Here is a 72,089-nt window from a genome sequence, read left to right as displayed (position 1 = left end):
ATAGCAATATGATAGGAAAACTTTATATGATGGTTTAACTAACAAGATTTCTTTTCACTTCCAAGGCCATAAGATCATATTGAAACCTCTATCTCCAACAGAGGTAAATAAAGACCAAATAAAAATGAAACAAAAAAAAAAATCTGAAAAAGATGACGAAAATAATAAAACAGGGCTCATCACCCCACCAAACGTGGTCAAAACCGTAATAATGTTGATCCATCCAAAAATAAATATTGTCGGCTCACTTAGGTACTCTCCTTCCTTCTCTTGTTTATCTATTCATAGCTCTAATTACTTGCAATATTTGTTAGAGAAATGTGGGAATATTTTTCAAAATATTTCTAAAGGTTTACACCTTATAAGAAGCTTTTCACACTAAATTTCCTTTGATCCTACACATTCTCCACAAACATTACATGTAACTAGAACCACGCAACTCAAACTCCTAAAATTCAATGAAAATAAGTTTGCTTCACAACCCACATATATAAATCAAGTGAACAAACTAACTATGTTATTTGCAAGAGTTCTGAATTCGAGGTCGAATTCTTTCCAACTTGAGGGGCATGATACAAACCATCTCGACAAACAGATGACTAAGGACAAAACAGACACTTCACAATTAAGTCAGTCATCTCAACATCCAAGACAAGGCCCCACCAAATTTCAGAAGGACCTCAACAGAAGAAGAACTTGACATAGACCAGAGCATTATATGTTCTTTCTTTTGGTCTTTTTAAAAGAGAAGTTTATATAAATAAATTGGGCTCACTTTGGGGGTCCATAGAAGAATAAGCTAGAGTAGGGTGTGCTTAGTAATTTAAGTAGGGTGTGCATAGTAAATTGGGTTTGTGTCAAGCCCACATTTCATGACATGTGCACCTAGGTTTAAGGTTTCTTTGACCTACAGATAAGTGTCTAATTTCAATAATATTTCATATTAACATATAAGCACCTATAAGGATTTATTGTTAACTTACATATAAAATAATCCTTAATTTATGAATTTATACCTTTTTATACTTTTTATGATCTTTATTTCAATAAGAGCATTTTATTCCCAAATTTGGTGTTAATTGCAGATTTTTAGGGAGGATTGAAGATTTGGAGTATAGGAGAATAATTTGAGCTGAAAAGAGAAAGCTAGAAGGTCCAATAATGGAAAAGGATGCAATGAAAGATTGGGTCTTTTTTATGTTTTTTCACTGAGCTCATTAGCGCGACACAGGAAACGACCTTACCCTAGAAAATTAGGATAAATAGGGGGTTAGAGGCTCAACCCTAGGGTGCCAAATTGAGAGGAAAATACCATAGAGTGAATTGTAACCCAATTGGGAGAATGGAAGGTGTTAAAAGTATGCGTGGCTAATTCTACCATTTGGGATTAGGAGTAATCTACTCAAACTCTTATGTATTGAGGTGATATCTTATATATTAATATTCAATTCTTGATTGATTATTGGTATTGTTGTTGTTTTACTTTTAACTTTCCGTGACAAATTGAGAATCTTAAATATGACCGAGAGGTATTTTTAGGGTTCGGGTCTAAACATCAATATTTAACATATTTGAGTGCTAAATATAGACTTGAAATGTTAATTGCCATTAACATCTGATTGTGATTTCTAAGTTGTTTTTATAAGTATGCGAGAAATCGATATTTATGAAACATTCTTATGAATTTTATATGCGAGAGATCGATATAAATGAATTTTCTACGGGCATCAATTTCAATCAAAGAACTTAATATTGACATGTTAATCAAAATACATGAGACTGAGAGAGATGAAACCTAATCCATAAGCTTCTTCTATCTCTTCATCTCTTCCTTCCTTGTGCCATTTCCATTCCTCTTGTATTATTGTGTTCTTCTTTTCCTTTTTGGTTTTTACATCTTGTTGCTTTCCATTATATACTTTAATTCTTCACCTCTTAATTATCATCACCATATAGTTGTGTTTTCTCTTTGCCCTCTAGAAGTGAACCTTCACACTTACTTAACTATTTGGTTATGTTCGTGTCCAATGAGAATCTTCTTTAGGTTTCTTGCCATATTCTGCTCAAAAATAAAAAACCATAAACAAAGTGCAACCTATAAAATGTGCAAACTTAAAATCAAGTCACATCAAGTATGCTTCTTCTCTACAGACTCTTCGGCCCAACGGCCTTTGGCGACCCCCAATCTCTTTCTCAACTCAGTCAGGATAACCTTGTTGACGGCTTCGGCTTGCCCATTTGTTTGGGGGTGTTCTATGATAAGTGTCTAATTTCAGTAATATTTCATATTAAAATATAGGCACTTATGAAGATTTATTGCTAATTTACATATAAAATAATCCTTAATTTATGAATTTATACCTTTTTACATTTTTTATGATCTTTATTTGAATAAGAGTATTTTATTCCCAAATTTGGTGTTAATTGCAGATTTCTAAGGAAGATTGGAGATTTGGATTAAAGATGAATGATTTGAGCTAAAAAGATAAAGATAGAAGGTCCCAGAATGGAAAAGATGCAAAGAAAAATTGGGTCTTTTTTATGTTTTATCATTTAGCCCATTAGCGCGACACAATAAACAACCTAACCCTAGAAAACTAGGATAAATAGAGGGCTAGAGGCTCAACCTTAGGGTGCCAGATTGAGAGGAAAACACCATAGAGTGAATTGTAACCCAATTGGGAGAATGGAAGGTGATGGAAGTATGCATGGCTAATTCTACCCTTTGGGATTGGGAGTAATCTGCTCAAACTCTTATGTATTGAGGTGATATTTTATATATTAATATTCAGTTCTTGATTGATTATTGGTATTGTTGTTTTACTTTTAATTTTCCGTGACAAATTGAGAATCTTAAATCTGACCGGGAGGTATTTTTAGGGTTCGGACCTAAACAACAATACTTAACATATTTGAGTGCTAGGAATAGACTTGAAATGTTAATTGCTATTAAACGTCTGAGCTTCGTTCTAAGTTATTCTTATAATTATGCGAGGGATCGATAGTTAGGGGACATTCTTAAGGATTTTATATGCGAGGAATCGATATAAATGATTTTTATACGGGCATCAATTTCAATCAAAGAACTTAATATTGACATGCTAATCAAAATACTTGAGAGTGAGAGAGATGAAACTAATCCTTATTTTTCCAATTGAAACAACTAATTTTTTGTTTGTTTTCTTATTGATCAGTGCCAACACAATTAATTCAAAACTCTGTTAATTGTTCTGTTTTTATATTTAGCGATTATTGTACTTGATAATTCACTGTTCCTTGTGGGATCGATATCCGTCCTTAGGGACAATTATTACTTTTGACAAACGCGGTGCATTTGCCGTAAAAAGTCATCATTCTACTGACGTAACTTTATGTTTGATGGTTAATTCTTCAATATAATTTTCCAATTTTTTATCCGTAAATTGCCTTGCGTTGTCCGTGATAATCGTATGCGTTACACCGAACCGACATATGACAAATTGTTGAACTTGGGTGGCCGTGATTCGAGTCAGGGGCTCAGCTTCAATCCATTTAGTGAAATAATCTACAACCACTAAGAGGAACTTTCTTTGTCTAGATGCTGGGGGAAAAGGACCAATGATGTCCATACCATATACCGCAAATGGCCAAGGGGAACTGATGCTTTGGAGTTGTGTCGCCAACAAGCAGATGAATGGCCCGTTTCACGGGCAGTTTTTACATGTTTTGCTAAATTTTGCTCAGTCGGCTTGGAGTTTCGGCCAATAATGTACGACTCTAATAACTCTTCTTGCCATACTTCTCCCTCCAGAGTGGGCTCTGCATATGTCGTTATGTAACTCATTCATCATGTATTCAACTTCCGTCTTTCCCAAGCATGAGTAAAGGTGTTGAGAATCCTTGCTTGAATAAGTTGTTGAATCAAGTGTGTTCAAGCTTTGAAGAATCCAAATCCTTTGAGTTTTGATGGAAGGCTGGATGAGCTTGTTGTTGCTGAGGTGTTTTAGAATAGGATCTGGGGTAGATTATCTCTGTAAATCCACTCTTGATTGAATCCAAAACTTAAGTATTCTCAAACCTTTTTAATTAAAAGTGTTTTTCAAACTAAGTGAAAAACAACCTGTTATTTTGTCGAAACAACTGATTGTTTTATACTTAGGTGTTTTGAGAAAGGTTGAAAACTGTTTTTAGTGGTTGACTTGCTGTCAAACCAAAACAACCGATTGATTCGAGAATTCAACCGATTGTTTGTTTTGGAACCATAACAGAAAACTGTTTTGTGCTTTGACTGAGCTTTAAATGATTTTATAACTGAATGCGCTCCAATTTTAAATGCTTTTACCAGTCTTTGAAAGCAATAAATAGTTTGTTCAGATTATGTAACAAAAAAAAACTAAGATTTAATCATAGAAAAACATATTTGAGTTTTTCACTGATTTTGCTTTTCAAGAGTTTGAAGATTGCTTTGATCAAGAGAGAGTGGAATAGGATTTTCATTTGTATTGATTTCAGATCATTCTGTAACAAGTGTAATCCTTTTGTACTTTGTGTAAACTCTGTGTGTGAAGCCAAGAAGTGTTGTGTGCTCTTGAGGTTGTCAAGATCAACATTCTTGGTAGTGTTTGTGCTGAGCCAAAGGAAGTGTGTGTCTTGAGGGGATCAATGTCACTTCTTTGTTGGTGTTGTAAGTAATCTAGGTTTGGTTACTTAGTGGATTCCCCAGTGGTTTCTGGGAAGACTAGATGTAGCTCTTGGTTTAAGAGTGAACCAGTATAAACCTGTGTGTGCAATCTCTTTATCCCTTAAACTCTTTAATTTTAGTTTATATTTGTTAACTGGTATAAACAACCGATTGTTTCTAAGAAACAACCGATTGTTTTTCTAGTGCTGTGCTAAATTGCTTTGTGTTTTGGCAAACTGAATTCTGAATCAAGTTTTTCTCGAAAGAATTTCATTCTAGACTAAAAAGATTGTGAAAACCCTCTTTAAACCATTCACCCCCTCTAGTTTAAAGTCATACATTCTAACATAAGTCTTGCCCAATTAACATAAATTTGGATACCTTTCATCTCAAACACGAATCAGATATGTCCTTTCCAGCATCTCGGTCTTGTATCGCTCTCTTTATAGCGCACAACCAATCTTGAGGCATTGTGTCCGTGTTTAGGCATTCCTTTATCACCACTGTAGGTCCGAGGAGTATTTGTTGTATAACTGTGTCGAGTCCCTTTTTGTTTCCTTCGCTGACAAGCTTAGACAACACGTTTGCACGGGTGTTTTCCTCTCTTCGAATATGTTGGATTTCTATTCCTTCAAATTAAGCCATGAAAGCTAATACCCAGTGAAAATATTTCAAAATAAGGGGATCTTTAACTTAGCATTCTCCCCGGACCTGGCTAACCGTCAGTTGTGAGTCACTTCGGAATATAACCTTGCGCTCCTCCATGTCCTTGGCCAATGAAAGACCAGCGACCAACGCCTTGTATTCGGCTTGGTTGTTTGACGCCTTGCATCTGAAGTCATAAATGGCTTGATTCTTATGTGCCTTGGTCCTTCGAGACCTGTTACGGCTCCATTCCCGCCTTGTTTGACGACCCGTCCATGTACAACATCCACCATTCGTCAACTTCCGGAGTATCATGTAATTCCAAAATGAAGTTTGCTAAGCATTGGGATTTATAAGTCCTCTTGGTTCGTATTTGATCCCAAATTCAGATAGCTCTACAGACCATGGTATCATTCTTTCTGCGAGCTCTAGCTTCCTAAGCACCTTGCTTATCAGACAATCGGTTTTTACTATCACCTCATGGCTTTGGAAATAATGTCAGAGCCTTCGGACTATGTGCACCACCGCTGGCACCACCTTTTCGATCATTTGCTATCGTGTTTCTAAGTCTTGGAGGACGCTACTCACAAAGTATATCAACCTTTGGTCTGTTGTTCCTTATGCGATAACTGCACTTATAGCTTCGCTTGATACCGCTAGATACACTAGCAAGGGTTCTCCAATTTTTGGCTTGCTCAGGACGGGTGGCGTTGCCAGTCCTTGTGTGACCGAGGTGAATGCGGTTTCACATACCTCATTCTAGTTGAACTTATATGCCTTCCCCACAAGCTTGAGTATGGGTTTTATTTTCTCTGCTAATCTAGGAACAAATTTGGATAGTGATGTCAGTCTACCGATGAACCATTGTACTTCTTTCAGGTTCTTGGGACTCCTCATTTGTTCCAAATCTTTGAATTTATCTAGATTGGCCTTTATTCCTCGACTAGTGAGTAAAAACCCGAGGAACTTTCCTCCCTCAACCCCAAACATGTACTTTGTGGGATTAAGTCTCATGTCGAATTCTCGAAGCCAACGACTAGTTAGGTCCGCGACATGTTGTTCTGGTGTATCGGACTTCACGATCATATGATCAATGTAAGCCTCTACGTTCCGCCCAATCTGCTCCCGGAACACTATGTATATCAATCTCTGGTATGTGGCTCTGACATTTTTTAATCCAAACAACATTACTTCGTAACAAAAGTTGGATTTGTTAGTCATGAAGGCAGTCTTAGGCTTGTCGGCTTCATGCATAGGGATTTGATTGTACCCGGAATATGCATATAGGAAACTCATAATTTTGTGGCCTGTGGCATCGTTAACCAACCTATCTATGTTTGGGGGGGAATAGGCGTCCTTTGGACATGCTTTATTAAGGTTGGTATAATCCATACACATGCACCATTGGCCATTGCTCTTCTTCACCATAACTATGTTTGCTAAACAGGTGGTATACTGTATTTCCTGAATGAATCCAAACTCTCGTAACTTGTTTACCTATGCTTAGGCGGCAAGTCTTCTTTCTTCTCCCAATCTTCTCTTCTTCTGGGATATCGTTTTGGCCTCTCGACAGACAACTAATTTGTGGGTCATCACTTGCGGATCTATTCCCAACATATCTGTCGTTGTTCACGTGAAAATATCTTTATTATCGACTAAGACACAAACAATCTTTTGTTTATCCTTTCCTTGAAAATTCACGTTGATATGTGTGTTCTTTCTAGGTTTGATAAGCATATATTTATTCACACTCAATAGCCTTAATCATGGATTATTGGACTATAATAATAAATAAATCCATTGTTTTAATTAATATTCATATAATTGAGTTTATTTGGGCCTTAACTATTATTTTTGTTAATTTTGTGTTTTTAGAGTAAATGGTCTAAAAGAAGTGTCTACCTTTGTGAATGGGCCAAATATGCAAAAGTCCAAGTTGCTTCTTAAACTAAAACAGAAAACAAATTCTGAGGAAAAGAAAGAGAAGATAAAATCTACAATATCTCATAAACAAAATTGGAAGCAAATCTTCTGCAAAATACAAGAATTATGGAAAGTTTGAAACTGTTAACAAAACCTAAACTACAATATTTTTCCAAGATCCTTGGAGCAGAAAAACTTATAAAAGGACACAAGCATCAAGGAGAAAGGGGGAGCTTCAAAGGGTTTTCTTAGTTTTTTTTTTCTTTGAAATTCTTTTGCGTCCGTATGGAAAGCTAAACCTTTTTGGTTGATTGATTTGTTATTTCCCATTGAGTTTTGAGGTTTTAATCAATAAAATTTTAATTTTTCAATTCTTTATAGAGTTTTTATTGTCTAATCTCCTGGAAAACTAGTTTTTGTGAGAGGTTGTACTTGAACGCATGATTGAGAGTCTTCCTTATCTTAAACTTTGGTTTCTTAGTTAGTTCACATTTTTCTAATTAAATTCTTGGGCGCATGATTAAAGAGAGAGGAGATAAGCATTCCCGCAGAGTATACGCATGAAACAAAGTGTTTACTGATTAAACTAGTAGACGCATGCTTTATTAGTGAGCTTCAGTTGAATCAAACTGATGCATGTTCAATCTGGTTTAGCTCTGCTTAAGGATTGAGAAAGGAATAATCTTTAGAGACCCTGTGAGGAATTCATTGGTTGCATTCATTACTGATTTAAACCATCATTTATATTTTCTTGCTTAACGATCACAACCCCTTTTTGCTTTACTGTTATTGCTAATTTTCATTGCTTGCTAATAGGTTTTGAATTCTATTAACTAGAATCACCATTGGATTCAATAGGAGACGACTCGGGGTCATCTGAACACTTCTATACTATCCTCTTTCTAGCATTAGACAAGTCTATGCTAGAATCATCGTAATTTGACAACAAAGTGACAACCATCATTTCCCAATCTTTCAGGGAATGGTTTCGTCTTTCGGTTATACTTGTGACTCGTCGTTAAGCCTTGGGTCAAATTCGTTGTTTCCTGCTATTGTATACACTTCCCTCTTCCGTAACTTGTATCTCGATGGACTTTTAAGCTGGCCACGTAGCATTCTCGTGCGATTATTTAGTGTACCCTCACTTTTGCGATTTTTCCGTTTTCGGCTGGAAACTTTATGGTTAAGTGTGGGGTTGACACAATGGCCCATAATCACTTTAAAGAGGGTCTCCCAAGCAGTACAATGTATAAGGTATTGGTGTGGACGATTACATATATGACTTTTATCGTTTTCTACCTTTCGTCCTCCTTAAACTTGGTGTAAAGGTACACATACCCTCTTGTGTCCAAGCTGTCCCCCGAGAAACCCACGCCGTAAGGGAAGGGTAGTCCCATTTTTTTTAAGGTTTTCAAGAAAAGAATGTCTACGGAGCTTCCTTAGTCGACAAGGGTTTTCTTCACCGTATTCCCTGGAAGTCTTCGCCTGTAAAGGTTATCGACATAATTGTTTGCTTCCTTCCGACAAAATTGATTGAGTCGAGGTTACATATGTGATGCTTCCGGGATAAATAGGACGTTCCTCCTCCTATAAATCCACCTGCAATTGTATTGATGATTCCTTTGGGTGGGTCGCTCCTCCCTCTTTCCTTGTTGGCTCGCCGTTCGGACGTTCATGACCTCGATCAATAGTCCCCTCGGCTTGTTCTTGGTTCCTGCCGGGTGTACCTTTCATTTTCTTTTCTCACGGGTGTTATTTTATGTGGTGGTATCAGGTCAACATTCATGATCCTCGATTGTTCGGGTGTTATTTTCTTCCAGGATCCTCGATTGTTCGGTCGTTAGGGGTGTAATGCAAGAATCTAAGTGGCTTTGGGAACTCTTTAGGTCTTCTTGGCGGGCGTATTCCCCAGGGTACCTCTCTATCCACCCTTCAACTCTCGGCGTTGTCGATCATTTTTGTTTTAAACTCCCACATCTCCTCCAGCTGCATTAACTTTGCGACTTTCTGTCTTAACCTATCCACTACCCACCAATTTCTTACACACGTTGTCGGAGAAAAGGCATGGTTTAAGAGTTGTTACCAAGTGGTGGAGCGCTACTTCTGGGCTCAAATCTCGAAGATTGAGAGCTACCTTACTGAACCTGTCCATGAATGACCGGAGTGTTTGAGTTCTTTCTTGCTAGATGTTGACAAGGACGAGGGAAGTTAGATGGTGAAATTGTGGCGAATTGAGCCGAGAACTTAGACACCAAGTTGTTGAAGACGAGTGAACCAGTTCAATGCAGCCCCCTTCAGCGAGGTGGGGAATACGCGGCCAAGTAAGGCGTCATCGATCGTATACAAGCTAATTTGGGTTACATAGGCATCGACATGCTCATCTGGGTTAGTGTTGTCGTTGTAATTATATATTGTCGGGCTCTTCCATGTGTGTGGTAATGATACTTCCATAATTGCTTCTGTAAAATGGGTGTCAACGTGACGAAAATTCCGCAGCTCTATCGGAAGCCATATAGGTAGTGTGGTTGGGGTGTGAACTATTTTCTCCTTCCATACGTGTCTGAGTTTTATTCTCAAACTGCCCGTGAGCCCCTAGGTTTTCTTCAAATGTCGGTGTGTGCTCGAGCTCCAACTTCTTCTTCATTATTTCATTCTCGACTTTCAATACTTCTATTCCCTTCGCATTCTTTTGTTTCATGTTCTTGAGCTCTCTCTTCATGTCCAACGTCATGCCTATCGGGTCTACCGACAACTCCTCTTCATTATGCTTGTCGTTTCCCATCATGCTTTGTGTAGCCACCATGCGGTTTCTCGATAGGCTTTTCTTTCGACCCCATAGTGGGCACCAAAATATTTTTACAATATAAGAGACCGAATATCCCCTATTAAGTACCTTCTGTCTTCTCCCGCTATCTGTCCGCCAAGTCTGAGGGGTGGAGTACCTGCAAAGACACTCCAATGCTCAAGTCAGCTAGGTGTTGACGTGTTTATTTAGGTTTAGAGTTAGAATAGTTATTACCTTTTATCATGGGATGTAACTTTATTTATACTTTTATATTAGATTTTATGTAGATTAGTGCATACCCAATAGTCTTTTAATCATATTTTATTGTCCTTAATATGTATTTGGCTTTAATTAACCAGTAAATGTTTATTATGTTTTTTCCGACCGACAAACCAGATAGTCAAGTACATTCTCAACAACTCAATCATTCGGCTTTTGGTACTACACTAAACACTATTAAAAAAAAAAAAACAGAAAACCCTGAATAAGCTCAAATAGGATACCAGGGATCCTTCGGGTGTGCGGGTGCCTTATATGCTTGGAATTGCCGCACGCAGAAAGAAGGGAATATGAAAATTGTGCATAAATGGGATTTAGATTGTTTTAAAATTTTTACTGAAAGACAAAATCGTATTTTCACATAATGTATGAGGTGCGAAAAACACCTACGGAGGTGCAAGAAGAATCAGCCCTTCGTTTATTGTTGCTCGATACGTCAAGACTGAAGGCCCGAGATGAACGAGGACCGAGTCCTAAGATACTCCAACTTCTTTGGTCTTTTCCCATTGGGTCTTTGCAATCTGCACATTTAAACTCCATCCAATATAATTTCAAAATCCATTTTTACCTTTTTCAAATGTATAATTCGAATTCAAAATATAAAAAATGTATTCAGTAAATCCTTTATGCTTAGTTTTTCACACAAACATGATATTTCTTAATTTTTTTTTAATTTGACAATCATGACTCCACTTCAATAAATAAACCTAATGTAGATAAACACCAATCCATCAATTTTTAAAGGATATATCGTGCTACAATTAAGACAAAAGTTTGTTATTGTTATAACATTTATTGCACCTGAATACTGAACGTCATATTATATTTTGCAGATATCCTCTCGATCAAGAATCTAAACTCAAACAACTAATGAAAGAAAAACGAGAACAATCAAAAGAGAATATTCAATTGTTTAACCGGTCAATACTAATATCTCAGGCTTTAATACAAGAACATATACAAATTCATTTGGATATATTAATTTAAACTCTTATATATATAGAGATAGAGTTGAAACTATGTGCATCAATAAAAGAAAATAGAAAACTACATCGAAGTACAAGTTCGTTAAATTCTTGAAATGGAAAGAAATATAAAAACGAACGAAAAATTACATTACTACTAAGCAACGAATATGTTAATGCTTTGTTCTCACATGTGTTTATAACAACATTTCTTATAAATTAATAAAAAAAATTATTTCGTATAAGTCTCACAAATTTAAATATTATGTGGTCAAACACAACTCTGGAACAACAACGAATGAGCAGGTCCCAGGAAATTCTACTATAACTCCCTCATGCTCTCCTGTAGAAGCTAAAGACAAGACATCATCATCATCATTAGCAACAAAAATATGTTTTATATCCCTTATACCAATTGATCCCATCACTCTTTGTCTAGCATGCACTGTAATGATGATCCACCTTTAATCCTGGTGATCATACCGTACATGTCCGTCTCTAGGTCGGAAATGAGTAACAACTTGGGGTGACTGCCCGATTTCATAGCTGATTTGTCATTAATGATCATCATAGGGAAAACGACTTAATCAATGAGCCTTAAATGATGAGTGACTATTTATTAGACAATGAATAACAATTATATGGTTAATCCAAAAGACTCATAACGATCCACTAAAAAGATACCACTTGATTAAACTATAAATAGCTACTTCACAAAAAGTACAATTTATCTTATTTCATACTCTTAACTTTTGTACTATTAAGAACTTATCTTTGTGTCCCTATTGACTACTTAAGCATCGATGAGTCATTTTCAGGTGGATCTCCCATTCTCACCAAAGACCAAAGTTGGTTCCTTGATGAACATCATGACCTCGCCAAATTACAATTCTGAATTCATTTCCGATAGGAACACGTACATATGACAAAAATGATAACAAACAATAAAAAAATTATTTTAAATTAATAAATACATTATAGATTTGAATATATTTTCAAATCTGAAAACCAAATTAAACTCATAACCAACTATAACAAATAAACACCACAAAGACTTATCACAAAGACATATCTCTTCAATAGTGATACAATAACGATAACAACTAATATAATTCTAGCAAACTCTTAAGGTAGGTTAAAAATAAATACAAGAAAGAGTAATTTGATCTTTTCACAAACAAATTGAAGTTTAAATTTATCGGGTTGGAGAATAAAGAATATTTTCCATTGATTTATCAAAACCTCTCAAGGTCCACGAATAAATTTGTATAACAGTGTTTTACGTGAAAATAAATATTTAAATTTAATAAAATATATGATAAAAATTAATTTTGAGTTTTTTTCTACCAGTAATATTTATATTTTTAATGTTAATGAAAGAAAGTGTGATAAACAATAAAAAAATCTTATAAAAAAATAAAGGTCAATTCAATAGTGAGAAAGAAATATTTTTATATTTATTCTAACAAGAATTCATTTTCATAAGTATATCAATATAAAGCTCGTACATTTTAATATTTGCCAGTTCAAAATCTTGATTAAACAAATGGATCACATAATTAATTTGAACCGTGCAAATATCATTAATGCAAAAAAAAGAAGCACTTTTTTATGACGGTTAAAACATATATTTTTATGTTAGTTTTAGACTCATCATAGATATAAGCGACATAAAAAGTATGTATTTTTTATGACAGTTGTATAATCATCATACCTAAAAGAGCCATTGTTAGAATTGTAAGCCTTAAATAAGAGGGAGAGTGAATTGTTTATAACAGATTTTCGCAAATATTCAAGGTATAATGAAGGCCATTGAAAATTAATCAATTAGAAATTTGTTCAGCTGAATTAAAAACAGTTTTCACTTAACAACAAAAAATCAACCGATTGTTTTAGCGAACCAATCGGTTATTTATAGCCGCAGTTGTAAACTTCAAGATAAAACAAATTTAAAGAGATAAGGTATAGAAAGATTCACAAAGAAATTTATATTGGTTCACTCTTAGCCAAGAGCTACATACAATCTCCATAAAACCTCTGAGTATTCCTCTAAGCAATCAAACACCTTAATTACAACACACACACCAAAGTGGTGATCTTGAACCCTTCAAGAACACGCACTACCTTTGGCAATCACACCACAAAATTCAGAACACCCTCTAAATCTGCACACCAACAGTTCTTACAGAAATACAATAGTCAAGAGAGAAAATGAATGATAACACCTGGTTCAATCACAGATTGAGAAAAATGAAAAGTACAAAGCAATCCTATTCCACTCTTCGAAAGAATCAAAAGCTTGAAGCAATCTTGGAAAACTGATTTGAAAGGTATAATCTGAATCAATAACAACCAAGAGCGTAAAAGAGATTATATATACTCCAATCAATTGTTAAAAGCATTTAATGTAAAAGTCAAATCACTTTTAAAACAAACATAACAGATTAAATCAGTCCAACTGAATTCTGTTAAGAATTTTTAAAAATCAACCGATTGAAAACACGAAACCTATGAATCAAGCAACCTAGATAAAATCTATGAATGGATTTACAAAATTCACATCTGTTTGGTTGTGTTGAAAATTATTAGTTGTTATATTTACGTACTTATGAATTGTTATTATGGTGCTGGTAACCAAATTCTTAGTTGACATTTTTAACTTGGAATTGAATTTGTATTCCACTTTTGTATTAGTTAAGAATGAATAAAATAAATAGAATACATTGGAAGAACTCCAACCTTAATAGATCCATCCACTCCATCAGAAGTGAAATCTTTATTTTATTTTACCTCCACTAACCTTGATCATTCCCTTGCTACATACTTAAACTATACACATACATAGGAAACCAAAACAATACATGACTCACATATTGAACCCCCAACCTGCATAATTTTCATTTTTGCAGCATGATTTACATAGCGAGCCTTTGTTGTGACCTCCAAATATTATGTATTCCTCCTTTAATTACAACATTATTCTTCATATCAAGAAATAAGAGAAAGAGCTTCGTCTATACTGGTTATTCACATGGACATGACTTTCGAATCATTGATTTGTAAGGATATAATTGTAAGAAGAAATGTTAGAAACTCATTCGGCTGAGTTTTCAGAAAATAGTTGAGAAACAGAGAAAAGAAAAGGAAAGTGAATGCTTTAGTAGAGTTTATTGAATTACTGAGAAAGAACCTTGCGAGGGAGAATTCTCCTATCAAGTATTTCGCCTTCACGTAGTGTTACACTTTTCATGGTAGTGTTAATACTCAATACTCAAATGATAATGAAAAATTGAAGAATGATCATCTAGCTAACCACCCAACTAATTCAGCAACCAATTTTTATGAGACAACTTGTCCCACATCGACTAGAGATTAGAGTCTTTCAATATAGTATATAAGTAGATGCAAATCTCACATTATAAGCCGATTTTATATGATTGAGTTAACCGGTTTTAACTCTTATCAGTATTCAACAAAATATATTCAAACTGGTATGCGAGGGATGGCTGCTAGAAATGATCTTAGTACTTATTTCCGGAGGCTAAAGAAAGAAACAATCTTTGCACAGTGTTCCTGGAGGAGAACAATGGCACGGAGAGAACTTCGAAAGCTTAAAATGGTTCTCCCTCTTCTCCCTTTATTACTTTACTTGATTCTTCAAACATTAGAGAACTGCAAGTGTTTTTCTTTTTAAAAGTAACTGTCATTCTTAAACATTTTGATTATTTTGAGAAATTGATCACTTTTGTTACCATGAATTTCTTTATATCACTATTGTCTACTATTATATGCTGCTTTGCTCTCAGATTATATCATTGTTGTAAGAAGTTAGTTATGTGGCTATTCTTTGTATTATCTCATGCTATTAGAGAAGGCTTGAGACCAAGTTTACTTACTAGATGTAACCTAACAACATATATACTGTTGGGTACATATAAAGCACTGACAACACTGCAACTTTCGAATTCCTCTCTGTGCAATAAACCAATTAGCACCTACTAATTTAACTATGTATTTATTGGAAATGATTTTATTGTTTGGAAAGTTTTATTTTCTCCCTCTAAATATGAAAATGTAGTATTATATCTATCTTACCTGTGTATAAGATTGCTACAAAGGTTTTGTATACGAAGGTAGGTTATTTATTCATTAAAAAAAATATTAAATAGAAATTAATTTTTTTAAAAAAATAGTTGATATATTTACTAAATTAGAAACTATTTTAAAGACAATAAAATTATTAATTTTTAAATTAGTTTCTATTATTGATAAATAGTTTTTAAATTGGTATTTAATTAGCTATCAAGTTTTTATTAAGATTTTAACTACCAATTATTTATATTCTAAATTTAATAGCAAAAACTTTAAGATACTAATTTAAAAATTATTTATTAATAATAAAAACTAATTTAAAAATTAATAACTTTTTTTTAAAATAGTCTTTAATTTAGTAATTATAACAATTAATTATTTTGGTCTCTAAAATTAATTTTTATTTAATAATTTTTTTGTGCTTTAAATAATTTAAAAAATCTAAATTTTAACTTAATGAAGGATGTCAAGGAAGCTAAGGTAGTTGAAGAGGCAAAAAACAATCTGGAAAAGCAAGTCAAAAAATTAACTTCATGTCTATAAGAAGAAAAGAAAATGAGGGTAATTTATTTACAGTAAATGAAAATGTAGAAGCATGACAAAGTTTCTTCATGCCTACTATTGGTAACTTGGTTATTTTACCTCTAAAGTACTGTTTTAATTGTATTGCTTCACCGACATTCTATTCTAAATGTTTCGGTTCATTGTGATATTGAAAAAGCCAAGACACGGGAAAATGAAAAACTTCACTTTATTATATTATTTATTTTTTATGGACATGTATAATCGGTTTAAGAATATGACATGTTTTTAACATCACAATGCAAAATAATAATATCTAAGATAATTGGCTAATTGTGAGGTAGTGAATATGAGAAAGTATAATGACAGAGAGATTAGGCAAAGGATATCTTTTTTATCAAAAAGGTATTTTTCATATAATTACCTATGTATATATATTTTTTAATTGCCATAAATAAAAAAAATATACTTCTTTTATTAAAAAAATTATTTTTTAGAAAATATACTTTGCATTGAGAATTTTCTCCTAAAAAGATAAAATTAAATAAAATTGCAAGCAAAGAGAATATAACTCAATATCCTCTCTCACTACAAAAATATTTATTTTTACTAGAGGTTTTTTAATGGAGGTTCTAATAACCTTCGGTAAGATATGTTTTACCGTAGGTTTTCTAAACCCCTAATAAGTATTTATAGTATTTTAAAAAATTACAGCCTCTTTTTTATATTTTTAAAGTTTTCCCACGTTTATTTACACACAATCAGATTTTTTCTTCTTTTTTAAGTATTTTTCAGAGCACATCTTCTTTCTACACAATGCCTTCACGGGTTCTTCACGGGTTGTCTTTGCTAATAAACTCCTTGTTTCTACACACCTTGCCTTCACACGTTTCAGAACTAATCTTCAAATCGTCTTCTGCAGTGTGTGACTTCATTTTTCCTCAACTTCGGACCTCATTTCTCTCAACTTCCAGATGGTATGTATTTTTGAACCCTAGATCTCTTCTTTTCCTAATTTCGGTGTGTTTGTTTGTTTTTGTGAAGAAATTATTCTCAACTGGTGCATTTTCCTCCCATAACTAAAGTGTATTTCGTGCATTTCGTAAATTTCGTGCGTTTCGTGCGCTTCGTGCATTTCTTTGGTACCTTTGGTTTCAGCTAAAGGATCCAACACTTCTCTTTCGTTCGTCTCTTTTATTCGCTCTTTGATATTGTTTATTTCATCTACTCTGGAATGATCACATTCGCTTTTTAATGTCATAAAATCTAATGTGTATTTTTCCTGCAGATGTATATAACTTCTATTTGATTTATTTTCTTGTTGGCTTTGTTGATTGTGTATTATGTTCTATAACTCAGTTTCCCCCCTCACTTTTTGCAGTATCCAATTCCTATAATCATTCAGAGATCTGAGCTTGGTGCTCAAGTATTGAATGACCACTGAGTATTTGTGACTTCTGGAAGTGAGGATTACTCTTTCAAACTTATGTGCAGAAATCAATATGAAGAAAGCTTGTTTAGATGTGAAGATGACAGGTAAAACTTATGCAGATTTTTGTGTGTGTTTATCTCTTAATTTGGTTAGCTCATTAGTTTTTTATCTTCCTTTTCCAGGATCAAACAAATTTTAACCTCTAACTTTGATATGTCTGTTTACTTAACATATGTAATCTTTAAAAAATATTATTAACAAAATACGATAGAGTAACGTGTATAGAGTGATGCGACAATGTATTAGAGTATTGTATCAGTATTTCCGTTGCATATTAGAATTTAGTTAATGAAGCCCAGTTCGTATTTCCGTTGCATATTAGAATTTAGTTAATGAAGCCCAGTTTTAACAGTGAGAGATGGAATTTGTGAAGAAATAGTGAATGAGATTTATGAAAAAATAAGGGAAGAAATTGAAAATGCATTGAGTTAGTTTGAATCTGTTTTGATATTTGTATTAATATGTGTGAAATGAAAGTCTCTATATAAGGCAGTTTCGATGTTGGAAATGGAACTGATAGTAGGCAGGATAAGCCAAAGTGGTGGGCAGCTCATGCGAAAGAATAATGTACAAAAGGCTTTTGTGGTGATTGGTATTAACACAACTTTTAGCAGCAAAAGGCGAAGAGACTCTATACGTGAAACATGGTTACCTAAAGGTGCACTACTACTACTGCATGCATGTGATGTAATATGATTGTAAATTGTTCCCGCCGGTTGACCGGATGCGTCTTTGTGCGTGGCTTGTCCTCGCGAGCTAGGGCACCTTCGTTCTGCTCCATCCGTGAGTACCTAAAAAGAAGTGGACAAAGGGGCGCCCTCGCGGCCGTTTGCACTCCGACGATCAAGTCAGCTAGCGAGAAACATCAAAGGGACGCACCTCTGTATCGGAACACCGCGAACGGATTCTCTGAAGGTGGTCCAAAAAACTGAGTAACTGAATACCTAGTGCTTTCTGCCCTAACTGCCTGTGCGTACAGCGGGTGCGCCAACAAGACAACTAGGGTTTCTCTGTGTGTGTAAAACTGTGAGAATTAGGTCCAAAACTCAGATCCCCTTGTCTCAAACGTCCAAAGCCCCTTTTAAATGCCTCCAACATTTAAAGCGTCTTAAAGCGCATTTAAAGCGTATAAAAACGTTCAATGCGTTTAAAACGTTTAAAGCATTTAAAGTGCTTTAAAGCGTTCGAAACGTAAACTAAATTAATGCGTACCTTAGCAAACTTTCAGGGAAACTGATATACCATGATGTTTCAATGCTTTCTGTTATGTGTTCCTCTGACTTGATCGCTACTCTTCGTGGAGGACCTTACAGCGTCGTAACCCAACTCAGGGATAATCCCTCGTGTAAGTCCTCCTTCTTGGAGTGCATTTGCGCAAGGGGTGACTTTTTGGGTGCCAACTCATGCGCCTCAGCTTCTAGTCACTCGCCCTGGGAGTGTATCTACCTTTCGCTCGTACCATGCACGTGGCTCTCCCCTGGGTGTGGCCCTCTCATGGGTCGTATCTGTCCCAGGGTCTTCCAGCGGTGGCGTGGGTACTTCACGAGTCAGGTTACCCCTTACTGGTACTAGAACTGTGGCCTTGAAGCCACCTTTCTCTTCTCTTTATTACTGTTCTGAGGTACTGAGGCCTCTCGCGGTGTCGCCCCCTCCACGGTCTTTCCTACCCATGGGTATCGGAGGGTGGCACCGGCGATGCCTTAACTTGGCGACGCCTCATCTTGGTGACGCCTCGTCTTGGCGACGCCTACACCTGGCGACGCCTTAAGCGGTCAACCTATTGACTTCCTCCCCTTGGGCCCCTTGAGGGGTCCCACCATATGTTGACTTTGACTTTGACTTTGACTTTGGTCAACGCCCGAGGACGGGACGGTACATAATTTGTAAATGTATCTGATGTTTGAAAAGAAGCAGGGAATGAGGTGAAGGAATTAGAGAAAGAGAAGGGGATTATTGTAAGGTTCGTGATCGGGCACAACACCACATTAGGAGGAGTTTTGGACAAAGAAATTGATGCAGAAGAGGCAGAACACAAGGACTTCTTCTGATATGTATACATCTCATGACATCTTGTTTGTTAATGAATGTGATGGTTTGGAAGTGGTGTATACAACTTTTTCCTTAAACTTTTTATGCAATCAAAATCTGTCTTTCGATAAATATCAATCATTTTTTGAGCGAATTACATTTTAGGAATTGTTGTCTCCAATAGTTACAACCTAGGAACATTTACAAGATAATGTTGACCATGCAAAGAGAAGTTCTTGTTTTAACCATATGTTGACAAGATTAACCATTCCTGTAAATTCTTTTTCAAGATAGAAATTTTCTCTTAAATTCCTCAACTGTAGTTCTTTTTAGAAATTTTACATAGTAAAGGAAGAAACTTCTTATCATTATATCTATTTCGTTCTTTGGGTGGATTGCATAATTATTTACAATTGTTAACTATTAATAATAATAAAGTTTACCTGCATTTGTCTAAAAGTGAGTTACATTAAACTTTTAACTTATAATAACTTTTTCCTAAAGCTTCTTTGTTATGACGCTATAGTCTAAAGTTACTAAAGGCATTATTTGGATGCTATTTTTCTCTAGGGTGTGGATGGGAAATTTTGAAATTTCGATGGCTATATTAATTATTATCCTTGTGATGCATGTGAAGCAATAATATCATCCAGAAATTGCATAAATTTATGTGTTTATCTTATTGTTTTGTAGACCACTTGAAGATGAAGAAAATACCAACCAACAAGAATAGTTCATCTACAGCTTATCATCCTTCTCATTCAAGTAATATGTTCAATTAAAAATTGAGTTTTAATTTTCATTAATATGTAATATTACAAAAGAAATTATGTCATTATGGAATTGGTAGCAAATTTTTGTACTCTATGGAGATCTATCTCGTCATTTTTCCTGATGTTCTCCCTACAGAGCAATTGATTTCCCCATCCTTTTTATCTTATTGAATTTATTGGGGGAATAACCCTGCATTTATGTAGATTAAGTTTTCCATAATTATGTGCCAATATTTGTTCCTTCTGTCGGTTTGTAAATGTTGACTTGATTATTTGGTTCGCATTCTCAAACATTATTCTTTTCAAATAAGTGTACTTCAATTTTTGTGTAGCTTTTATATTTTAGAGTTTTAAGTTGCTCTTTTTTTCATGACATTGATCCTCAAGTTCACTGATTACATAACTAATTTAGCCCTTAAAACCTAAGCTGTAAAACTAGGTTCTACATTTTACATTTTAAAAAATAAAAGTTATACATCATTAATTTAGTTTTGACCAATAAGACAATCAAATTTATTTCTAAAATAGTAGTTTGTAAAATTATTACAATTTCAAAAATGAAATTAAGATAAGGATCAATTCAACTTGTTTTAATTTAATCAGATATCCCCGAATAGACATAATTACAATTGCAGATACTAAATTAATGACATACAATTTTAAATGCCTTTTTATTTTATTTAATTTAGGAAATATTAAGTTAACGATAGAATCATAACTATATGCAAACTAAAGTTGAGTTAACATCATTCAAAACAGAATTTTATTGATTGTTGAGAATTTTGAAGATGAAATTTACAAACTCAAATGAGTAGTACTCCTTATTTACATAAAAGTATATTCATCTTACATTTTATTATTTGTCAGCTACTTTTTTTTATATATGCACCTCCTAGAAGTAGCAAGGGTTTTCAAAACTGTCGGGATTAGCGGGAGTTTTCAAAACCGCCAAGAACAGTGGGGGTTTCAAAACCGCCGGGAATAGTAGAGATTTTCAAAACCGTCAGGAATAGCAGGGGTTTTCAAAATCGCCAGGATTAGCAGAGGTTTTCAAAATCATCGAGAATAACAGGGGTTTTCAAAACCGCCGGTAACGCCAATAATCAATTAGCGACGTTGGATCTTTCAGGGGAAAAGCAAATCGCGGGTAACGCACTTAACGGAGGTTAAAACCGTCGATAACGCACTTAACGGAGGTTAAAACCGTCGGTAACGCCAAATATAACCCTCGTTAAAAATAATTTTTTTTGTAGTGTCTTATCTAGATTAAAATTTGGGTTATGACGTGTAAAACATTATTTGAATTTTTTTAAAAAAAATATACTTTCTACGATGATTATTATTAAATCTATAATAAAAAAATATTATTTTTTAGTCTGATTTACTTTTAATTATCATAGAAAATAATATATTTATGACGATTAAAACATTATTTGTTATAAAAAAAATATTTTATAACGGTTAAAATATTATTTTTCATGAAAAATAACATATTTTATGACGGTTAAAATATTATCTATCATAGAAAGTGATGATTTAATGTATTTTTATGACGTTTATATAACCATTATAGAAAATACATACTTTTTATGTCTCGTGTATCTATGCCAGGTCCAAAACCGTCACAAAAAGATTTGTTTTAATCATCATAAGATGTCATTTTTTTATTAGTATCGAATTCTAACATTTAGATAATAATATGTGTTATTTTATATAAATAAAAGATAGTGTGTTTTATGAGAAATTTTGATTGACAAGTATGCTACTTGGTAAAAACAAAAGCATGTGTGATGGGCAATTGGATAATTAAATAAGAAATATGTTTTTCTTATTTAGATAAGCTTGTTTAAATTTTGAAAATTCTCAAAATAGAGAAAAGCAAAACTAAAAAAGTAAAAAAGTAAAAATTTGTGCATCTTTCTCCATGTGCACAAATTGAAACAAATTCATCTTTGCGCTCCCCACCCTCTCTCACATGCCTACTGCACCTTTTGGGTTCTCCCATTCTCATCTTTGTCATGTGTCACTCCACCCTCCTCTCATTCACATTCCATTGCACCCTCCTCTCTGTCTGCATCCCTATCCACTCCTTCCCTTACACCTACCGTTCCATCCTCTTTTTCCCCACCTTCAAATTTATTACATACTACGAGTTTCTACTAGAGTAATATTTTTCAACAAAAGATACTTGTTGAGTGCAAAGGAAGGCATAGAAAGAAGAAATGGAAAGGTATTTACAATGAAGAAATGAAAATATACTTGTTGAGCGTAATGGAACAAACATAAGAATTTTGACGAATTTCAGAGAGACCACACAAACTCGCGAATTTCAGAGAGATGTGAAGGTCTTCAATGTCTCTCTAACTCTTTGGGAATCTATTTGAGACATCCACAAACAAAACACACATGAGAAATTAGGGTAAAATTGAAATTAGAAAAAGAGAAAGATTGTAGAATCTAAACTTAGGCGGAGAGGCAGAAAGAGTAGGAAGATGTAAGCAAAAAACATGAGAAAAGTTTTTGAAAAGACAATGTTAGTGGAGGAATGGAATGGCGAGCTACTAAGAAAATAAAATTCTTAAAAGTTTTCTATGACAAGTGTCATATTAAAATATATAAAATATATTTATTATGATAGTTTCTTTTATAAATGATATAATAAATTCTCTTATAATTATCATTGTGTCTCCGCTTTACTTATAATGATAGATAAAATATAACTGTCATAATAAGTCATTAAATATATTTTTTTATTAGTGTATGTAAATAACAAAGTATTTAAATGCTAAATATTTGTACAATTCAAAGAAAAAGTTTTAAGTTTAATGATAGAAAAAGTCATACTTTTAAGTGCAAAAGGAAATAGTAAGGACAGATTTTGAATAATTAAAAGGACAATTGAAAGATAAATATAATAAGTATATTCAATATTTGATACAAAATAATGAATTAAAATTTCGACATGAGTTTTTTTTATTGCAAAACCATAATAGTCAGTGTTTTAGGCAGTTTTTCACACATAAAATATTGCATTCAACTTTCCACAGTTATTTATTTACAACACTGTTACAAGTATTTTTGTCGAAAAACCTTCTCAATTTTTGTGATCCGTTGAGCTCAAAACTTTACTTATCCTTTTCACACAAATATGATATTTCTTAATTTTAACTTTTTTTTTTTAATTTGAGAACCATGACTCCTCTTCAATGAATAAACCTACCATAGATACCAATCCATCAATTTTTACTACCATTTTTCATTAGATATATTTCCTTTTAATATTTTTTTTATTTCAATTGCTTGAGAAATATATTTCGTCTGACAAAAGAAATAAAAGAAATAATTTTTTGTAATGTTTATTATTGTTCAATAAAAATAATATGGTTAAGAGGTTATTATGTTCATATTGGTTGTGTACTGTTCTTCTTAAGTTTTGAAGTAGCATCTATTTTAACATATTAAACGGATCCTTATTCTAGTGCTTGAACAATAAGTTTTTAACAAATTTAATTATTTATATGAAATTAATATAATTTTTTGTTATAGAAATACTGTTGGAAGTGTGATTATATATACAAATTCATTTGAATATATTAGTTTTAACTAATCATATATATCATGTTATTGATAACTAGTGGTGCATCTAATCAGTGTTATTATATATTGAATATGCATGCATAAACTATTTTTAATCTGTTGCAATCAATAAAAGAAAATATAAAACTACATAAAAGTACAAGTTCGTTAAACTAAAGAAATGGAAAGAAATACCAAAAACGAACGAAAAATTACATTACCACAAAACAACGAATATGTTAAAGCTTTGACCCCCTGTGTTTATAAATATATTTCTTATAAGTTTTAATAAAAAAAATATTTTCGTATAAGTCTCACAAATTTAATTTTTTATAATTAGAAATATGTTTTAAACTTTGTTCAATTAAAAAAATCATATTTATACAAATTAAAATATTACTTTTATTAATAGTTTATGCGAGCAACTCTCATTTAAAATAATCTAAATCCATACCTATATGTTGGACGATTTGTATAAACACAAAATCATAAAAAAAATTTAGCTCATATGTGAAAAAAGAGAGAACTTAAAAAAAAATAACGACTTAAGAAAACATGAGATTGTTTTATCGTTTCAAATAATCAAAAGTTAATAAATCGAAATAATTAAAAAGCATAAGCTATTTTTTAAGATCTTGTGAAATCAGATTTTTAAAAAAATAAAAACAAGCATATAACTTCCTTTTTTCTTTATTTAAAACCTTCTTTTACATTATAATACCTTTTATTGGATTAATTATGTTTTTTTTCACCATACTATAATATAAAATTGGTTTTTTTCTAGTCCAAATCATAAATCATTTAATTAATTTGTAGTTTGATTCCATTAGAAGTAATTATAATAGACATAAGTCTGCAATCAAACACAATAACAAATTTTTTAAGAAAAAACTAACAATTTTTTTTTAAAAAAACTAACAATAATTTCACATGATTATAAATCTTTATATTAAGCATATGGATGATCTATAGGTTGTACTATAAATAAAAAAATAAATAAAAAAACAATTTCATATTATAATTCATGGAGGAAAAATATATTTAATCTCTTTTTATTTTGAAATTGTAAGAAAATAATCTCTTATCTATAATATTGGTTAACAAGTTATAAATAAAAGAAGACATATTTCCATGATTTACAATATGAAGATTGAATTGGAATATATTTTGAGATTTAGATTTTTTTAGTGATGGATTGCATGGAAATTAAAGAACAGTGATAGTAATTGGCATAACGTGATAGGTGAGAGACAGCAAGAGTTTGCAATGGCATTAAAGTTTCATTTACTACAACCTCAACTGTCCCATACTACACTGTTGTCACTTTTTCCACTATAAAAAGGAGAATCCCAAGCATTGTTCTAGCACAACGAAAAGAATACCAAATACAACATAAGACAGTGAGAAAAACATCTGTTGTGTTGAGACAAGAAAAAAAGAGAGACATGGCTAAGTGGTGCATCTTGCTGCTTCTTGCTCTTGCCGTGGTTGCAAGTGCCAGAACCATTCCCAGTGACGCTACTTTTGGGGACCAGAAGAACTTCCTCGGCTACGGTTTCTCAGGAGTTGGCAACAATGGTCTTCCCTTTGGAGGAATAGGCTCGGGCTTTGACGGCGGCATGGGTGGGCCTGCTGGTGGACTTGGGGGATTCGGAGGGCCCGGAGGGCCTGGTGGGCCTGGTGGGCTTGGTGGTCTCGGAGTCCCTGGCATTGGTGAAGGCCCCAGCTTTAGTCTCCCTTGAGCCCACTCTCCTTCTTCCTGTTTGTTACTTTCAGCTGCTATTATATATATAGCCTATAGTCTTTGTTTCTTTGTTTATTCGTGAAGAAAATAATTGTGCGTGAGGTGTGTAACCAGTGTGTGTTATGGTTCTTAGTTTTATGGGTCGGTATTTTCACTTTGATTAGAACATGTATGTTTTTAGCATGTACGTGTGTGCTTATCTATAAACTTATTTCAACTTTATCTCTCTCTCTCTCTCTCAGACCCAACTACATGCATACTATTAAGGTTTTTCTAAACTACTATTCTAAAGATCTTGTTGAAATGAGGTCAAAATAAATTATACATGAACATACGTATCATAATTTTGTTGTAAGCGCTTTGACAAGTGTTAATATCATAATATAAGTAAAAAACATTTTTTTTTTCTATATTATGTATTATTTCGCATGAGCACACAAAATTCTAACCGTCCGGACTCGTAATTCTACAATATGTGTTTTAAATCTAATATGTATTTGAAATCTTATATCAAGTAAAATATATACATGAAATTTCACACTTATAAATTAATTTTGTAAGATTAAATTAAATTTAAAATAATTTTTTAAATAATATGATCAGTTTTCTACCACAAATAACCTTAATTTAATTTAAAGAAGAAATGTAAACTCAAGTTGATCCATACATAAAAAAAAATATAGAAGTAATTATAACAGCAGTGATGTTTGTTTTTGCAGCAGTAACTTAGTTTTAATCTGTTTTGTCACCAACATATGAAAGATAATATCAGTTGTATTTGAAATTAGATCAGTTCCCGTTTCCAGTGTAGTTTCTGGTCTGCTGTAGCCTGACTCACTTCTTTATCTCACATTATGTCCCACTAATTAACGTATAGAAAACAAAATTGTTTCCGTTTTTTCCTATATCCTTCTATAATAATTTTTACTCTTTAGTTCTCATATAAATAATTAATTGCACAACTTATATTCTCAAGAACATTTATAAAAAGTCATTTATTAACACACGTGTCAACTTGTTGTTTATATTATTATAGGAACACAAAATAAAAACCGAGTTTATAAAAAAGAAATTAATTATTATATTGATTAAATTAATTAGATACTATTTTAAAGAAAAGAAATTAATCATTGACCAAATTATATATTATTTTAAATACTAAAAAAATATTAGTATCTAATAAGTTTTTATTATAAATAATTTGTAAATTGATATTTAATTAAAGTATTAAAGTTTTAACTACCAATTATTTAAATTATAAAGTTGGTATAAAACTATGATAACTAATTAGATATCAATTTAAAAAATAATAAAACTAATTTAGATATCAATAATTTTTTTAATTTCTAAAATAATATATAATTTAGTAATATAACAACTAACTAATTTCTATCTTTAAAATTAATTTTTATTTAATAATTTTTTTATAGTAATATAAAATCCATACACAAAAGAATGGATTTTATTTAATGGTTTTTTTAAGTGATATAAAATCCATAAACAAGTAAAATAGAGGATTTGTGTTCTTTCAAAATTCCAAACTCTATTGAGAGAGAACTGTGACCTTTTTAACATGCTTCATGTGCTAAAATATTTAAAGTTAACAATTGAATAAATTACATTACCATTTTCTCATTTTCCTAACAGGAAACTTTATAAACTGTAATACTTTTTATATGATAAACAAGATCAGTAGCATTAATGTTTTTCAAACGATTATAGAGAATTAGAAAAGCCAAGTATAACAGAAGTTTGAAAAATTGATAATACTATAGTGTAATCTACTTTAAACAAAGCAACAGTTATAACTGTTTTTTTAACATTAACAATTCTTGTGTTTTGTATATTTAGAGTGTTACCAACCAACTCCTCCCAGCCTAATTTGTGAATGCAAGTTGATTAAAAGAAATAATGATTGTTTAAGTAAAGATATTTGTTGGTATAAGTATGGTGAGTGTTAGTTAATAGGTTAGGTAAAGGGATTGAATGAAGAATTGAGAATGGTAATAGGCAAAGACATGAGCAATGGCAACTGGCAAAGATGGTAGCAGTAGTCACAATTGTTCTATTTGAATGAAACAATTGAAGAAGAAGAAGAGAGGTCAACTAAATAGTAAATAACCCATTAAACACTGTTACCTACTCTCTTTTATATTCCATATTTAGCTGCTCTTCAATTTCCCTAGCTAGTTCTACCCCAAAACAACTCAAGGCCTTTTCAAACAGACTAAAATTACAAAACATCTGCATTCTACCTTATTGCTGCATAATATTCACACTAAATTATTAAAACTATTTTTTCTCCCAATAATAAACTTTCAAAAAAATATTATCCATGGGAGTTTATTTCCCCAAGTAGACCGATGCATACACACAGTAAAAATTTAGTTTTTGGGAAGTCGAATTGTGGTTGAAACTCCTTTGCAATTTAGTTCCTGGGAGTCAATTTTTCACGAGTCTTTTGAGACTTTTTTTTAGGGTTTATGGGAAAGAAAATAGAAAAAAAATGATTTTAGATAAAATATTTAAGGTAAATAATCGATCTAATAAGTATTGATATATTTTATTTTTATATAATAAAAAAATTATAATTTTAATATAAAATTTTAATTCTATTAGTTTTTGTTCAATCTTCATTAGTGATAATATAAATAATTGTCACATGTATCTATTAAAGAAAGTTTATAAAATACAAAAACACACACCTTAATGAGTAAGAGTAATTGCATTTTACAATGAAAAGGAAAACACGAGTTAATTTTTAAATTAATTGCATACTGTTAATTTGTACTTTAACTGCGAGAAAAAAAAAATGGTTTAACGGAGTTTATTTTCACATTATCCAAGGTTAAAACTTTTATTAAGTCATTTTTTTAAGGATTGTAGTTTCTCCCGCTAAACCATCCCTGGGAGATGTGTGTTTCCTGGAGTTTTTTAAACCTCTGGAAAAGCCTTTCAGCCGGTTAAATACCATGGGTTTAAGAACTTTCATAAAATACCATGGGTTTCAAAACTTTTGTTAAATATCATGGGTTTAAAAACCTCTATAAAATACTATGAGTTTCGAAATTCTCGTAAAATGACTTGTCTACGATCCTCCTAATTTCTCTCCTCCACTGTAGACACACTGCTCTCTGGCACAGGCTCAATGGCCGCTGCCAACAGTCCTAACAAGGAATCACAATTCAGCCACACTTATGTCTATTATATTTAAGGAGAAGAAACATTAAATAAGACATTATCTTCTTTTTACTCCAATATTGTTTCTTCCATCACCTTACTGCCCCAACTTAGGTCACAAACCACTTTTACCTAACTCGACAACAACTAGTGTTTATCACTGTTTTATATATCCTAAATAATTGTATTATCTATTAGATGTGGACTTCAAAGTTACGTGTGTTTTTGGCTAAAGATTGCAATAACATATTGTGAGGAGAAATTAACTTTATCACTTCTCACTTCTCACTCCTCACTTTCAGAGTGAATTAATTATTAGATGCATTTTAAAATAAAAATCTTAATTTAAAATATTTCAAAATTATGAGAATTAATTATTAACAATTATAACTAAAACTAATTGCACATAAAATATATGTACATAAAAAACTAAAACAAAATAAGTCAAGTTTTTTAAAATATGAGCTCGTAACAAAAAAAACTAGGAATTATATAAACCAACTATCATCAATCATAAAAAATATGCAAATACGGTTGAAATACTTATTATCCAAGATTAGTTGTTGATATACTTATTATCCAGGTTATTTTGCAAAGTTTTTAAAATAAAATTTTGAAACTTTAGAAAACTTACTTGTAAAAATTACACTTTCAATTTTTTTAGAGAATTTAGTTATAAAATATATTAAAACTATGTAGTTTTTAATTATTTATTTATAAATAAATTTAATTATATTTATTTATTGAAGTTAAAAAAATCTAGAGTGTTTTATTAAGATTCTATCATAAATCTTTGAAATTTAACGAAAGTTAAAACAATCTCCATTTTTTTGTTGAAGTTTTAGAAAAAAAAATCTTTAAAATTTAACAAATGTTAAAAAAATCTCCATTATTTTTATAAGGTTAACATTAGAATTTAACAAGGTTAAAAAATCTATAAAGTTTTTTAATAATCTTTGAAACTTAACAACATTAAAAAAAATCTTTATTAATTAAATTAATTTCTATGATTAAAGATCTGTGGAATTCTAATTGGTTTCATCCACAAAAGAGCAAATAGATATGGCAATTCGACTTTCCAAAGACTAAATTTATTTCCACTGTAAACAGTGAATCGGTTTACTTAGAAAAAAAAAGTCCCTTGAATTAATCATGAGTAATATTTTTTTTAAAGTGTATTTGGGAACAAAATTTCATGTATGATATACATTATAAAGTTAAAAGTATATCATTATTTAAAGTGGTTATTAAGTTACAAGCACGTACGATATTCATAAACAAAATCTTGATATGGTAACTCTATTCGAACTGATGATGGTGTGAAGTATTAGCTCTATCCTTATGAATTAAACTCTTCTTGGGTATGTAACTACTTTATGCATTAATCTTGTTGTGATATGTATGAACAATCTAAATTTTAAAAAGAAAAAAGTTGTGTTGTCTCTGTCCTTTTTTCACTATCCCACTGTTTACAGACACAAAAAAAGTTAAGTTTGTCTTAAATAGTAGAACCATATTACCATTTCTGTGTTTGAAGTTGGTAAGCAAACTCACCTGTATCATTATGCCACCATGAATGCTACTCATGCATGCCACTCTGTGCTGTTTATCTGACCCAACTAACTTTATCCAATTAATTTTATCTTTTACTTTCTGAACCACCCTTCGGTAGTCTTCATTCCTTCCTATGTCTCCACAACATGTTTTCTTCTTAAAAATTATTAGGTCGGATCTCTATTATATAACTTCATAACTTCGAGTTTTCTGGTAAAAAAAGAAAATCGTACCTTAATTTTATGTTATGGTCAGAGACTCTTACCTATACGAGAGAGATTGGGATAGATCCATGTAAACTTATAAGGCTCGGACACTTATTTTTAAATGGCGTATCCGTGTTGGACATATGTATCTGTGTCGACACTCGTAGGATACTGATCGGTGAAGTGTTCAATTCAAAAAAATATTTGTTGGATTTTTGAAAATTCTAGCACGGTTCTAACATAATTTTAAAAGGTATAAATACAATAACTTTCTAAAAACTCAAATTTATTGTATTAATTTTTATTATGATTATAAAAATAAGAACAAATTCTTTTGAGCCAGTCATGAAAAATATCTTCCTGCTCCCAAAAGAATCTGGAACATACTTTTGCACATAATATTTATTTTCTATTTATATAATTCAAAATTATATAATATATAAATCCGTGTCCCCGTATCCTATATTTTAGAAATTATACGTATCTCCGTGTCGGTATGCATGTCGTGTCAGTGTTCGTATCCATATTTGTGCTTATATCCTCCTAATAATAATTTAAGGGCTTAATTAAGTTATTCAATTGTTAATCGTTATAGTGTGTTTTCTTTAATTAAGCTGAAAGACCGAGTGCTTGCTCTTAGGCTAACTTTTGTTTACTCTATATGTCGATGTGCGATATACCACAAGGTTTTTACCGGTACATGTTTTAAACCTATCAATGTAACATTACTCATTGACATAATTTATTTTCTAAATTAGTAAGTTTTCTTTTCATATTATTCTTAAAAATAAAACGAAATAATTTATTTAATGAAATGGTAATATGGTTTGGAAAGCAAGATTCACTTTTGGATTGATGAATCCGTAGCACACTCCCAGATTCCAATTTCAAAATAAAAGGTAGAGGTCAGCTTTGGGGTGCCGGAAGAAAAAATGTAGAGGTGTAGGAAGAAAAATGTAGCGGGTGTAGGAAAAAACTGTCTTGACTATATTAATGTAACAGTATTGGGTTAGAAAATAATAGCATGGTCTTGTTCGAATATTGAGCCAGGAACATGCGAATAACATGGCTTACATTATAGCATCAGGCCCATATTGAACGGGCCGGGCCGGGGGTCACGTGCAACACGGGGCCACGTTGTCTCATTCATCTACGCACATAACTATCCCAATTTTGCAATTGAATTAGGCAGAGTTGCAATCGGAAAATTTGCTTAGGGTTTGTTGCAGAGGGAAGCAATGGCGTTGAGAAGATTCTTCAATGAGATAAGGGGGAAGAAGTTGAACGAGGTTCCAGAGCACGTGAAACCTATGCTGTCGTTGGGTTACATAAAGAGAGCGATTCAGCGTGGCATGGACAACTACCACGCCAAGTACATCGAAACCAGTTCCCCCGATCCCATCTTCCATGTCTGTTACGGCGGCATGATCTTATCCTACCTCGTCGCTCTCCCTCACGAGCGCCGCCACCTTGAGCACCGCCTGCACGCTCAGCAGCACCACTGATTCATCATTCCTTCTGGTACCTTTCTCATGCCACGCCCTTTATTCTACTTTTGAGCAGTTAGATAGATCCTGTGTTTCGGTCATTTGTGTTTGTTGATTTTAAACGTTTACGCTGTTTTCATTTGTAATTGTGAATTTCATATACATGTGGGATCTAGGGTTGTCGAACGGGGTATTTTGGGAGATAAGCTCGAACATGATTGTCTTCTTTACCTGTGGGGAATCGAGAGAAAAATGTCACTTTTTTTATTTTATTTCGAAGTTTTGTGATGGAATAGGGAACTTGACGGCTAATGACATTGAAAATGTTAAAAAAAACAAGCCAAACACACGCCAGAAGTTTCGGGGTGATTTTGTTGAGGGTAATTACAGAATTCTGTTTTCCTTAAGATCTGAAACTTTTTTAGCGTAATTTTCCAGTATGCATTCTCCTTTGGAAATTTATTGGTTGGTGATGACCTTTGATTAGTGCGGCTATTTTTTTATAGGAAATATAGTTCAGAATTTATATTGCTATTAATGAACATTACTTTTACTTGTTGTTGACTATGTGCGCGTGCTGTTTTGTTTTTATATTTGGTGGTTGATGCCGGAGTAATTTTTTCTTGTTGTATTGGGGATGGTTGGCTTGCTTGATCTTTTTGTTTTAAAAGAATCTGCAAAGTAAGGGCTGTAAGTTACCTCTGCTTTGATGTATTTAATTGGTCAGATTAGATGATAGTTAGTTCTCTTTGATACGATCATGAATTTTCTTGCACTTGATGATAATTTTGTGGGTGAAAGATAATGTAATTTTTAGTTGTTGCAGTGCTTTTGGCCTGTTGATGAATAATTATCTCTTTTAAAGGCCTCCTAACTTATGTTTTTTTATTGCTATTTGCATTTTAATTTTGTACATCATTTGAACTGTTCATGTTCATGGTAAATGAAGTTGTTTGTAGGCTTGCAGAACCCAAAATATGTGAATTTTAGTTTTTCCAGACACATAATCATCTATGCCACTTATGAGGTTCTAAACTTTTAGTAATCTTGCAGAAGAAAAATGTTAAAGGTTTTGCTACAAAAAAGATGTTTGGAAAAGTTCTTTTCACAAATTTTGTTTGGCATCTTCTCTTCTCCTAAATTGTTTCACATATCTGCATTCTCAAATGTGGGAAGAGGATGTTGGGACATAATTAACATTATTAGGAAACCCTATGTGGTCAAGGGGTGTGTGTTGTGTGTAATAATAGATGATCGCATTTATTTGTAGGATCTCTTTCAGTATCTGTTAACAGTGTGTTAGTTAGGATTCTTGAACTGAAGTTGTTAGGATGGGGCGGGAGGAAGTAGTAGGTAGTAAAAAGGGGTGAACTAAGGGAAGGAGTTCATTGGAAACTGACGGGAAGAGGAGCAGGATTCTCAGCTTCCTGCAGTTGAGAGGAGACAGGTTTTATTCTATAATTCTTGTAAGTTCCCATATCTATGATCTGCAATCTTCTTGATTCAGACTAGGAAATAGGGGACTCACTCTACAAAGTCTCAAATTTCTTTTTTGCACTTCTAATCCACATTCTAAGGGTATAGTTCATTTTCAGTTAATGTGTTTCCATTTACAATAAAATGCTATCTTGTTTTATTTTTTATTCTTATTTTCTAAATTTTGAAGGAGATGAAAACAAAGAAATGTTCATCGTCGTCACCTTTTCCTTTACTAAACTTGAAAACAAGAAGATAATGAAAACAAGCTGACATGTTTGCACTCATTACTGGAATTTGTAATGAAAATCGTAAAACAAACCAAACACCCCCAAAACTTCCAAAGTAATTTTAGATATACTTAATGCAAATTCTAAGTCAGTGATGTACAGAATACAAAAAAGTTATAAGTCGGTGAGTACCACTATTCTATTGTTTAAATGCAATTACGTGTTAACTCACTGTAAGTACCTATTTCTTTTGTGTTTGTGGCTAATATATTTAATTATTTTGTTTTCTTTAGGAGGAGCCTGGTTATTGAATTGGAGGTGGTTGGCTTGCTTGATCTTTTGTTTTAAACTTTTAAAATTACGGCTGAAAGAGTTACCGTCAGCATCGATGTGTTTCATCGTTTGGATGATAAAATAAGTTGTATTTGATACATTTCTCATTTTTTCCTGCACTTTAATGTTAATTGAATGGGTGAAAAGGAAACATACTTTTTTATCTTTGGTTGTCTCTTAGCCCTATTGTGGAATCAATTTCACATCTCAAAAACAGTGTGCCAAAGTTGAGTTTCCATAAGGCAAAACTGAATAATGGGTTTCCTTTATATGCATCTGAATATTCTGCATCATTATTTGTATACGTTTACAATAAATCGCTCGTCTTAGAAAATGTATAAAATTTTGTTTTATACAAAAGCTTCTTGATCTGTATTCGGGTTTCAGTGATCCTATTAGAAGGCTCTTCAGCTTTTGAAAGCTCTTTTTAATTATGAGGAAGAATGAAGTTTTTACTTAGAAAAATTGAGGTTTATATTCTTGCAGATTTATAATTTGGTGTATCATGATTCTTTTAGGAAAGTTGTAAGCTACAAGTAAGATAGCGTTAAGGAATGTTGCATGTCAGATTTTTGTAATCATAAAATATCAATGTAAATTACAAACATGAATATCATTCCAACATGGCTGTTAAATCCTAGCGTTAACTCAATCGGTTGAGTGCACGAGTTTGAGTAACAAAAAACTAGACAACTTGTTTCTTTACTCGCTCAGTGCTAAATTTGTTGAAACCGAATTATACTCGTCAGACATTTGAGTTCTGCCACGAGCTCGGATTAAAAGATTTTTTGGAAGGAAGAAAAAAAAAAGAATCCTTGATTCATTTATGCAAATAAGTTTTTTTTCAAACACTTTTTGAGAAAACCTGCTGCTACTTGCAGTCGACGACTAGAAACGCCATGCCAAGCCACAAGTTACTTCTTCGGCCCTGTGATCAGTGACCCTTCATTTTGGACTGTTTCTTCCTGCACCTCCATATCTTCTTCTGGTACCTCCATACACAATATGAAAATACATTTTTATCCTTCTTGTGCCATCCCCATAGAATAACTTCCGGATTATGTAATCTGAAAACGTATTTGAAAAAAGACTTCCGGATTATGTAATCCGGAAAGTAATCATGCATCTGAAAAAAGACTTCTGGATTATATAATCCGGAAGTTAATTACAAATTTGAAAAATGAATCCAGAATATTATAGAGGGGCATTTTTGGAAATACGAAAATCTATGGAGGTGAGAGAAGAAGGTATGGAGGTGCAGGAAGAAGCAACCTTCATTTTGTTGCTCGTTTGGGCTTAGTTTTGCTACTTTTCTTTTGGGGTCAAAGTGGGTTGATTTAATACTTACATTGAAAAGAAAAACCTAAAAGAAGATACTTGAGATGAGAGGAGCTTGGGATTGGAGCGATGCACTCCTTTCTTGTTTATTGTAATTAGGGAGATTAGATGAGGTGGGGATTTAATTACTTTTTACAATATGCGCTAGATATTGATATCATTTTCGTTAGCTTTGACAACATTTGTAATATGGTAAGTGGAGAGAAGAAGGATTACTATTATTAAGGTGTGGGGTTGGTTTGGGTTCCAATGATTTAAATTTTGATGGCGTTCAGAATCAAGACTTTGAAGCATCTAATAATGAAGAATTTGATAACGAAGAATTTGATGACGAAGAATTTGATGACGAAGAAGTGAGGACGAAAAGTCTTGCTCTTTGTTCTTGAAAGTCACGGTCCTTAAATCAAAATACAAGTTTTGAATAGTTTATAGATCTTCATCTCTTTAGTTTGGAATTAAAAAGTTTTATTCTACTATACTTTATTATACTTCTTAGACTGTTGGTACAAGTTCTCTTATTAATTTCTGAAATGATAAATGGTGTGCTACTACTTCTTTAGCAAATATTGCAGGATTATCTGATGGTGCTAGTATTCCGATACAGTCTCTCAGTTTTGGGCAGGTGGTGATTGAAATATTTCATTGTCTTTACAGCAGATGCCTCATCTTTTTAGTCATATCATGGTTAGGGCGGAACAGGATATTCCTAATTGGATTCTAAATGAGTCTGGTTGTCTCACTCTTAAATCAGCTAGGACTTTTTTCTTGGATCCAGGGGTTTCCTGTAGTTGGGGTAAATTCATTTGGTCTTCATATATTCCACCTTCCAAAACTCGTCATTTGGAAAGTTTTTCTTGGGCGACTTCTTACATATCAACATATTCAAAATAAAGGTCTGCCTATTTGTTCTATGTGTACGCTTTGTGAAAAGCACGAGGAATCTATTCAACATTTACTTTTTGAATGTGCTAATGCTTTGCGTTTTTTGAGTTGGGTTCGACACATTTTTCCTACTTATCATTTCTCTAATAAGGAGGATCTTATTTCTTTTTATAAAGAGTGATGGTAGTCCGTTGGTTAAATTGATTAAGCTAGCTGTGATAACTTTTTCTATTTGGATGATATGGCGTATGAGGAATTATGCTCGTTTTCAGGATAAGATTGCGGTTTCTAGGGCTATTTTGGTTATTAAAGATTTAACTTGTATAGTGAGTAATTCGTCTAAAGCTTCAATGAAGAATGATATGTTCGATTTCAATGTGCTCAAGTTTTTTGGTATTAACACTCGTACTGGTAAAGTTCTACGTCCTCTTCCTGTTAGATGGAAGTTTCCTTCACCAGACTGGGTTAAAATTAACACTGATGGGGCTGCTAGGGATATTCTGGTCTTGCTACTTGTGGAGGTATTTTTCATGGGAGTACGGGAGAATTTATTGGAGTTTTTTCTGCGTTTCTTGAAGTTTAGACTGCTCTGGTTGCTGAGTTTTGTGGGGTTATACATGCTATGGAGGAAGCTCAAAAGATGAGGCTTACTAATGTTTGGTTGGAATGTGATTCTGCTTTGGTTTGTGTTGCGTTTACTGCTAAGACAAATGTTCCTGCTTATGAAATGTTTGTCTTAATTAATGTGGGAAAATTAGGTTTACGGGGTTACTCATATTTTTCGTGAAAGAAATGCGTGTGATTGATAAGTTGGCTAATTTAGGATTTTTTTCATAGAGAATCTTTTCATTGGTATAATAGGCTTTCATCTTGTTTGTTCTTAAAATTCTTTATGAATAGGTATAATCTACCTATGTATCGTTTTTCTTAACATATGAGTTTTAGTCTAGTCTCCCGTATTTTTGTATTTTATTTTGTTTAATAATACTTTTTTTTTTCATGTGATGACAAATAATTGTTGTTACTTGAAGTGTCAGTTTAGTTGAGATTTTAAGTTACATAGTAATGTTTAACATGAAAAGTTTTATTTTAAAAAAAAAAAACATTGAGGGATTTAAATTAAATGTTGAATCTTCCCAGTTTCTTATATTATAATTTTTTGCTTTAGTTTTTAAAATCGTCATCCTATGGACTTGGATAATATTTACTTATCGATACAATTATTTTTTGTAATTTATTTCTTCGTGGAATATTAGCCAAATTTTTTAGTTAAAGTACTTAGTAGTTATTTTTTTTAAATGATTGCAGGAATTGTTTTTTTTTTCATCGATGTCATTCATATTATTTTTGTGGTAATTTTTTATATTTAGTGATAATCAAAATACTCTACTAAATAAAAAAATTAAGATTGAATAATCTTTTAATTGTATTATGCAAACAAAATATTTTAAAAATTAAACCATTACGAATAAAAATAATTCAAATTTAATATATTTAATTTTCCTACAAATTTTAAAATTCTTCATCCAGACACATTGTCAAGTTTAACAATGTTACTTATGTATAATACCGTTTTTTCCGAAAAAATATTACTTAAATTTGAGCCAAATCCAATGAATCTATTAAAATATACAATTTTGTTGTTGTAATATTTTCTTTATAAATACGCAAACATAAAATGAATTATTTATTCCAATTAATTAAAATGAAGTGATGCCTTTTCATCTTCAAATTATTTAATTAAAAAACATATTCAAGTTTAGAGTATTTGCATTTAAATATTTATGATATATTCTAAAAAATATATTGCTATGTTTCTTAAGACAATTCATCCATAATACATGTTACGAATTTTCGTAGTGTTATTCATGATTCACAAACAAATATATAAAATCACAAAAATTATAATAAGTTCTTGAAATTATTTAACCTTGTAAGCAAAAAATTGGACAGTAATCTATACTAATTTGTACCAAGTTTAGCTCTAAAAGATAAGAGATTTAATAGAGTTTAAAAAAGTTTTGCAAATTTTTTCAAAAGATAATTTTAGGATATTCTATATAAAAAAAACAGTTTTTGTAAAGCTTATGCAAGGATAACAAATAAACCAAGTAAATGAGTAAACAAATAATAATAAAAGCTTTTTTTTACTAGTTCATTTCAATAGAGTTATTATTCCTAATTATCCTATTTATCTCTCTTTTATATAGAATATAAATATTTTATTATTATTTAGTCTATTCTGACTTTTATAAGTGTGTAAGTTAAATAAAGAATGTATTTTTTTTTATCAAATAGAAGAAAATTATTAAATAATTTTTTAAAAATAATTAGTTACCATATTAATTGAATTAAATATTATTTTAGAAATTATAAAAACTAAATAATTTTTATTAATAATAAATAATTTTAAATTAATATCTAATGAGTTACTAATATTCTACTTACCAACTTTAGAATTTAAAATCTTGATTTTTATTGGACACGAACACTATTTGATGTTGCAATTATACTTGCACAAAGCAAACAAAAAATTAAAACAATTTTACCATAATATTTTTAATAGACGAATGAACCAATTAACTTTGTAATTCGAATTTCAATACATATACACGATATATGTTACAGATTTCTGTGTCTTGTATAGTTTCTTACTACAATTGGTTTTCCTTTGGTATGCTCCTCTCTCTCTATATATAATGAAACTCATTTTTGTTAGTCTTAATACGATACGAAGAGATAGTTTTGATCCTTTTCTTTTCTTGCCATTTTGTCAGCCTTTCTTTTTTTCTTTGAGAAGCTTGATCACAAGAACTTCCTATTGCAGTGTCCACAAGTTCCATCACATTTTCTCATATGGTAAGACTTTGATGTTAATTGTATTACTATGGAATATCTTTCTTAAGAACAACAGCATCAAATGATTCTTCTGTAACTTTACTCCTTTCTTTCTAGTGCTATCTTCTCATCTGTTCTTGGATATGTTCATTCATCTGAAGTATGGAAAATATGTGTGTTTTTCATCATACATTCAATCATATCAAATTCTTGTTCATTCTTTTTCTTCCATTGGAGAGATATCCAATATCTGTTAAAGAACATTTGGTCTTTACTTTTTAATATAATTCTGTTTTTGTTTTTGTTGAAAGCACCATTGAAGAGGTTGAGGGTTTAATTGTTACTCAAGAATTGTGTGTCAAGAAATATAAAAAAGAAAGAATCAAGTTCTTTCTCTCTTGTTTTCCCCAAATTTCATCTATTCCTTTTGCACCCATTCTTGATCAAAAACTCAAGTACAACAATTTCTTTAGCTATTGTATGTTAACAATTTTCGACATCTCTGCAAGATTTTTGTATTTTTTATCTAATAAAATGGAAGATCCATCTTCTTCTTTCCCCTTTACTCCATAAAATATGTTTAAGGTCAATAAACAGAAGACAAAAAGAATAATAATAATATGGGCATAACAAATAATTTTATAAATGAAAAAGACAACGAGTTCTTGGGAAAGGTTCTTCGCTAATTTCAACATACGATTCATATTAAACTTATATTCATTTCATTTTTAAAAATATATTTGATTTAAGTAAAATGATAAAAAATATTTTTAATCTATATATTAAATTAGTTATCGGGTATAAATATATAAAATAGATTGTTATTATTATTATTATTATTATTATTTTTATTATTATTGAGCTAACTAAATAGTGTATATCTTAGAGTAGTGTATTACATCACACGATTTTGAGGTTATTTTTTGGTAACTCCGAGTGAACCCTCGTTGTGGTTTGTGTACGCCTTCTTCGACTTTTGAATTTTGGAATCTATGGGTCAGGGAACTCCGGGCGGCATGAACCGGCAGGGCGACCGGAAGCCTGATGGCGGCGACAAGAAGGAGAAGAAGTTTGAGCCGGCGGCGCCGCCAACCCGCGTCGGGCGGAAACAGCGGAAGCAGAAGGGTCCGGAGGCGGCGGCGCGTCTGCCGACGGTGACTCCGGTGACGAAGTGCAAGCTGAGGCTACTGAAGCTTGAGCGAATCAAGGATTACCTGTTGATGGAGGAGGAGTTCGTGGCGAATCAGGAGCGCCTCAAGCCTCAGGAGGAGAAGGCCGAGGAAGACAGATCCAAGGTCGACGATCTTCGAGGCTCTCCCATGAGCGTCGGAAATCTCGAAGAACTCATCGACGAGAACCACGCCATTGTTTCCTCCTCCGTTGGCCCGGAGTACTACGTCGGAATCTTGTCTTTCGTCGATAAGGATCAGTTGGAGCCTGGTTGCGCTATTTTGATGCATAATAAGGTTATTTTACTCGCTTTACGCTTTTTTGGTTCAATTGTAGAAATGAAATGTGTGAAATTATTGGAAATTGCTCGTTGCCTAGGGTTTGACTTTGAGATCGATAAGAATCACTTGTTCGTCTGCTTGTGTGAAGCTTATAACAATTTTTTTTGTATGAAGTTTTTATATCCAGGCGAGGTTTTGTGGAAATTGCAGACAAAAGTGGCTTATGTGGCCACAATTGCGGTCACTGAGATCCCAAACACCTCAATTTTGTAGCCAAGATTGCAGTCGTGGACTTTTCTTAGGTTATTTCAATGGATTTTAACTAGGGGGTCATGGAATATGTATCCTTAGATTGTTAAAGTTATTGTGTGTGTGTGTGTGTTTGAGGTTGTTGACAGTAGGATGTTGGAGTACATAGTTTGTGAATAGGAGTCATGGTAAATTGTCTAATAATATTTACACAATGTATAATTAAAGAATTAGTCCTATCTTTTTGGAAGTAACAAGCTTAATGTGTGATTTGGGAGCATCTGAAGCTGATAAGAGAGAAGGAAAAGTTTGTGGTTGAAATATTCTTCTGAAGCATAACGTGATCTTTGATTTTGACATGATTATTGTTTTTTAATTGAATTGGTCATGTGCTTGGAGTGGTTCAGGTGGTTTAATGATTTTGTATTTTTTTTATCAGGTTCTTTCTGTTGTTGGGCTTCTTCAAGATGAAGTTGATCCGATGGTCTCTGTCATGAAGGTTGAGAAGGCTCCTCTGGAATCTTATGCTGACATTGGTGGTTTAGACGCCCAGATACAGGAAATTAAGGAAGCAGTTGAGCTACCCCTGACACATCCTGAACTATATGAAGACATTGGTATTAAGCCTCCTAAGGGGGTCATATTATACGGAGAACCAGGAACTGGGAAGACCTTGCTTGCAAAGGTTTGTGTTAATTTTTGCTTCGTATAGGGCTTTTTTAATGGAGTTTCGGCATTTTTTTTTCTCCTTTTTACTACCTTTATATTTAAGTGGTGTTTTGATTTAAGGAATGTTTTGACACTCTTGGGAAAGTGACATGCAAATAAAAGTTTCCCATGTTTGGTAGAAGAGAATAAAAATATTTGCTAGACAAAAAAGGTTATTGGGAATGTTAATATGTCAATAAATGGAAATAAAACTTTCCTGTGATAAAGTTACTAAACTTTCTCATAGTAATTGGTAATAAACATACTATTCCCAGAAAAGTTCAATAATAATAAAATATATTTTACAAATTTTCCTGGGAATCCTTTTTCTGGGAATTCATTCACAGGAAACTGATTTAGTGGGGAATAAAAGATTCACAGTACTAAATGCTTCCTTAAGCTGAAATGCTGAGAATTCTTCATGATAAGTTAATACTATGTAGTTTTGAATACTTTGCTCTAATGTATGTGGACAAAAAGAGATTTCGTCTGATTGTCTTGTTTGTACTGTGTGAAAATCATTGTCTGTGTTTGCCTTGTTTATAATGGTACTTTCAGGAATTCTCTTGTTGTTTCCTAGCTATTTGTCTGTGGCTTTGATGAACACCAGTAGGAAAAAGAGAATGCAAACACAGTTTCTGATGTTCATTGTATTCTTGGAATTCAGAAAACCAGACAGTTGTAACTTGTAAGTCTCCTACCAGAGCCAGTCTCCTGTTAGAGACTATTCACTGCTACTAAAACCTAGTACTCCCCACCTGCCTTCTGCACTCCCCTTTTCTTCCCTATAATGATGACTAGTTCAGCTGAATAGCAGGTTTATCCCTCACATGAACCCAGCCACCCTCCTAGAATATACCTTCTATATGGGTGGTAATTTTGGACCTAGGCTAACAATTTGTCTTCCTCTAAATCCCTTATGTCCAGGCCAAGATTCCTGTCATACTTTGCAGGAGTTACTGAATGACACAAGTAAATGGTTATTGGATGTCACAATGAAAGCTTCTGTGTTGGATTTGAAATACCGGCATGCACAGCTGACACTGTTAAGCATGACTCATGCTACAAGGTGTTTTAATACGTATTCACTTATGCTACAAGGTGTTTTACTTCGTATTCACCATGCTACAAGGTGTTTTACTTCGTATTCACCATGCTACAAGGTGTTTTTGAGTGTGTTGATCACCATAGGTTTTAAAGGCGTATGCAAAATCCCAGGTCAAAGTTGTTTAATCTTTCTGATTGGTAGACAATACTGTAATATTGTATTAGAATTTTATAGCTCTTTTAAGAATGAATAGAACTATTTGTATGGAAAATAAGCAACTGACAAGTTACTTTTATCAATAATCCTTGAGTGTATATATTCTTCGATCTTTTAAAATAATACTTGACCTATGCAGTTACAAGCATTACTGACCTGTGTCTTCTAATGCATGATTGCCTGTAATGCTATTGCTTTTAATAAGACACTGCCTTTTGTTTATTCAGGCTGTGGCAAACTCAACATCGGCTACATTCTTACGTGTTGTTGGTAGTGAATTGATACAAAAATACTTGGGAGATGGCCCAAAACTTGTGAGGGAACTTTTCAGAGTTGCTGATGATCTTTCTCCTTCCATTGTATTCATTGATGAAATTGATGCTGTTGGTACAAAAAGGTAATTTAAACCCCAACTTTAACTGTCATGAAGTCGAAGAGTGATGTATTGTATAGGATTCTTTTCCTATGATTCTTTTCCTATATTCACGAGCTTACCTATAAACACGTTTTTACAGGTATGATGCTCACTCAGGTGGAGAACGTGAAATCCAAAGGACCATGTTAGAGTTGCTGAACCAGTTAGATGGTTTTGATTCAAGAGGAGATGTAAAAGTGATTCTGGCAACCAATAGAATTGAAAGTCTTGATCCAGCTTTGCTACGACCTGGTCGAATTGACAGAAAGATAGAATTTCCTCTTCCAGATATCAAAACTAGGAGACGTATTTTCCAGGTAGGCATGATTAATTTTGTGAGGCAATACACATACCGTGTTTTTGGTAATGCTTTATGGCCTGGTTCATTTGTGCTCTTTTTTTTAATTACAACACATGTTTCAAAAATCATAATAATAGTGTCACTTTTTGAAAAAGTAAAAATTTAAAGAATTCTTTTTCCTTTTTTGCATGAGCTAAATATGTAAATTGTTTTGGAACAAATAAATTATGAGAAACAATGCTATATTGCAAAATTACCTTTTTAAAGCTTAAACAAATGGCCAATCATGGGAAATAAAATAATATTTTTTCTTAAATGTCTCTTAGGAAGCTGTTAAAAAAAACAATTATTTTCCTAAATAAACTAACCCAAATTCACGCAATGTTGTTTCTTTGGATTCTATGTTATATCTTGATATGCATGCTCTGGTCAACCATACACCTAAAGTTTTCATACTTTTAAATTAAGATACACACATCGAGGATGACATTAGCTGATGATGTCAACTTGGAAGAATTTGTTATGACTAAAGATGAATTCTCTGGAGCTGATATAAAGGCAATATGTACTGAAGCTGGTTTACTTGCTCTGCGAGAACGCCGAATGAAGGTAAGAAATCTCATTGTTTCTCTATTGTTTATGATACAAAAATAGTCTTCATTGTTGTTTGGAAGTTGCTAGTTTTTGCAAGCTCATTTTGATAAGGCCTAAATATTAAGCCAAGTAAAACTATTGCTTTGGTGGATTTCTCCAAAAGTTACAATGCTTGGAATCTTTCCGAGGAAATGTAAAATAATATCCCTCAACTCTATCTCAATGAATGTAGACAGAATGTATAGGATTGAGAAGAATGATGTTCCTACATACAGAGTTGGTTTTGTGTGGATATTTGTTGTGGCTTTATCAATCAATTCTTTTATATTAGGAAATGTAATGACATCCTTTAATGGTGTAGTACAAGAGAAAGCGAAAGTAGAAATAAGTTAGAAAAAGAAGAGAAAAGAATACGTAACTATCCTAAACTCTATTTTTGCAAATTTAGATTCCTTGAACTTTCTTTTACTATTGTTATAATAAACCCTTCTACTAACTTGTTAAGTTACTAATGATAAACAGAACTGAACCTTTTAGTTCTATAACTTGGGATTAAGTTACTAATGATAAACAAAATTGAACCTTCTAGTTTCTTTTTATTAGGGAAAAGAGTAAACAATCATCTTTAAGTTTATGCCTTGCAAATAGACTTCTTGAGATTTTTGCAGTTTATATCCATTAGTTTTTTTAATCTATTACTTTAAACTATTATTTTAAGTTAATAATAGTAGGAGTTTATGGATTAATTGGGATGAAATGAAATTTGAGTGTGCCTTTCTTTAAAAGGCACAAAGATTTTTCCACCTCATTTATTTTAAACAAGGTAAGAGTAATTGGAGTTCCTTGCATACTTTTTTCAACCTTTCCCAGCAAACAACTGACAGTAGATATTACAGTTCCTACTACTTTCCTTTACAAGTGTTTTAGTGAATGAAATCAATCAGTTTTCACATAATATTTGAACAGAAGAAATAATCAAGTGCAAAACAAGTAATGTAAAATAATAAATTATGTTAGCAAATTGTTTTCATTTATAATTAATGGAGTTTCTTGCATACTTTTTCCACCTCTCCTTGCCTTGCAACAACTGAAAGTAGATATTAGAGTTCCAACTATTTTCCTTTCAAGTACGTTTTAGTTGAAATCCTATCATTTTAGTCATAAGTTTTGAACTGAAGGAATATGCAGGTACAAGATAGTTAACGGACATTAATTTAGCAAATTTTTTTAATTTATATATTGTGGAAGTATTCCTTGTTTTGTTACCTCTTTAATCAGTGTCGACAGAAAGATGCTGCGTTTTGATTCCAGTGGTGGTCACTGATAAGTCATAAGTTAGTAAGATGACGAGCATACACTAGGACTTGGGTCAAATTTTGTATGCTATTGAAGTAAATAATATCTTTACCTATCAAAGTTTTTCATTTGTTTGTATTCTCTTTGGTTTGTATTATATATCTATAAATCATTTGAAGTTTTCTCTCCCCAATTTATGATATATTCCTACTAATGCTTTTTCTGTTGTCTTGTTTAGGTGACTCATGCTGACTTTAAGAAGGCCAAGGATAAAGTGATGTTTAAGAAGAAAGAAGGGGTGCCTGAAGGGCTGTATATGTGAAATAGTTCCTCTAGTATCCCCAGTCCTCTTGTCCTTTTTTTTAATGTATTAATCACGCGAACAAATTTCAATTCATTTGTATTATGCGAACAAATGTCATTTATATTTTGGGGGCTTTGAATCTCAAACTATGACTGATTTTAATTCAATATATAGTTCTCTTCCAATTTCATTGATTTTGGAAATTGATCCATATTCTGTTTAGTCATGTTAAAGATGAGCGTGCTTATAGAGAAACTTCTCACTGCTGTTGAATTATATAGCTTGATTGATGAGAAACTGGTGTTTGAACTTTTGAAGGGACAATCGGATCGTAATTTTCAGAAATTTACAGCTTTTGAGAGTTCAATTTAATTTGGATTACTTGTTTTAAATTAGTCTCGTAACGGATTAATTCTTTTAGCTTTAGGGGCATTCATAGTACCTACCACCATTAACGTGGCATTGCTGGTAACCTCCCCCAAATCTACATTCTGTTTGAGTTTTTTTCTCACTGCGATGAAGATGACGCTTGTGAGATATACTACTCCTGTTCAAATCTAGCAGTATTAGTTATCACAATCTTATTTCTTTAGCGAAATGTATTGGCTGTATAGTTTTTTTTTTTATAAAAGGATACACATACATGTTAGCCTCTTTAAGACAACAATTTCCCATATGGCTATCATTCAGGGCAATTCTTTCTCTCTATCTCTAAAGAACTATTTCTTGTGGTTATGCAGTTTTCTTCCTTTTCTTTACTCAGAGACCTAGCGGAGTGTGTGACTCAAACCCATAACTAAAAGCATCGTCCCCATAAATAACCGAAGGATATCCCAGCAATATAATCAGGGGTGACAAATCCTGTGACTTCCACGGTCATAGCAATGGTCAAGACTCAACATAATCAACGATCTGCTCCTTAAGAACAAGGTTATGAATTATAATATACATTTTTTCTATAAAAATTGAACAAATTTAATTGAGGCTTACTTAATTTGTAAAACTTTTTTTGACTTGAAATGAACCAACTTACTACTGTGAAAAAATGGGTATTTCTACACGTACTTTATAAAAATCAACACATTCTCTTTACTTTTGGAAAGGAAATTCTGGAAACATTTCAAGATATTTTTTTTGTTTGTGCGAAGGGGTGCGTCTTAACTTTTGTAGGGTTGTATACTCTGAGGTTCACAAAAGTTCTCATATCTTTGTGCAAAGAGCTGGATTTTTAATGCTGAGAGCAGGATTTGATCATGAGAAATTTGGCAAGGACAATGAGGAAAATACATTTGTCTATGCTGGCGGGGGGTATTCCATGTTTATAAACCGGCACCTCCATGAGTGGGCGAAATGACAAACCTCTCTTTGAACCAAATAACGAAATTGAAAAAAAGTTAAATACAACATAAAAAACTTTGACAAAGATGAAACCAGAAATTATTGGTCATGATATTTGGGACATTGAAATCCTTGGTCTTCAACCAAGTTCAATTGTCAACAATCGAACCAGTCGTTGGAGCATAGTTCGGCAAACCCACACACAAGTCGTACATACCGTTTTTGACCATCAATGTCTTAGTACAACATGACCTTGCTTCCATCCCTTCACACACAATTCCACCCTAAAAGTCCTATATACGTGCCCTTGTTTACCATCGATCTCCAAAATGCAAAGTAAAGCCCTTTGATTGGATAATAAACATTCGCGGAAGATAAAAAAAGATCCAAGTATGAACATTAGCTGATTTGCTAACAAAATACCTTGACTAGCTATGTTTAATCTTCTGCAATATTAATGTTTGGTGAGTTCAAGTCTTTCCATTGACTGACTGGTAGCATATAGTGTCAACGTTGGAGACTATTTCCTATTTTGTGTCTTGTCTCATGTCTCATGTTTCATGGATTGTATACTGGGTTGTTGTTTAGTCTTCTGTGTGATACATCTCTACCTTCTATATATATCAACCAATTCTTTGGCTTTCCTAAGAAAGATATTTCATTTGGTTACCCTTTCTAATAATGGAGGTGAAGGCAACTCCAAATCTAGAGGATCACACAATAACAACACTCTATGAAGCATCACTAAATGGTTGTGTAAGTACCCTAAACACCCTGATCCAAAGGAACCCTCTAATTCTGTATAGAGTTTCACTCTCTCCCTTCAGTGAAACCCCATTACATATAGCCTCTTTGCTTGGACATTTGGAATTCTGTGAGGCTCTTGTCAAAAGAAAACCCAGTTTAGTAAGTGAAGCTGACTCCGAAGGACGTGTCCCTCTTCATCTAGCTTGTGCTGAAGGGCACACTAAGGTTGTGAAATCACTTTTACTGACAAACCCTGATGTTTGCTATGCTGTGGACAAAGATGACATGCTTCCTCTCCACTTGGCTGCAATTAGAGGACGCCTAGGAGCTATTCAGGAGTTGACCAGAGCCAGACCAGACTCCATTCATCGTATCACTGATGATGGTTCTGTTTTGCACTTGTGTGTTAGGTATAATCATTTGGAGGCCTTGAAATTCTTTGTGCAATCAGCAACAATGAACCAACAGTTCCTGCTTGCCAAAGATAAGAAGGGTAACACGGTTCTGCATTTAGCACTGAAGCTCAAACAAATTAAGGTACTATTTAGTATCTAAAGCGTCTTAGATAGATAGTTAATTAACCACATATCTCTGCGTTAATTCATGAATTAAACCCAAAAGCTCATTAAAATAAGTTAAAAAAACTTACCAAATTTTATATTTTGTTTTCTTTCAATAGATATCATTTAGTATGTTGTGTTCATGCATCATTTTCCTTTCATAGTAGTGACTCTCCCAAATTATTATCTCATTAGCATTTCCAATTATGTAAGATTGTAGACTTCTTGCGTCATCAATAACTGCACGAGCTTAAGGAATTTAAGTGAAGCATGATTTGAGATTACAAATACTATATCTCCTATTGTTGATACTGCATGTCATCATTATGCTGAGAAAACAAATTAAACAATAGTAATTCGTTTTTATATAATTTTGTAGACCATAAAATACTTACTTACGCTACCAGAAATGAGAACAGCAGCTAGAGATTTAAACGAGGTAGGTTTAACAAATTTTGAGGTTTTGGAGCGTGGTCCAAGTGATTTCATAACCCTAAAAATGGAAGACATGCTAACTGAAGATGGAGTTCAAAGCATCACGGCACAACAAGGGTCATCATCATCATCACCACGCATTATCCCTACTCAACAACCACAAGAATCCAAGAGAATGAAACTCTGGGAAACCCTATGGTTTAGGTACCTGCAATACCGACCTAATTGGATAGAAGAAAAACGTGGGAGTTTGATGGTAGTGGCCACTGTAATCGCCACCATGACTTTTCAGTCAGTAATAACTCCACCGGGTGGGGTCTGGCAAGAAGACACATTCTCTGGTGGACTCAATTGCAGTTCTTATGGCATATGTAAAGCAGGCACTGCAATTTTGGCTTATGATTTGACACAAGAAGGGTTTGTAACATTCGCGACCTTCAACACTATCTCATTCTTTTCTTCTCTTTGTGTGGTGGTGATGCTCGTTAGTGGCCTTCGGCTTGACAACAAGCCCATGATGTGGATGTTGATCGCTGCGTTGTTCTTGGCACTCACTTCAATGAGTCACACCTACGTTTCGGCGCAGCGATTGGTGACACCCCATCACCTTGCTCACAAAGTTGATACCATGAACATGTCTTTGTCTGCTATTTGGATAATCATAACTGTTCTTGTGCTTTTGTTTCACGTGCTTCATTTGCTCATCTTCTGTGCAAAGAAGTTTCAAGTGAAGCTGCTATGTAGCTCAAACCAGTTACCAGTGTTCAGTGGATCAGATTGATGAATGAATTTCATAATTCAAATTTAAATTAATTACATGCGTTTGATTGAACTGATTCACATCACTTTGAAATACATTTGGAAAGAATGTATAGAAATTAGAGGTGGCTATAAGCATCTTAAATATATTTCAGAGATAAAAACTATTATAACGAATATTTCTAAATTCATCATTATCTATATCAAAATTTACAAGACTTTCAATATTCTCAAACAAAATATTAGAAACAAGTTGTGTCTACGATTTATTTTAAACAAAATATTATACGATTTATTTTAAAGTGCTATAAAAAATATTTATAACTAATTTTCTTTTTCTTTATAATTAGATTAATGAAGTTTACAGTTCCAAATTCACTAATAAAGGAATAAAATAAAAAACTGAATCAATAACTCTTTTTCTTTATCATAATCGAATGAGTGTTCGAGAACTAATCAATAATCTAAATAAATTTTTAGACCAATAAATATTTAACTCTCAAAAATCTCAAATAAAAAGCCTCGTAGTCATTACTCTTAACATGGTACCCTTAACAAATCTCTTTTCTGGAAGACCAATTCAAAAAAAAAAAAAAAATAGCAAAGAAAAACTTACTCAAAAATCAACTTTCAATGTTCTATTTTTTATTAAAATTGTTGGGTTACGGGCCTTGGGTCCACCCTTGATCATTTAGGTAAGAGACTGATGTAAATGAATAATGTAAAAGAAATAACATAAGAAGGAAATTTGGATTTATTAGCATTAACCAGACTGTAAAAAGATAATCATAACGACAGACACAAGGATAAAACTGACTTCATATATACTAGGTAAAACCTCACAGATAGAGTAAGCCGTGATGGATTTGCTTGTTTCAGGACATGTGGCCCAATCAAAATCACTAAAACACCGAAGTTGAAGAGTATTGGTGCAAGGTAGATACATGCCATCTCCAGGATTGCCTTTGAGATAACGTAGAAGTCGAGAAATAGCTTGCTGGTGGAGTGTAGTAGCAATAAAGATAAATTGGCTAAGGTTGTTGACTCTAAAGGCAATGTCAAGTCAAGTGTTGGTCAAGTAGACGAGTCTCCCAATTAGTCTTTTGTATGTAGAAGTTGTTAGAATGGATGACTTTAAACTAGAGGGGGGGGTGAATGGTTTAAAGAGGGATTTCGAAAACTTTTAAGTCAAGAATGAAATTATCTCAAGAAACAATTGATAAGGAATCCAATTTGCCAAAACAATAAGCAAAAACAACAGCACCAGAAAAACAATCGGTTGTTTATACCAATTTACAAATATCAAAACTGAATTTAAAGAGTTAAGGATAGAGAGAATGCACACAGATGTTTATACTGGTTCACTCTAAACCCAGAGCTACATCCAGTCTTCTCAGAAACCACTGAGGAAATCCACTAAGCAATCAAACCTAGATTACTTACAACACAACCAAGAAAGTGACCTTGATCCCCTCAAGACACACACTTCTCTTGGCCAACACACCAACACTAAGAATGTTGATCTTGATCCCCTCAAGAACACACAACACTTCTTAGCAAACACACAGAAGATACTTGTTCAACAGATACAAGGATTACACTTGTTACAGAAGTAAATCTAAAATCAATACAAGCAAAAATCCTATCTCACACTCTTTGATCAATCTTAATCTCTAAGCAATCTCAACTCTTTGAAAATTAGAATCTTGTTGTTCTAAAAAGATTGTTATTTCTCAAATTTGTTTTACTGAATTTATTCAAAGATGTTTGTTATCAAATCTTAACAAACTTATTCATTGCATTTAAAGATTGGTCAAAGCATTAAAGACTGGAGTGTAATCAGTTAGAATCATTTAAAGCTCAGCCAAAACAAAAACCATTTTTTTGTTATGGTACCAAAACAAACAATCGGTTGTTTCCTCGAATCAATCAGTTGTTTTGGTTTTAACAGCTCAACCATTTGAAAAACAGTTTTCAATTTTTTTTCAAAACACCTAAGTATAAAATAATCGGTTGTTTTGACAAAACAATCGGTTGTTTTGACAAAACAATCGGTTGTTTTGACAAAACAATCGGTTGTTTTTCACTTAGTTTGAAAAACACTTTTCTTTTAAAAGATTGAGAATGCCTATGCTTTGGATTCAATCAAGAGTGGATTACAAAACTCAAATTACCCCAGATCCTATCTAAGACAGCTCAGCAACAACAAACACAACCAAGCCTTCAACATCCTTCAAAGGGTTTGGATTCTTCAAAGCTTGAACGCCACTTGGTTCAACAGGAGTGTCTTTGGGATTGAGTTTGGTTCCTTCAGAGGAGGAGAGTCGCAAGGAATGCGTCATAAGAGTGGGCATGGGTGATGAGTCTAGCATTCCAATTTCATGGAGTAGATCAAGATTATATTTGCATTGACTTAGGTGTAGACTAGCACTGTTGCGAGTCACTTCAAGTCCTAAGAATTAAGTAAGGTTTCCCAGGTTTTTGATTTTGAAGTGATGATCCAATGAAGCAGTAATAGCAGTGGTTCCTCATTGTCATCACTCGTGAGTACCAAGTCATCAACATAAACAAGGATTACAAGTAGTTTGGTGCCATTGTATTTGAGGAAAAGAGAATAATCAACCGCAAACAAGATGTATTTGTTAGAGATAAGGAATATCATTGTCGACTAGTTTGGCGAAGTCCATAAAGTAAATGTTGAAGTTTGCATACATGTTGGAGAAAGGGTAGAGAGAGGCCAGAAGGAGGATGCGTATAAACTTCCCCGAGAAGATCACCATGAAAGAATGCATTGTTTACATCAAGTTGTTTCAAGATCCAATTTTGTGATGTTGTAATAGCAAGTAAAAGCCTTAAGGTGGTGAGTTTCGCTACTGAAGCGAAAGTGATGCGGACCTGAGAGATAGCGCACCCATTGACCAAGCCCAGTCCTCTAGAAGGATGACCATGAGCATGACCTAGGATTCAGGGCTAGGTCAGGACCCACCCCTAGCCAGTGCTTCAGAGTCCATTATTCCTCAGAGGATTACAAGGAGTAGAGCCCAAGCCATGGGAGTTGAACATCATCCAGTTTCTTTATTTTTAATTTCAAGTTGGGTCTATTTAACATAATAGGAGGGTGTATTTATCATTTTAGTTTGTGCCTAGCCATTTAGGGAAGGAATGTAGGACTAAGGGGCGACATTGACCTAGGTAAAACCCTTAGGCTGCCTAGAAGTGAACATTCACACTTACTTAACCACTTGGTTAAGTTCGTGTCCAGTGGGAATCTTCTCTAGGTCTCACACCATAATTCCTAAAATCCAAAAATCATAAACAAGTGTCACCATAAAATGTGCAATTCTAAATTCAACTCACATCAGAAAGTATCTAGAAAGTCTAAACCTTCAAGTTGGGTGAATCCTTTGGTAACTAACCGTGCCTTATATTGATGGTGCCATCAAAATTGTGTTTTACCTTGTATACTCATTTGCAACCAATAGTCTTCTTTCCTGGGGGAAGAAGAGCGATGTGTCAGGTGTTGTTAGTGAAAGAGCAGTAAGCTTAACATGCATGACCTTAATATTGCAGTTAATAAAAGGATCAAATGTTTGTGGGATAGTGTGTTAAAAACCAGAAAAAGAATTAAGGAGATACAAGGCAATAGTGACTTTAATTATATCAATCTTCTCTCGAGATAGATTGTCCTGTATGATACATTGAGTAGAAGTGAAAGTTAAAGTGCATATAAGTTGTAGAGATAATTTGGAAGTAGAAATGAGATTTAATTGGAATTCAGGCACATATAACACATCAAGAAGATAAAATTTGTTAGAGAATTTAACTAATCCAGAATAATTGCGGAAACAAATTGACTAGTTGGTAAATTAATTAAAAAGGTTGAATTTTTTTGTAATGTAAGAAAGCATAAAGAGCAATGCATACACGATCAGTGACACTAGAATCAATTATCCAAGAATTTGTAATATTAGGTGTGGAAGGAAGAAACTTACCTATTGGAGACGATTAATTTGGTTTTGTTGCATCTATAAAGAAGGTGTCAACTTGATTTATCTGAGCTTGAGAGGAGGACCACGAGGATTGTTTTGTCTCAATATATCTGTCAAAAACTGACATTGTTGAGATGTGAGGCGAAAATCCTATTCTTTAAAAAAATGCTTAAGAAAAACATCATAAGTAGTAATAAAATCTTTAAAAATAATTAGATTAATTTATATTTAAAATATTTCTTAGGTAAATAAGTCAAGTGATTTCACAAATAGAAAGTAGTGAAGATTCTAATCATATCTTAATGAACATTTTAATTATTTATTTATTTTTCATATTTTTGACATTAATGTTTTATAATGCTAATTTTACCTCTTATTTTCAAAATTTTGTCATCTTGCCCTTATGAAGGACACATTTCATGTATTGCTTCACCAACCGTGTTCGCTTAATCATCATCCATTATCGATTAACTAATTAAAACGATGTCCATTAACAAAATTAAGCTTAAATAAACAATATTAATATTGGGAATACATTGATAGATATTAAATACTTTAGAAATCACCTATACATATAATTTCATTATTTTATATACTATTAAGAAAAAGTAATACTCGTAACAAAATTGATGGACATTGAATACTTTAAAAAATATTTATATAATTTTATTACTTCCAAAACTATTAATATAAAAGATGGTGATATATTAATACCATAAACATAAACAGTAAAAACATACACCTTATATTAGAAATAAATTAATATTTTAACTTTTTTTTAATTTAAAATATTATTATATTATTATAAAGAGGTATGAAGTGTATCTTAGTTACTATTTGTGGTATCAAGCAAAAGTTTTTTTAATATTTAAAAAGAAAAAAGTTTTTTTGAATGTGTTTTCACTGTATACCGTCTCAAAATATCATGACTGTATAAAAAAAAATATAAAAAAGGTAATTCTTAAAAGCTAAATCAGTTATATATTCGAATTTCGAAATGGTGATCATGATATTTTACTTAATTTTATATTCATAACAAAATATTAATATTTATAATAAATAAATTTTTAAAAAATAAGAAAATGTTCTTAATGAAAATATAGACAAAATACAAAATATTAAAATAATTTTTAAAATTAAAAAATTTAAAATATTAATATTTATGGAGTGTATCGCGTTTAACAAATGTTTATTTTCCATTCGAAATCTATCCTATTGAATACAGTGGACAACATAAAGGAATTGGTGACAGGGAATAGCTGCTAAATCAAAGCATCGGGTTTTGGAGGTGTTTTGATCGAAGCGCTTTCGTCTTTGAGTTCTCTGAAACTCAGCAACCAAGCTCTTCCCAAACCAAAACCGTGTAATTATTTTATATACACCACCCGATTATCTTTCTCTTTTTTCATAGTGATGAATGAGTGATAACATCAATCTTTGCCTTTTCCATTGAAATGATCCATTCTATTTTATGGGCTTCAGTTACACATAAAGCATAAATAAACGCTTCTTTTTTCTGTTGCAGGGACCCTTTGTTTTCCCTTGAGAATGGGTCCTCGACAGTGTAAAGTCTGCAACGAAGCTCCGTCCAAGTACAAGTGTCCTTCATGCTACATACCTTAGTAAGCAAAAACTCAACTTTTACTTTCTTCCTTCGAGCTTATTGTTGTTAATTTGCTATTGAAAATTGTTGGGCTGTTGCTTCTGCTTGCAGTTGTTCACTGGGCTGTTTCAAGAAACACAAAGGTATGACCTTTAATTTATGGGCTCCTCATGTTGTCTGCATGCACGTTTCATGTTTGATGTAATGCGGGAAAAGTTCCCAAGTCAATGGAATGGAAAATATCTTATTTTATCTTCCTTTGATGCTCTAGTACTAAATGCTGACTTCCATGGTTCTTTACTATTGATTTTTATTAATCAAAATTGGGGCCTATTTAGTGTTAGCTTGTCATGCGGTACTTGTAATTCTCTCTATAACCACTGATTTTTATTCGAATTTGCTACTCGATTATAGAATTGATCATACATACTTTAATATTGCAGAATTGCCATGTGTCAAGCCGCAACCTTTATTAGAGACCATAACAAGTAAGTTTTATTCACCTCCATAACTAGTTTGGTGAGGTAGTCTCTACATAATGATTGATTTTCCTTGTCACCCGCTCCCATAGTGGATATTGGGATTTGTAGTTTTATATTGATAGGTTCGTTCATGTTATTCCATTGCATCATTTAAGATGAGGATTCTCTTTTCATTTTTTTCTTCTTATATGCTTTATCGATTGTGTATGCTGAAGTCGAGGACATCCTTGTGATGTAATGTAATGCTCATCGGACAGGTGGGGTTAGGGGAAAGGTTGAACCCATCACAAGGTCCATGCTAGGAAGCCTTGTCTTGTGGTGGAATTAGCAAGACGCTGATTCCATGATAATCTTATACCACCTTTCATATGCTGAAGTATTGTGCAAAAATTTCAGTTTTACATTTGGCAGAAGCATAAGTGGCGTGTGATATCTGCTGTTTTAGATATCTTCCTTGTAGTTTCCTGGAAATTTGTTATTCTTGGAAATGCACTACACTTTGCCGTCAAACTAAATCAATCAACAATGTTTAAGCATGGAATAAACTTCTTGTTTTTGGAAACCAGTGTCCATGTAATAAGTCATTTTCATTTTTTGTAAGCACACTAATGTTTCCTATTGTTCATCAGCCGCTGTTTCAGAATCACATGTAGTTGTTGAGGAAACAAGTGAGGTGTTGCAAAAATTCCAACTGGAGGCCATAGGTATATAAGAATGCCCAACATGCAAGATTAAAATACCAAAATTCCAGTGGTGGAACCCTGATATTGGTTAAATATTTATAATGTGTATGATTGTATTTTTGCTGCAGCCTCTTCCAGTGAGATTCGTGATTCTTTGAATGATAAAGCCCTTCAAGAACTAATTTGTCGTATTGATTCTTCCTCAAATGCAGAGGACGTAAGAACTTTCTTTTTTCCCGTCTCATATACTCACCGAGGTGAAGTTATGGAGAAAGTTCATTAAGTTTCATTAAATTTTGTGTTTCACTGTTAGGAACTTGATAAGGCTATGGCAGAGGAGGCATTTCGCTTGCTCACTGAAAAGGTAGTGCTATATGTTGCTTCTATACAACCTTTAAATCATAGGGTTGAGTCATATTGGTTAAGTACCTGAAGCCTTGCTTATCCTTTTGTTCCATGGTTTCCAGATTTTATCAACCATCAATCCCTAACTGCAAGCACTGGTTGCTGAAAGGAGAATTTGTGATCCTTTCTTACTCTGTAAAAGAAAGCTCGAACTCTACTTACCTTTTAAGGGGAGGATTTATGTCTTATCTTCCGTTATCCAACTAGTGATGAACAAAGAAGGTTTAAGCTCAGCCTAAGGTAAGGGGCAGTCTCACTGAGCAGCAAGACTAAAGTGGAAATTTTGCAGGTTTTGGTTAATATTTCTTTTTCATTTGTACAGTTTTTCGCCGTGATTCAGTCTATAATACATGCAAATTTTGGAATCTTCATTGAGGCATTGTATTGATTTTCCTTTGGCTCCCTTGAGATCTCACCTAACGTTTCATTTAACTGGATTTGAAGTCATGGTTAATTGGTGGTTGTACTGATACATATGATACGTGAACCAAGTTGGTTATTTAATAATTGGAGATGAAGATAAAAGAACTACAAAATGCAATTACTATAACACAACAATCAGATTTAATTGTAACTTCAAACAGCAAAGCTTTAGTTAATTTTGGTAATCAATAGTTAGCTGATTGAGCTGAGATGGATTTACCAATCTCTTCTGAAGTTGCAGCGCAACCCAACACATGGACTATGAATCAGAAATTATAATGAACATATCATTAGTGCCGTCTCAGATATACTATGTTTTTCCGAAAAAAAATTGTTCTTTATAATTCTTGTGAAGAGCTTTCTAATTTTTTTCTCTCCATCAAGTACAGTGCACTACTCTTATAGCCAAGGAATATATAGGGATGCCAAAAAAAATCTGCATCCGTGTATATCTTTAAGTAAAATCTACAAAATATATATTATAAAATTCTTGGATATTTAAAGGTAACGGATTAATATTTTAATTATTATAATATCCTTATCTACGAATGTTTATTGTATGTTGATATTAAAATACAATATGTATATAATTTATATTTATCAACTTTTAAAAATTTATTTTTAAAATTTAATAATAATATTTTATATTAATTATTAGTAGTTTTGGAATACTTTTTTTATAATCACCTAATCTCTAATCTAATGGCATGTTCGTCCGAACCGTCTACGTATCCCTTGGCCTACGTGTGAGAAATAAAAGTGCGTTGAACTTCAAACATTAGATACGCAGTGAAACTTTCACGTCAATGGATCTCAGAGACCAGTGTAAGTTGTAATGCAGTTCCAAGTACGTTTAATAATTTAGTTATTTTTGCTTTAAAATCATTGTCCTGTGGCTATCTACTGAACCAAAATTTTAAACATTTAATCTTCCATATCTTCTAATTTTCTTTTTTATGTCTATCCTTTTTATCATAACTCTTGTCATAACTGTCACTATTTTTTTTCTTTTTCTTCCGAGAGGCACTAAAATAGAGTGCACGTTTTATTTCAGCAAAAAAAGTGGACGTCTATCAGGTTCAAATAAATACCAATACAAATAAATCATAATCACAAAACAAATACTAAATTTTATTATATATATAATCAATTTTAATATGAAAAAGAGTAATATTTTCTGCTAATATTTATTTTAATTTTACATTATAGCTCGCTCACGTTATAAATTTTAGAATTTGCTGTGTACACTACTCGTGTATTCATTATTGTGTTGTATTCTTGTTTGGTTTATGCATGCTTCTCCATGAAGATTTGTGCCAAGAGTCGTGAAAATGAGGGGGTATTTTCACTTGTTTTTCATTACAAATAATCACCATCCATATGCTGATGAAATGTATAGCAGTAAAAAACTGGTAATACAAAAATAGGGAGCAGAACAGGATATGAATACAATCCAATTAGTAAACAGAGCTTCTACGTTTATTGTATACTTATACTGTATAAAGAACTACACTTCCCGTAACAGATAATTTCTAAAATAGTATGAACGTTAAAGTCGAGGAAAAAGTGCAGAGTAAAAGGAAGCAAACAGAAATACTGCGAGGGTGAAAATAATTTACATGTTAGCCATTTGATTAGCTTGTTAGAACTGCTAAAAAGTTAGCTCTCACCTAATACACCACTTGGCTGCTTTTGTATAGGGACCGATGAAGCTTAACCTGCAATATGCACAAGTTGTCAATGATACTTATTCTTGTTTTGAGAGACTTAGAATCCCCTAAAGTGAGAGTTACGCGTACCAGCGATCCAATAGTGAGCAGCACAATTGAATTGTCAACGCTATTGTAAATATCAACCAATCATGTTTCGTCTGAATATCAAGAAAAAAAGAGACCTTAGACATTACTGCTTGGTTTATAATGTCCATCAAGATTATATAGAGTTAGATAACAAAATATAGTAAGATCATAAAAAGGGACATGTGTTTCCTTTGTGTCTATTTATAAAGAGTCCATTTTAACCTAAATAAGTTCTTTTCTTTCCCTGATTTTTATTTAAGGCCAATAACTAGTTTGGAGTACCCACAATCCATTTTATAGAGTAAATCTTAGAGTCAATAATAGAGGAACTTGAAATTTTCTTACTAAAGTATTAAAATTAATAATGACAATGAAAGTTGAAGGAAAAGAGAGAATATCATTGGGACACAGTCATAATTATTCATCATTGTTACAAAGTTTTTTTATAGTGTAATTCATATTTACTTCTATATATTAAGGGAGTGCATTTTTAAAATTAGAGAGAAATATAATTGAAATATATGCATTTTTAAAATTAGAGAGAAATATAATTGAAATATATTTTAAAGGAAGAGAGGGTGATTTATTAACAAACAGTTGTGAGCAACATGAAGTACGAAAAAAGGTTTGCTCGTATTTACTTAAAATCGAACTACCAAATTTATCTAAAGGCAAGAGCAGTCCAATTGGATTTCAAAAAATAGCATGTATCTTTCATAAATATATTAAGAACAAATTAAATTTAGAAGACTAGAATGACAATTTACCTGACCGATGATGTTTTTGTGGATTCTCTTCATTCCTACTGGTAGTAGCATTGCTCACATTTTGCTGGTTCATTGCCTGATTCAACGTATGCAAAAAGTTATCATAAATGTTTGTATTTCTTAGCACAATTAGAAAAGCAAAAATTGCACCAAATGAAAAGAGGTATACTATCGATCCTATTGACTTTTTATTTTTTCAACCTTTCAGTTAGGGTACTAAGAACAAAATCGGGACCCGATGACAAAAATATAAAAAGAAAGTCATTTTTTTGACAATTTTCCATGGTAAGATACATATAATTCGCTAATAGAATTTGTGTTGTATTCACATGAAAAAACTGTGGCACCCACAACGTGCAAAAGAAAGAAAAATAGACTTATTGCATGCATGCAAAACTTATGGAGAAAAGAACCATAAACTCTTTGTTTATATAGAGCGTTCTAGAAAACAAAAACGAACAAATAGAAAGCATAACAACCACTAACAGCCCCCCTCAAGTTGTGCCATGAATGTCAAGGACACTACGCTTGTGAACAGTATCATGAAATTTTTTGGTTCGAGGGACTTAGTAAAAATATTGGCAAACTGGTGCTGAGAAGATATGGGAAGATGGAGCAAATTCTTTTGAAACTTCTGGCGTACCACATGATAAATGATATCTATATGCTTTATGCATTCATGGAAGCTTGGATTGGATGCAATGTGTCTTGCAAATTGGCTGTCACAATAAACCATTGTGCGGATATGATGTTTTGTAGATTAAAATCCTTCAATAGGTATGTCAGCCATTGAATCTCACACTGCTTTAGAGGAGGATCAAGATATGTTGGTTTGTTTTTTGGATTTTCAATTTATGAGAGATGAGCAAAAAAATAAAAATAAAAAATAGTAACATGTAGTTGATCATCGTGTAACTTGACAAGCAACCCAATCTGAATTGTTGAACCTTTTGAGTTGATGTGTAACATCTTTGGAGAAGAACAAACCTTATGCAGGAGCAAGTTTAATCTATCTGGGTATACACTATGTAGCTTTATGATGAAGAATTGTGGGAGCCTAGGAAGAGGTAAGACAAAATTTTAAATAGAAAAAAATTTTAAAGATTAAAATAATTAGTTATTATATTAACTATATTAACTATTATTTTATAAACTAAAAATTTAGTAGTATTTAATTTAGTTTTTATTATTAATAAAAAATTATAAAATAATTTTTAAATTGGTATATAATTATTAGTTACTGAAGTTTTAGTTACTAATCTCTAAATTAGTTTCTATTAGTTTTTCAGAGTAATCTAGAATCTAAATACTAGTTAAAACTTTGGTAACTAATTTAAATACTAAATTAGAAATTATTTTATAATATTTTATTAATAATAGAAACTATATGATATTAATAATTTTTAGTCTATAAATATCTAATTTATAGTGATTAATTATTTTTAATTTTTAAATTTAGTTACTATTTAATGATATTTATGTAGTGAAAGAAAGAGATTTTTGTCAAAAAAAAGGCAATTGATATCTTTAGTGGTAGGTGTTATGGAAGGTTTAACAGGCAGCAATCATGTGTGATTGAGAATGTCTAGTGCATACTTTCCCTAAATCTTTTACCTTGAAAGTTTGATCAAGGTATAAAATAATCTTTAAATTTCACATAACGAATACCTGCAAGGATGTTGTCGTCAATGCAAGCAAATAACGCTATGAAGGTGGACGAACTACGTTGAGTAAAGAGAATGATCTCCACTTGATGGGGGTAAAACCAATGCTTTGTAAAGATGGAGAGAGCTTGGCAAACTACTTCTCCCTAGCCTGTATCAATTCGTATAGAGATTTTTAAGCTTGCAAACCATGTTGTTTTTACGATCATTCATTCCAGAAGGCATGATCATATAAACATCTTCCTCTAAATCTCCATGAAAAAATGCGTTATCTACATCAAGTTGTGTCAAATGCCAGTTTTGAGTAGCAACGATGGCAAAAAGAGTTCGAACGGTATTTAACTTTGCTATTAGGGAGAAGGTGTTTAAGTAATTGATTCCTTTTTGTTGGTTATACGCTTTAACCATAAGATGTGCCTTGTATAATTCGATAGTACCATTAGATTTGTGTTTTACCTTATAGACACACTTGTAGTCGATAACTTTCTTACCTTGAGGTAGATTAGTCATGACACTACAAGAAAATCATCAAATAAAAATCAATTTTTAGAAACCAAAATAATTAGTTGCAATAGTAACTAAATTAGAAACCATTTTAGAAACTAAAAAAAAAATTGGTTTCCAAATTAGTTTTTATTATTGTGAAATAGTTTTTAAATTGGTATTTAATTAGCTACCAAGGTTTTAACTACCAATTATTTAGATTCTAAATTTGGTAGCAAAAACCTTAGTTGCTAATTAGATATCAATTTAGAAACCATTTAACAATAATAGAAACTAATTTAGAAACCAAAAATTTATTTAGTTCCTAAAATGATCTATAATTTAGTCACTATAACAACTAATTATTTTTTGTCTCTAAAATTGGTTTCTATTTCATGATTTTCTTGTAGTGTAACCCATGTCTTGTTTCATTTAAAAGTGTTAATCTCCCTCTCCATAGCTTCACACCATTCAGGAATCTCCATAGCTTCACACCATTCAGGAATCTTAACCGCTTGCTCGTATATTTGAGGTTTATGATTAGTGGATAAAGTAAGATTGTATTTAAGATGGCTCTCTGAAAGTCTGTTATAGCTTAAAACAGAAGATATAAGATATTTTACATTCTAACCTTCAATCACATTAGAAACATTATGACGATAATCTTCAAGGAAATAAGGAGTTTTACGATTTTTAGTAGATCTTCTTAGATTATTAGTACTGCCATTCTCAACTATGTTTCTTTTAACTTGTTCATTTTGATTTTGTTCAAATCAATATTTTCCATAAGAGGTATTTCAAAAAAAGGAGTTAAACATTATGTTCTTGAAAATTGCTAGTGTGAATGTTTGCCTTGGTTCTATATGGACAAATATTTTCATAAAAGGTGACATCTTTGGATACTAAAATCTCTTACTTTTTATGTCTAAGAACTATATATCCTTTTGTTTCTCTTTTATATCCTACAAAAACACATTTCCTAGCTCAAGGATCAAGCCTAGTTCTATTCCTTTTAAGAGTAGAAACAAAACACAAAGATCCAAAAGCTTTCAAGTTCCTAAGATCAGGTAATTGTTTATAAACAATTTCATAGGGAGTTCTTTTAATTGTAGCAGATGGAATGATATCGGATAAGGGATCATATTGAAGACCCCATAAATCCTTTATAAAGTTATAACAAAAACAATAACGAGTTATAGGTGTTGTGGCAAAGATAAAAAAAATGTATTGTGGATTGCAATAAATATAATGTTTTAAATGGGCCAAAAATAGGCTAAAAAACTAATTTTAAGTAGCTTTTGAATTCTTAATTAGGTTTGACAGCTCATGTAGCCACAACACATTCAAATTTCATTTGAATAATTAGGGTTTTAGGGTTTTATTAGTTAAAAGTTGGAATGGGCCAAAGGCCCAAACTTAATTAGGTTTAATAGCCGATGCACCTACAACACATTCAAATTTTGGCTAATTCTCCCTGCACCAGACCATTTATGACCTACACTCAACATTACAAAGAAAATGTTTGTTTTACCCATATTTTTTCGGATATTTATATCCGCAATACAAGTAAGACAGTTCTAGATATACAATCTAGAACTGAGATGTGTCTTCCGGATATGACAATTCGCATCACAATAATGTCTTTTGGATGCTAAAATCCAGAAGTTTTTTTTTTCATCCTGGATGCAAAAATCCGGAAAAGATGACAAAGGTAATTTGGGGTTTAAAAATAAATGATGGGTCCAAATCAAAATTAATCTGGTGCAGGGAGAATTAGCCTCAAATTTTATTTGAATAATTAGGATTTTAGGGTTTTATTAGTTAAAAATTGGAATGGGCCATTAGGGTTTTTTCAAAATTAGGTTTAGGTGTTCTATCTTCTTCATACGTTGATGGTCCCTTCTTCTTCATTTTCCACCTCGTGCACCGTTGTTGTTACAGTGTGCACCGTCGCTGTTACAGAGTTTTTCTCCGCCTTTTTCGATATTTTCGTTTTCCATTAGCATCCCGAGATGCCAAAAGCGACCGTCATGCGAAAATCGCATCGCCACCGCTTTCTACCATGGCGCCGCCATAATCGAAAAGTGATAACACTGAGTTTGTTTATAAGATGCACATAATGAGACAAAGCATATGATCATAAACAAGTAGGAAGATTGGATTCAAATAGGAAACTACTTGTAACATTCATGACATGCTGATGTTTTTTTTTTCACAATAACATTTTGCTATAATGTCTTAACACAATTATGATACCCAATTTATTATACAAATTATTCCAAATGAACTATTGTCTATCATTATATCTAAGAGTTTTCATTTTTCTATCAAACTGATTTTTGGATTAAGCTAATGAAACTTTGTAGAGCAGTTTTAGTTTCAAATTTGTTTTACATTAAGAAAATCCAAGTCTATCTACTGAAATCATCAACTATAGTAAGAAAGTATTTATACCCTTGTATAGAAGAAATTCCAATGGGATCCCATATATCAACATGAATAAGGTAAAAAAAATGAGTAGAAACATTCCTACTTTGAGCAAACGTGAGTTTACGCTGCTTGGCCAGATGACAGGGTTCACAAAGAATGTTTTTGTTGAAATGTATATTAGAAAACATCTTTCTAATATGATCTAAAACTTTATCCAAAGGATGTCCAAGAGAATCTAAACTATGAGAAACATTTTCTTCATAATTAAAAGTATTAATAAGAGATATATGTTTCTTTTCTTGCAAGTAATAGAGCCCATTATACAATTCAACTTTTCCAATCATCCTCTAAGAAGTGATATCCTGAATATGACATATCTCATGCAAGAAAGTTAGTGTAATTTAGGGTATGAATCATCTGATGCATAAAAATCAAGTTAAAAGTAAATTCAAGTATGTAAAGAACATCACATATGTAGAGATGCTCTGTAAAATGCACAATTCCAAAATACTTTGCAATAGCCTGAGACTTGTTTGGTAGATGAACATAAATAGGTTTAATTTTATGAAAATAGTTAAAATGCAAAGTAGTATATGTGACATGATCTATAGCCCCCTATTAAGAATCCAACTTTTGTCAAGATTTTTACCTTTCTCAAATGAAACAACAATTGATTCCACTGTGAGATTGTTTGCTCAGTGTGTAGAGTCGTTTCTTAGTTCTTGCACAATAATCTAGATTTGTTGTATTTGATCTTAAATCAATTGCACATTATTATAATTTTTTTGTTGTTTGTAGATTCATTTGAGAGATATCTTCTGCCTTGTTTTTGCTGCTATCAGAAAAATCACCAAAAATATAATTGTTAGACGTATGTTATTCATTTTTCTATTTATACCATGGTGGAAACCCATGCTTCAAATAACATTGCTTTGCTATGTAATTCATCTTATTGTAATAGTTGTACTCATGGTTATCAAACTCGCGAGTTAACTTGTCAATTCGTTCGAGTTTATGTTCCTACTTACCCTGGGTGAGCTGACTCGAAAGCAAACTCGGTTTTGGAGTAAACTTGGTAAACTCGCACTGAACTCGATGAACATGATTGAACTCGCAATTCTGCAACCGAGTTGACGAGTTAAGAGGGTTTTTCTTTAAACCCAAAATGACCCGTTTTTTAACCCAAAATTAGACAAACTCACACTGCCAACGTTATGGTTTGCTTGCGTTCTTCGTGGTGGTGTGTCTTTGTTTCAATTGTGGTGCATTGTTCCGATCGTGTTAGTGATGGTGGTCGTGTTCCCTCTTTTGGTCTTCATTTTGATTATCGTAGTCTTTGTTCCGCGATCGTGGTGATGCGTCGCTCTGTTCGTCGAGGTCATTTGATGCGTGTGTTTGGATTTATGTTTTCTTAGCCAAGAGGATATTGGAGATTTTTTTAATTTGTTGCAATGTCTTATTTAAAAAGGTTGGCCATATGTAAGAGAGAATATTGGGACAGTATTGGAGAGGCGTTTTTTTTTAATTGAATGTTAGATGTTTTTTTTCAATTAAAATTTTTCAATTTCAAAATATTATATTTTTAAAATTTTTGTTAGTTCAACTAGGCATAACCCAAGAGCATCCCCGTTTATTAAAATAAGTAAAAATGCTTCAGGATATAATATTTATCTATAGAACCCAATTACATAATGTTTTATAATGTTTGTATTGTATAAATTTATTTAAGGTATTTTAAACTTATATAATTCTCATTCACTACTAAATGTAATTATTTTATTAATATAGTGGATTTTGTTTTAAATACTTTGATTAATTGTATGATTGAAATATTTTTTATACAAAGTAAACTCTTACTAGTCTATGAAATCTCAAGTTTGATATAGACAAGTTGCACTTCTTCTCAAAATGAGGATTATGTCCTCTTCCTTGTGCTTTCCAATTGGTGTAATTCTTAGCATTAGTCTTCCCATGTTGTCTCCAACTAGTCCAAGTGTAAAATTGACAATAGTTTTATTATCAAGAATCATACCACCCATCAACTGTCTTTCTTATTGAAAGACAAGAGAGAAAACATGATTGATTCAAGGCAAAGGCTCCATAAGCAAAGTTTGCGTCTTAATAATATTATAAGTTTCGTTTAAACCTTTCAGAAAACATATAACATGTTTTGAGTCTTTATGGTTAACATTCTTTATCATATTGCAACTACATCGAACTTCACAAACACAATTGGGTGTAGGTCTCAAGGCCTCCATTGTTCCCATGATATCTTTAGATCAGCAAAAAAATCTGAAACATTCTCTTCACCTTGCTTCATAGAATGTATCTCCTGAAGCATCTAATACTCTAAAGTGATATTCTAAAGTGATCCTCTATAGAAAACCTTTCTTTAAGTTCTTCCCACAAAAATCTTTTGCATTATCAATGTATATCACACTTTGTGTGATCTGATCAGATATGGCACGAGTGATTCAAGACACTACCATAGTATCTCTCTCAAAAATCATACAAAGAATCATCCCTGCTAGGCGCCACTAATGTGCCATCAACAAAATTTAACTTGTTTTTGAAAGAAGTGCTCGTCTCATAGCACGATTCCGTGAGTGGTAATTACCTCCATTAGTAGACGATTGACAAGTATCATACCGGAATTTTCTCCTGGATGAAGGCAATACGAGCTTACAGGATTCTGTGTATGATCCATGCTGGAAAGAGAAATTGTATGCACCACAACACGGAGAAAAGAAAAATCTAAAAGAACGAAAAGAAAGGAAGCAAGAATGTCTAACTATCAGAGATTTTGTGCTGATGTGCAGAAGCAGAGCGGGACGTGCCCGCTCTGATACCATATTGCATGGTATGATGCATACGTGTTGCTCCGCTATACAAACTTATGTTGTATTCACACGAAAAATCTGTGGGACCCACAGTGTGCAAAAAGAAAGGAAAACAGGTTTATTGCATGCATGCAAAACTTACAGAGAAAAGAACCATGAGCTCTGTGTTTATATAGAGCAATACTAGTTCTAGAAAACGAAAACAAACAAACCCAAAGCATAACAACCACCAACAGACAAGGCGGACAAAAGTAATTTGGCCTGTTTCTGATGTGCACCGGAAACCAACAGATTTTCGCAGGTACTTATCTCACCCTAAGAAGGGTATTACGATCATAATTTGGCCTGTTTGGGATGGTGCCTTGGGAACCAACCGAGTTTTCCTAATGCATTGTATTAGAATGATGCACTAAAGAAGATGATATGTAACGGTGGCTGGAATATGATGTCCCTCAGGTAGCTTAAATCCCCCACCCCGTCGAAAGAAAAAGAACCGAGAAAATAGACATAGCATTAAGGACAACTTTACCTGCATCAATTGTAACTGCACCTGTTGGAGGCCGACGTATTGTTGATAAGGATCAGTGAAGTTTGGGATATGTGATTGATCTGGACCTTGTGTACCAAGTGCGTTAAGCATATTATTATCTGACTGATTTGGTGCTTTCATTCTGGATGAATCAGGGGCAGGAACATGGGGCATATGGAAAGGAGGCATAGGGAACCTCGGTCCCAAATGCGCAGCTGCAGTTGCTGCTGGCAAAGTTGAACTAGTTAACATATTGGGAAATGGCATTACCGGTCTGTTCATTCCCATTTCCATGCCCATACCCATGCCAATTCCCATTCCCATTGGCGGCATATACTGCTGGATTCCAGGAAACATCATGGGTACCATGCCGCATCCCATGGACATCATCTGCACAAATAAATTGCATTCAGTTCTCGTTATAAATGATGGTTATTATCATGCAATGCTAATAGGTATCAATAGTATACAATATAACCAATAGATATAGTATATGGGTGATAAATAGAGAGACACAATTGTAAAACATGCGTACACTTCAATTAATAAAACTAAAATCCTTCATCTAAGTAAAATAATTCCAAATACAACCTCTTTGGCTCTATATATCACCCTGCCACTTTCACTTGAAACATGTGAAGTTTTCTCTAAGAAAACCTTTCAGTAAGAATGCAACATTTATTACTTACTTTTTCCATCCTAATTTTTCTTGCCTTTCCTCCTTAACCCCTTTTTAAGCTTGACGATATTTTATAAATTATGGATGCAGGTAAATTAATCATCACCAATTAGGTTGCTCATTCAATATTTCACTGTATACATAAGATTTACCTGCACTTGTAATTGCAGTGACTTCAAATATTCAATTGCTTCATCCAGCATTGAAGCTTTGTCAGACTATCAAATTCAGGAAAGGGAATAAAAATTTGAAAGAGCTATTAGAAAGCAGTAAAACCAAAATACTGTAGTGCTAAAAAAGGAAAAAGAAGTACTGGGATATTTAATAATTATGGACCTTGTTGCATCGAGGTATAAGTTCTTGCAAAGCTTTCATTTTCTCATTAATTCTATCTCGACGCCTCTGCATGAAAATACAATATGATACTTCAGAAAATGAGGAAAACAGAATAAAATTTAAGGACTCGTTGAAGTTATGTAAGTATACCCTCTCGGAGAGATTGTGGACTTCTGCAGCACGGGATCTCTTAGTAGATGTAGAACCACGCCCATGTTTTTTAGCTTCCGGAGATTCAAAATCGACGTCCTTTTGCAGTGAAACCAATGGAGATAAGAATATAGAAGTAGAATATACACCATAAATTTATACAGATGGCGAAATGTAAAGAGTCAACAAATATGCCATTATCCGTTGAACTATTGATCCGTCCCATCTCTTCCAACGTAAATGTCCAGTAGTCTACTTCCATGGGAAGCCACCAACTTGTAAATCTTCGTACAAAGTCCCATTCCCCCTTGTTTATGCGAAATTGAAAAGTACCACAACTTAAACTCAAGATTTCTACCTATTTTCCTGCCCCATCAAACTTCACAACCATGTCCAAGTCATCTTTTTGTCATAGGCACTTTCTCTCAGAATATACTCCGGCAAAATCATAATCATGAGTTTCCTCTTGAGAGAGATTAGAAGACAATTCTTGTTTGATAAGACCAATTGAAATACAAAGATTTATAGTTTTACAAAAGGAGGTAACATGCAAGTCATGACTGGGTATTAGTTTACAATCGTATCGTCATCAATGTCAAAAAGTTAATGTTTAACTAAGCACCTGATATGTACATAACGTAGCTTATAACTGCATCTCCATTACTTAAGTTTATATATACCTATTACAACTCAAATAATCAAACAGTTTGTGAGAGGGGTGTTGAACATTGGTTTGGTGATCTCTACCCGTTTTGCTCGTGTTACATCAGCGTACAGGATTTCTTTTTAGAGTGTGGAAAATGCCTCCCATGCCCTCACTAGATGAATTAATGTTAACACGCTTTTCGCGTGTCTAGTTTTTCTACCATACTTTCCGGCATAACTGTTATGCAAGAAAAGAGATTTTGACCAAACTCATTACTTCAGTCAGCATCGTAACAGCTTAATTCCTATGTATTTTGACCTCCGTCCGTACCTTACCAGTAGATATTTCCTTTGGGTGGGTTTTAAAATGTGAAACGAATATAATATGCAGTAAATTTGTAAAAAGTATGTACATGAGCCACTCCGTTCACCAAACCCACCATGCTCCTCGGTTATGAAGTTTTGAATCTTCCAATATACACGTGGCATCACCGTGTGTAACCGCGTCGCGTTTAAGGGTTTCGATAGAGAAACGACACCAAAGTCATGTCCACACACGGAAAGTTTGATGATAGTAATTACATAAACGTTGAATAGAATGCAGGGGAGCGTGCTCACGTAAACCCACGTCACTCCCCCGGTGCACGATAGCCAAGACTAACGCATATGGAACGTGTGAGAGTTCGAGAAGAAATAAAACAAACGAGTTGACTCACTCACCTCGCTCTGAAACTCCGATTCCTCCGCTTCTCTCCCCTTCCTCTTCCGGTCCACTTCCTTCTGAACCGGTTCCGCGCTCCCGCTTGAACCGCCAGGAGATGACGTCACCGTCAAATCGCACGTCGCCGCCTCCCTTCCTCCAGACTCTGCCGCCTTACCTGCATCGGCAGCAGTCACGCTCGCGCGGCCGGTTTCACCAAGCTCCGCCGTCGCAACCGGCGTATCGCACGAATCCACCATCGTCGGCTGCGCCGCCGCGGCCTTCGAACTCGACGACGCATTGCCTTGCTTCGAGAAGTGCGCGAAATTCTGCATCCTTTTTGCCGCAGGCACCGGCAGCCGAGACGGAGGAATCGGCGGCCGAGGAGCCGGATGCCGAAGCTCCGTCGTGCGAATGGAGGATTGTATGGCGGCGCTGTTGTGGCTCTGGCTCGCTATTGCGTTTGTCGGCGGATTGAGCATGTCGGCGCAGAAATCGTGATGATCGAAGGGAGGAGGATCTTCGTGGATTGGATAGTGAAGCCACGAAGCCATTTCGTCTTCTTGCATGAACAAGTGTTGGTTACCGTAGTTTTCGTGTTCAGAAGATCGAATCTCCCTGGCCGGAATGACGCCGTCGCCTCCGCCGGAAGGCAACGTATGCGGCGGTTTTCTGAGTGGTCGATGGTTTTGGCTGTGCATCACAACCTGACCGTTTTGCCATAACAGTTCCATGATCTCGTCGTTTTGCCTGTTTTAATTGTTGTTCGCATTCACTTACTAGGCACACAAAAAAAAAAAAAAACTAAAGGAATTGAAGATAAGAGTGAAGAGAAGAGAGTTACATGGAGGGTTTCTTTGAAACGGGAATTGGGAATTCTTCGTCGTCCTCCATTTGGATTTCGAAATCTGGAACACAGTGATTCATTTTGCTTCTGTTGAGTTCAAGATAAAAAAAATTATAATTTTTGCAAAGAATAAATGAAAAAAAAATTAAAAATATGAAGGTGTTGTTAATGGACACTGAAGAAGCAAAAGAAGAGAACTTACTATTGAAGCAGTTCTGCATAATAAGAGAAGATTTCCTTCTTTAGAACTTCATTTTTGTTGCTTTTGTTTTTGTGAATGAATTGGTATATCTTCTTCTTCTTCTTTATTAATTTAAAAAGTTAATAATGTTTAAGATTATTGAAGGGTATGCGGTGTGTTTGGGTGGAGCTGGGGTTCTTGCTGTTGTTGTTTGTTTGCCTTTGTGCAAAGATAAGGAGTTTCACCGAATAATGAGAAGAAGCTAAACGACGAAAGCCATTTTTGACGGTTTACATTAATTCACTTTTGTTTTAAACACAGTCAATGAACCTGTTAAAGAATCAATAAAAAGTCAATAATTAGTCATTTTGTTTAGAAGTTAATATCTTTTAAAATGTGGCTTAAAGATACAGAGTGAGACAGTAGTGCCATTTACTAATCTAACAATTTAAGAGGAATGGATTGTTTAAAAAATGTACTTAACATAAGCATTGTTCACGCACACTCAAGTGCGTTTTGTGGGACACGAGTTGTTACATGTGGCCCATACTTATTTATTTCTATAATATTACATTCTTAGTTTTTTTTATTCTTCTCCCCACAACTTTCTTAATCTAAAACGGTTTACTCATAATATCATATAATACTAGTACATTTTAAAAGTTGTCTGAGTTTTGGGTTTGCTTTTTCGCTTATTTATACGTGAAAAAACCATTTTTGTTTAGATTCATTCATAAATATTAATTTCAATTCAACCTGTTTCAGATTAGTGGCAGACATTAATGGCTGACTTCTACCTTATACTGTGTTATAACCTATTTCAGATTTTAAAATTTATATAAGGATCCCCGTGAAACACTTTCGTCATTACTATTTCATAATAATTAGTTTTTTTTTATCAGCATTCATAATAATTATTTATTTACAATACAATTATTTTTTATCATTAACTTTACCTCACCTAATCATAACATATCCTTTTATTATTTCAATTTATAACTTTGATTCTTCTCAAACGATATTCT

The 72,089-nt window shown here is 33.0% G+C and overlaps 6 protein-coding genes across 12 annotated transcripts; 5 read left to right on the top strand and 1 right to left on the bottom strand.

Annotated features, from left to right (window-relative positions):
- The first annotated feature begins 25,185 nt into the window (after positions 1 to 25,185).
- LOC137829325 (uncharacterized) lies at positions 25,186 to 25,482 on the top strand. The gene has a single exon (XM_068636134.1). The coding sequence runs from the start codon at positions 25,186 to 25,188 to the stop codon at positions 25,480 to 25,482; it is 297 nt and encodes a 98-aa protein (XP_068492235.1).
- A 6,118-nt stretch (positions 25,483 to 31,600) lies between these two features.
- LOC137828990 (uncharacterized) lies at positions 31,601 to 34,113 on the top strand. Its single transcript, XM_068635790.1, has 2 exons — positions 31,601 to 31,945; positions 33,911 to 34,113. The coding sequence occupies exon 1, from the start codon at positions 31,663 to 31,665 to the stop codon at positions 31,927 to 31,929; it is 267 nt and encodes an 88-aa protein (XP_068491891.1). The 5' UTR covers positions 31,601 to 31,662; the 3' UTR covers positions 31,930 to 31,945; positions 33,911 to 34,113.
- A 5,776-nt stretch (positions 34,114 to 39,889) lies between these two features.
- LOC137828989 (26S proteasome regulatory subunit 4 homolog A) lies at positions 39,890 to 45,801 on the top strand. Its single transcript, XM_068635789.1, has 6 exons — positions 39,890 to 40,474; positions 41,148 to 41,393; positions 42,908 to 43,077; positions 43,196 to 43,412; positions 43,865 to 44,005; positions 45,525 to 45,801. Exons 1-6 carry the CDS (start codon positions 40,001 to 40,003, stop codon positions 45,606 to 45,608), a joined length of 1,332 nt encoding a protein of 443 aa, XP_068491890.1. The 5' UTR covers positions 39,890 to 40,000; the 3' UTR covers positions 45,609 to 45,801.
- Positions 45,802 to 47,472: 1,671 nt separating this feature from the next.
- On the top strand, positions 47,473 to 49,451 carry LOC137829324 (ankyrin repeat-containing protein ITN1-like). Its single transcript, XM_068636133.1, has 2 exons — positions 47,473 to 48,212; positions 48,615 to 49,451. The coding sequence occupies exons 1-2, from the start codon at positions 47,610 to 47,612 to the stop codon at positions 49,449 to 49,451; spliced, it is 1,440 nt and encodes a 479-aa protein (XP_068492234.1). The 5' UTR covers positions 47,473 to 47,609.
- Positions 49,452 to 54,639: 5,188 nt separating this feature from the next.
- Positions 54,640 to 56,962, top strand: LOC137828987 (uncharacterized). The gene is made up of 8 exons (XM_068635787.1): positions 54,640 to 54,779; positions 54,944 to 55,040; positions 55,133 to 55,164; positions 55,465 to 55,509; positions 56,133 to 56,207; positions 56,315 to 56,403; positions 56,500 to 56,550; positions 56,654 to 56,962. Exons 2-8 carry the CDS (start codon positions 54,967 to 54,969, stop codon positions 56,675 to 56,677), a joined length of 390 nt encoding a protein of 129 aa, XP_068491888.1. The 5' UTR covers positions 54,640 to 54,779; positions 54,944 to 54,966; the 3' UTR covers positions 56,678 to 56,962.
- Positions 56,963 to 58,471: 1,509 nt separating this feature from the next.
- On the bottom strand, positions 58,472 to 71,374 carry LOC137828986 (transcription factor PIF1-like). 7 transcript variants are annotated; one of them, XM_068635782.1, is made up of 10 exons: positions 71,086 to 71,374; positions 70,881 to 70,970; positions 70,057 to 70,786; positions 68,692 to 68,790; positions 68,542 to 68,607; positions 68,358 to 68,423; positions 67,527 to 67,916; positions 59,581 to 59,656; positions 58,814 to 58,884; positions 58,472 to 58,732 (listed from the first exon to the last, which is right to left on the bottom strand). In XM_068635782.1, exons 2-9 carry the CDS (start codon positions 70,961 to 70,963, stop codon positions 58,874 to 58,876), a joined length of 1,521 nt encoding a protein of 506 aa, XP_068491883.1. In that variant the 5' UTR covers positions 70,964 to 70,970; positions 71,086 to 71,374; the 3' UTR covers positions 58,472 to 58,732; positions 58,814 to 58,873. The 7 variants fall into 7 exon arrangements, with proteins under 7 accessions (XP_068491883.1, XP_068491884.1, XP_068491879.1 ...); XM_068635783.1 differs by having other exon boundaries at positions 70,881 to 70,944; positions 71,086 to 71,285; XM_068635778.1 differs by lacking the exons at positions 58,472 to 58,732; positions 58,814 to 58,884; positions 59,581 to 59,656 and adding an exon at positions 66,259 to 66,865.
- Positions 71,375 to 72,089: the final 715 nt, after the last annotated feature.

This window comes from Phaseolus vulgaris, chromosome 7, assembly GCF_000499845.2.
Source record: "Phaseolus vulgaris cultivar G19833 chromosome 7, P. vulgaris v2.0, whole genome shotgun sequence".
Taxonomy (NCBI): domain Eukaryota; kingdom Viridiplantae; phylum Streptophyta; class Magnoliopsida; order Fabales; family Fabaceae; genus Phaseolus; species Phaseolus vulgaris.
This window is presented reverse-complemented; position numbering and strand designations above follow the sequence as displayed.

Bases quoted from the DNA above. Each gene is read 5' to 3' on its own strand.
- LOC137829325 (XM_068636134.1), top strand. From the start codon at position 25,186: ATGGCTAAGTGGTGCATCTTGCTGCTTCTTGCTCTTGCCGTGGTTGCA.
- LOC137828990 (XM_068635790.1), top strand. From the start codon at position 31,663: ATGGCGTTGAGAAGATTCTTCAATGAGATAAGGGGGAAGAAGTTGAAC.
- LOC137828989 (XM_068635789.1), top strand. From the start codon at position 40,001: ATGGGTCAGGGAACTCCGGGCGGCATGAACCGGCAGGGCGACCGGAAG. The intron at 40,475-41,147 runs GTTATTTTACTC...TTTTTTTATCAG, and splicing joins CTATTTTGATGCATAATAAG to GTTCTTTCTGTTGTTGGGCT. The intron at 41,394-42,907 runs GTTTGTGTTAAT...TTGTTTATTCAG, and splicing joins GGAAGACCTTGCTTGCAAAG to GCTGTGGCAAACTCAACATC.
- LOC137829324 (XM_068636133.1), top strand. From the start codon at position 47,610: ATGGAGGTGAAGGCAACTCCAAATCTAGAGGATCACACAATAACAACA. The intron at 48,213-48,614 runs GTACTATTTAGT...ATAATTTTGTAG, and splicing joins TGAAGCTCAAACAAATTAAG to ACCATAAAATACTTACTTAC.
- LOC137828987 (XM_068635787.1), top strand. From the start codon at position 54,967: ATGGGTCCTCGACAGTGTAAAGTCTGCAACGAAGCTCCGTCCAAGTAC. The intron at 55,041-55,132 runs GTAAGCAAAAAC...TTCTGCTTGCAG, and splicing joins CCTTCATGCTACATACCTTA to TTGTTCACTGGGCTGTTTCA. The intron at 55,165-55,464 runs GTATGACCTTTA...TTAATATTGCAG, and splicing joins CTGTTTCAAGAAACACAAAG to AATTGCCATGTGTCAAGCCG.
- LOC137828986 (XM_068635778.1), bottom strand. From the start codon at position 70,963: ATGAATCACTGTGTTCCAGATTTCGAAATCCAAATGGAGGACGACGAA. The intron at 70,787-70,880 runs GTAACTCTCTTC...CAATTAAAACAG, and splicing joins GTTTCAAAGAAACCCTCCAT to GCAAAACGACGAGATCATGG. The intron at 66,866-67,526 runs GTAAAGTTGTCC...TTCTCTTTCCAG, and splicing joins TGCAGTTACAATTGATGCAG to CATGGATCATACACAGAATC.